The sequence below is a fragment of the Eleutherodactylus coqui genome, chromosome 8 (assembly GCF_035609145.1).
Source record: "Eleutherodactylus coqui strain aEleCoq1 chromosome 8, aEleCoq1.hap1, whole genome shotgun sequence".
NCBI classification, from domain to species: Eukaryota; Metazoa; Chordata; class Amphibia; order Anura; family Eleutherodactylidae; genus Eleutherodactylus; species Eleutherodactylus coqui.
This window is the reverse complement of record NC_089844.1, coordinates 88601203-88673291: the sequence shown is the minus strand read 5'-3', so window position 1 is coordinate 88673291 and position 72089 is coordinate 88601203. Positions and strand designations below refer to the sequence as shown.

At 43.2% G+C, this 72089-nt stretch overlaps 1 protein-coding gene across 2 annotated transcripts; it reads right to left on the bottom strand.

Annotated features, from left to right (window-relative positions):
- Positions 1-17063: 17063 nt before the first annotated feature.
- On the bottom strand, positions 17064-67701 carry ACVR1C (activin A receptor type 1C). 2 transcript variants are annotated; one of them, XM_066576003.1, is made up of 9 exons: positions 67475-67701; positions 65188-65196; positions 45737-45966; positions 37704-37934; positions 37205-37372; positions 35738-35894; positions 27714-27838; positions 20899-21029; positions 17064-17189 (listed from the first exon to the last, which is right to left on the bottom strand). In XM_066576003.1, exons 1-9 carry the CDS (start codon positions 67693-67695, stop codon positions 17064-17066), a joined length of 1398 nt encoding a protein of 465 aa, XP_066432100.1. In that variant the 5' UTR covers positions 67696-67701. The 2 variants fall into 2 exon arrangements, with proteins under 2 accessions (XP_066432100.1, XP_066432099.1); XM_066576002.1 differs by lacking the exon at positions 65188-65196.
- Between the last annotated feature and the right edge of the window lie 4388 nt (positions 67702-72089).

The following is a 72089-nucleotide window of genomic DNA, read 5'->3' as shown; positions in this document are numbered from 1 at the left end:
TAATAGGTTGGTTCTAGTTTGTTTCAGTGCATGCTGGAAAGCTTGTTCAAGGATCTCATCAGGATACCCCCATCCTGAAACCTTTTCCTCAGCTTAGTGCTTTCTTCCAAAAAGTCAATTTCAGAGGAGCAGTTCCTGCACAAGCGCAAGAACTGACCCTTCGGTATACCTCTTTTCAATGGAAGGGGATGCGCACTAGACCAAGATAAGAGGCTATTGGTCGCTGTGGTTTTTCTGTAGAGGGGAGTTTTTGAAATTTTGATGTCCAGGAAAGAAATTGATAAATCCTAGATTTCTGAAGTCACTCTTAAGTTGATGTGATTTGAATTAAGGTGACAAACAAAAATTTAAAAATCGTCTTTGGTCCCTGTCCAAAGAAGGAAGACATCATCAATATAGCGATGCCACACCAAGATGTTGTTGGTAGATTCAAGATTGCCTTCAGTAAAGACCAGATGTTCCTCTCACCAGTCCAAGAACACATTTGCGTAAGATGGGGCTGCTGGACTCCCCATTGCGGTGCCCCTGAGCTGGTGGAAGATCTTGCCATCGAATAGGAAATAATTGCAGGTAAGCATCACTGTTATTAGATCTATAACAAACTGGTTATGCTTAGCATGTTCATTTCCTCTTTATTGCAAAAAATATTTCACGTCATTGAGTCCGATCTCATGCGGAATAGATTCAATGTCAAGCGATGCCAAGAAGACACTTGATTCTATTTGTATCCCCTCAATCTGGCGTAATATATCTGATGTGTCCTTGATGAAGGATGGCAAGGCTTGCAGAAAAGGACATAAAATTTTGTCTATGTATATGCCAATGTTCTGTGTCAAGTTGTCAATGCCAGAAACAATTGGCCTACCTCTAAGGGGATGAAGCCCTTTATGTACTTTAGGCAGTGAGTAAAAAGTCGCAATTCTAGGTTTTAGAGGATATAAGAAGTCAAATTCTTCTTGGCTGATGCATTTATCATCCTTCACAGTGTCAAGTAGCTGCTTAATAGATCTTTGAAAGGTGTTAGTAAGGTCAACAGAGAGTATTTTATATGTAGTCTTGTTGTTTAGAAGTCTCAGACACATTTCTACATAGTCTTGCCTAGACATGACGACTACATTTCCACCCTTATCTGAGGCCTTGATGACAATCTGGGGCAACTATCAGAGATTAACCCTACCTATACCTAGATAGCTAGCCATAGAACAGACCAGTAGAGGTTCACCCCGTGTGGGCATCTCATAGGCTATATTGAGACATTTTTGCTGTTGCTGCTTTATTTTGGGTCTTGGGCATTTAGGGTTATTAGGGCAAGCAGTCTTTTGATGCACCACATGCATCATAGATAGCCAGTTCAGCTAACCTCATCTAAACATAGATAGCTAGCTACAGGTTAGGTTAATAGCTATTTTAGCACCTGGGGCAACTATCAGAGATTAACCCCACCTATACCTAGATAGCTAGCCATAGTACAGAGCAGTAGAGGTTCGCCCCGTTTGGGCATCTCATAGGCTATATTGAGCCATTTTTGGTGTCCGTTTCTCATGACCAGTTTTGTTTCTGAAACCAATTTTGGTTCCTGATGAGTCATACATGACAAAGCGCGTAGAACTTGTAAAATGATATATTGACAGAACAGAGCTACATGTACAAAAGCCGTTGTGCTAAGAGTATACACAATTTTACCCTAATATCAGTACTCTATGTGGCAACCGGCATATTTCTATCACAGCATCATAGATAGAGAACTATCACTGATGGGTATTAGTCTGGTCGCACTCTATAGTGACTTAAACTGACACACGTTTATCACTCTAATACTAATCCAAATACACACAGGACCACTTGGCCCTGGGCAGGTCCTATGTGTATTTTTGGACATTTCTTCAATACTGGCTTGTAGCCTAATTTGGAGAAGTATATTTGTTTGTGGTCTTTTCATGTTGGTCCCAAATAGAGGACCTTCTAATCATTAAATAAATCAATAATGGTTACGTTTAGGGGTCTCACCCAGTGATTACTTAATTTCCCTCCTGGGGCCTTTCCGCTTCAGTGACTACTCAACAATTGGCACATAGCAACTACCAGGGACTACTGTCCTTGGTCCCTGGTGACATGGATCGCTGTCATACACCTATGACTGTGATGCATGTCATTTGTTTAGAAAATACAACAGAGAATTAGTGCTGTTACTTCTCTCCCCTCACTGAGTGCATTTGTGATAGGAGAGAGATAGGCGGGGCTCACACAAACCGGCTGGATTCCGCAAGCAGATTTCCACAGCAGAAGACTTGCGATACATCACAGAAAGTATTGTCCACACAGAAAAAGTAGTACAACACCACTCAGGATATTCTTGGCGGAACACATGCATCCATTGACTTCAATGGAGGCAATCTGCGTGGAATCTGCGCTAAAATTGAGCATGCTGCGATTTTTAAATTTTTTTTCCTTCTGCTCGCAGAATATGCAATTCATACCAGCAAATGTAAAGGAAAATTCGAAAATACATGCCTTTCAAGGCTCACGTTTCACCAAGGATCATCCGTGCGTATTGGCCTCTCTAGGCAACGCTAGGTTACCTGAATAAATGGTGTAGTGGACTTGAAGAATTCTGTCACGAGTGACGCCACTGTTCCTTACTCCAAGAGATATCCGACTGGAAATAAAGTCCACACACGGTCAACTTGATAAACTCAGTTGCTGGGAACGGTCAACAACTGAAACTTTACTTGAAGATAGACAGCTTGATACAGGCTCACAATTTTCTGTGGGAAATTTCACAAACCAGTGCAGGAAAGACAAGGATGTAGGTCAGGGTGGAAACACAGGGTGACACTGGGCCTACAGTCGAGTTATCTGTATGACTCCGCTCCTGGACACACACACTCCGGACGAGAAGAACACTGAACACTCACTTTTGGGAAGCTTCTAGACACTGCACGGCAGACTCTTTCCTCTCTTCTCCACACTCACATTCTCTCTCTCTTCAGGGTAGGGGTCCTGGGCATGAACCTCCAGGGTACTGCTCCTCTGCTTCCATTCTTCACCATATCAGGGTTGCAGGTACCCCCATGTGGCTGGCACTCACTCTCTTACTGACTAGAATGGAACTCTCCTTACTTGCACCTTGCACTCACATATATCTTGCATGCTCATGTCACAACGCAAATTGTTACATTTTCCAAACATATCCCAGACATTCACAAATATTAACCTCCTACATGCCGCAGCTGTGCAATACACATAACTAGTGACAAGACAATTTGCACAAAGCATCCACACTAAAGACATGACATTTACAGAAGTTATAGACAATTATGGAGGGGCCAGATATATGTACTTTAGGCCACTACACATGCACAACTATCCAGTTAAACTGTAGTAAAATGTATTTTAGGGTCAAAACATATCAGTGACCCAATATTGTTTGGACCTTAAAAACGTACCATAAGATGCATTCCAGGCAGGCACATTGATTAAAATAGTTCTGGGATGTGTTCATTCAACAACATCAATAATGCATAAATCACTTCATTTACTTACCTTTTCGGTACTTCTAAGATACTTTAAATTCTTTCTCATGCTTTCTCAGTCTGTGGGAGGGTCAGCTTGGCTGCCTGTTTTTAACCTCATACATGCTGTAATGTAACATAGGAATAGCACTTCTTTACTCACAGACTATTACTGACCTGCCTCTGTCATAGAATTTGTGAAACATGATTTATTATCTCACTAATTAGAAAAAGCAATCATGGCCAGTCTCGGCTATGAGCAACCCATGTGGTTACACAAGGGTGCTGGCCCGGCCACCAGCTTGTATGGGCAGTCAACAGTTAGATGTAGGCTGGGGGATCTCTCTCCTTAGGTCTACGTGCCCAGATGATCTTCTTCCTCCATGTCGTGCATCGAGCTAAATGAATCATCCTCCTCCTGGCTCTGTCTCCTCCTCTCTGATGTTCCGATGTGCCACTGTCAGCCCATTTGCGCCCCATCACACATTTGCTTAGTTTTGCTATTGTATGTATGTTAGGAGTTTGGTTGTGGTATTGTAGCTATGTACTGAACTTGGTTCTGGTGCTGTATTTATGTTATGAGTTAGGTTCTGGTGTGATATCTATGTACTAAACTTGGTTCTGGTGCTATATTTATGTTATCAGCTTGGTTCTGGTATTGTATCTATGTACTGCACTTGGTTCTGGTGCTGCATTTGTAAGCTTGGTTCTGGTATTGTATCTATGTACTGAACTTGGTTCTGGTGCTGTGTTTATCCTAAAAGTTTGGGTCTGGTATTGTATCTATTTATTGAACTTGGTTCTGGTGCTGTATTTATGTTATCAGCTTGGTTCTGGTGCTTTGTTTGTTATGTTGGCTCTAATACAGTATTTAGTCACGAAACTGTTCTGATGTGGGAGCAAAGCTATCTTCTTTCTTTCTGAACAAGTAGAACACAGGTAGACTGCCTATTAGTACACTACATATATTGTTTTTACTTTATGACCCAGGATAGGTAACAAAAACAATTTTACACATGGTATCATTTAACCTAAGGCTGGCACAGAATCTGCAGGACCTGTAACAGCTACATCATTACTGCTGCATTAGGGCTGGCTGATGTAATATGAGTGAGCAGGGAATGAGCCGTGCAAGGAAAGAGGGAAAATAAAGAATGTCATGCACAGTGCTTGGGACACAAGTGGATGGAACTGGACCGAATATACAAGGTGAAGAGCTGTGAGAATAATCCACTAATGGAAATGGCACACAGAGCTCTATAAACCACTATTACTAACATGACATGCCAATGAAAAATGAATAGCAAGTATATAGTCCTCCAGAGGCAATAAATGTAAGCGTTAATTTTGACAATAGAAAAAAAATTCAAGAAAAAAGAATGCAAGGAGCTACATTTTCTATTTTTTTATTTAAAATATATATTTTTAATTTCACTGAAACACTGATAGAATTGACTATAGTTACCACTTTACAAAACAATACATGTCCATAAAAATGATGCAAAAAAATACATTAAAAAGTCCCGATATAGCTAATTAGCCATAGTTTGACATTGTACTCATTACATACACTATGTGCATGTGATGTTGATTTTGGTTATGTTGTGTACATCCTACATAGCATGTCCGTATATAACACATGCATACAATATACAGTACATCACAAAACAAACACAAATAATACTACCGTATATACCGGCGTATAAGGCGACGGGGCGTATAAGACGACCCCCCAACTGTCACCTTATACGCCGGTATTCAGTGGAGAAAAAAAAAAAAATTTTATTACTCACCTCCCACGGCGTCCTGTCGCGCTCCGGCAGGATGTCGCTCGCTCCGGCAGGCTGTCGCTCGCTCCTCGTCCCCGCCGCAGCATAGCTTTCTGAATGTGGGGCTTGAAATCCCCGCTTCCAGAAAGCTAATACACACGCCGGCAGCCATGACATCATTGAATGGCTGTGATTGGCTAAAGCACACGTGGCTTCAGCCAATCACACTATTCAATGACATCATTGAATGGGTGTGATTGCTAACACGTGCGCCTTCAGCCAATCACAGCCATTCAATGATGTCATTGAATAGTGTGATTGGCTGAGCCACGTGTGCTTTAGCCAATCACAGCCATTCAATGCTGTCATGGCTGCCGGCGTGTGTATTAGCTTTCTGAAAGCGGGGATTTCAAGCCCCGCATTCAGAAAGCTATGCTGCGGCGGGGACGAGGAGCGAGCGACAGCCTGCCGGAGCGAGCGACATCCTGCCGGAGCGCGACAGAACGCCGTGGGAGGTGAGTAATAAATTTTTTTTTTTTTACACTTTTTTTTTTTTGTATTACCGGCGCATAAGACGACCCCCGACTGCAGAGCAGATTTTTCGGGGTTCAAAAGTCGTCTTATACGCCGGTATATACGGTATATAGAAAGACCTGTTTATAGTCAAAAGAAATCAGTTGATTAAAAAAAGCTTAACTCTTCATGTGCTGGTGTCTTCATGTGTTTACGCAAAATTACCCTGGGGTGAAAAATCACTTTGAATGCGAATTGAGGTGGTAGTAATTGAGGTGGTATTCCTCAATCTTCCTTTGAGCTCTGAGGAAAGTTGTGGAGACAACAGGATTGGCTGTACAAGTCACCGCTGAACTAGTTGCCAATATGAGCTGATACCCAAGTACTTCATGTCTGGTAGCACCACATACACATTTGCTTGCTGATGAATCCTAACAGAGTATTTTTGCACTGGCCGACAGTCACCCAAGTAATCGCACACGTTCGTCCCGTGTAAACACGGGACCCGACAGGGCAAATTATTGCTCACTTTTCGGAATCACTTGGTTTTGAGCTCACCTAAAACCAAGTCATTGTCATCCTGTGTAAACAGGAAGCTGTTCAACTATGAACTTCCTGTTTACCCTGAATGGAGGCGGTGGCCAGAAGAGATCTCCGATGGGCTTTGCCTCCATTCATGAGTGATAATCATTGGGTCAGATGTTTAAGCACCTGACAGTCGCCCCCTGTGTAGTAGTACCCAAACACGGTAAGATCCAACAACGGGTATCTAATGTGCATGGATTGCTCATTGAAGACATGGCTTAAATTGGTCAAGGTCATATGGGAAGGTTGAGATCTATGCAATCTATTAAAGGAATTGTCAGGTGCACTTTATAACACCCTATGAAGAAATTCTGAGTTAATTGAGGTGGTATTTCTCAATCTCCTAATCTATTACAATGAAGAGAATCTACAAAGAGCATCTCTCATTTTGGAGGACGCAGAATGTTCAAGGGTAGCACAATTGGGCAGATTTAGTACTACTGTCTCATAATCATACAATGCAAATTTAGAAGAGACAGTCATAAAATGCACCAATTTATCATACTTGCTATTCCGGATAATAAATCTAGTCTACCTTTGTCTAGTCTGACTTATTAGTTGGCTCGGTGTAGCCTACATTTTTTTGCCAAAATTTTTCTACAAATTTGTTGCAGGTTTTCTTGCACAATCTCCCACTCTGACCACACCTTCTTTCTATGAAGCCACACCTCTTTAAGTAAATCCACCCCCCTTTTTGGGCGCCGAGTTAAAAAAAATGTCTAAAACATATCATAAATGTGCAGCAAAATATGGCATTAATTTAAGACAAAATAACTGACACATTTTTATAGTAAATCTGCCTCAGTGCCTTTAATAGGAATTGTGTAGTTCTGCATTTCTCCTATGGTGGCACTATACGAAAATTGAACACTTTCTGCTGAATTCCCACAGGAATTACAGCTAGTCAAGTCCCTGTAGACCAATACACTGTGATACTTTTAGCATTGGAAGACCTATATGTCTTAGGGCTCTTTCACCCGGTTGTATGCGTTTTTACGTTTTCTCGGCTGCGTTGTAAAATTGCATGAACGTTCGTTTTTCCGCGCTCACGGACAGCGTTCTCTCACCCATTCACACAACCGGGAGCGATGTTTTTAGAGGAAAAAATTTGTCGCACCCCGGAAAACCCTCGCTCGCCATAAATCCTCGGGATGCCTTCAAATAAATAGAGGCACCTGTAAGCTTTTCCCTGCATTGGGCGCTGCTAAACTGCCTCCCCCTCCCTTTTTTTCCCCCCCGCTCTCATAGGAGTCTATGGGAGCCCCCGGCTGTATCTCAGGTGAAAGATTGTTCCAGAACTATCTTTTTGCCCACAGTATATGCATTAACGCGTATTTATGTCGCATATGTTTAATTTTTGACGTTGCAACGTTTTCACGTGCTGTATATTCGCCTGTGTGAATGAATGCATTGGAAACCAAAGCCCCAGATGGTTGATTATATCGGTCGGCCGTAAAAACGTTGCCGTTGATGCGCTCGTGTGAATGGAGCCTCAAGCTATATTTTTGCAGTGTTTTCTTTTATTCTGGCAAGATGCTAGCTATACAGACGTAGCAGCGCTAACATATATTATGTTAGCATGCTACAGATATATAGTAGCATGGCATATCTACGCTATTTGTCTAGCATGAACGGCTGCTCCAAGTGATTGGCTCTATACAAATAGCGTAGCGTCATATAGCATGCCTATTTTATCAATATAGAGGCAATGTTTGGCACTGCTCCATTTGTGGTGCTTTTTCTCACTTTTGGTACATTTTTAGGTCTATAGCATAATTTCAAAATGTGGCATGCTCTTGATTTGGCGTTTTTCAGGCATTAAAAAAAAATGTAATGGTAGTTTTTCAAACCCGACTCTTGACTTAACGGCCAAAATTTTTATTCCTAAACATAGAGAGTTCACTATGAGGAATCTGTATTACATGACATTATGTAATTGTAAGTGTAATTAACATGTTCGCTACTTCCGCCTGTGTGCGGCTCATTTGCCGGCTCCACAGGAGATCATTTCGTTTCATATTAACCCAGCACTTGAGGCATTAATTAAGCAGACTGTGCTGACAGATAATTAGTGCGCCTCACATCTTTCATCGTGCTGATATAACAACTATAATTCAGTCGCTGACTATTAACTGCTGCAAACATAGAAAAACAAACAAAATATGAATAAGTAATACAAAAAAAAATTGGAACAGAAAGCAAAAATATTCAACTGCTGCCTGTAAGCGGACTGAATATTTCACAATATATACTGTATTTTAATCACTGTATTTGCACAATAAAAATACTGTAGAACTCATGCGCGAAAAAAAACGATGATAACCTAGAGCAGTAAATTAAGTACCGGTTGCCATCACCCCTACGGTAGCATGGAAGTGCTGGTGGCACTTCTAACTTATCTGCAGGTCAGTAGATGACACCAGTATGTGGATAGACACCGGTTTCATCCACTTTATGAGTAGTCTGTTCCTATTGTGAAGGGCTCTGTACCGAGTATGCGGGCTCATGCACATGAGGGTAATACAGTTCCATACAACCACTGGGTTGTACGTAGCCCAGTATAGACGACTCTTAGGCCATACCATATATATTCTGCTAGGGGGTAATATCTCTGTAATATGGTCATGTGCGGAAGAGTCCAGATTAAGACATATTGGCGGTTGAACCCCAACTTTGGGATCCAGTCCCCACCTGACATCCTATCATAGCCACATAAGGGATAGATAAAGATGCATGGGCATGGCCCATTCTACTGTAGTCTATGGGGTTTATGAAGACAACAACTCCCTTAGACTTTAAAAAAGAACACTACGTGCATACATGGCCATCTCTCCACCACTTCCGGGCTGGATAGGTTTAACAAACCACCATTAGGGAGGCTGCCTAGGTCCCCAAGATGGCGAAGACCGCCATGCATTTTTGCCCAATGTGCTGGCCAAGTGTACAGAAGAATCAGAAATCCCTGGATGTAGTAAGTCCAGGTTCCGCTATCCAGGATCCACCGAGTATAAGAGTCCTACCAGTGGGAGATTCTGTTTTTTAAGACTGTGTGCTACAAAACATTGTTACAGATACATACGCTAAAAACACTCTGTAGAAAAATAGTGTTCTTGAAAGCAAAAATAATTGTATACAGTACCTCTAAACAAAAGAGATGCAAACCAAAAAATACAGACTGCTACATATATCTTGGGTTAATAAAAAATATACATTGGCAAAGCAGAAGAGACAGTAATTCCCTCATCTTAACGGAGACCAGAAGCTCAAATGAATTTTGGTTTTAGGAAAATGTTCATGTATCGTCATGACTTCCTGTTATTAATACAAAGCAAACAAGACAATGGGTAATGGGATATTACCAGACAATGCCAAATGGGGACATGGATCCTTAGTGTAAATGTTAAGGGCATCTATGTACAGATATGGCATTAGGGTCAGATAAAATATCCCATACATCAATATTATGCTGCTGAAATATGGGGCTCTGGTGAGCAAAGGACCATTATTCAAAGGCTGTGTCTAGGTGGACCCACTCCGTGCTAGTCCCTTATTCCCCCCCTTGCTGGGTAGGGGAACATAAGGGATTTTTTTGCAAGCACCAATATGCAGAGAATGGCCAACATTATAGTTAACCAATTCTACTCAGCCTTCATATTACACCATCAAAACCACATTTTCTCAGCTGGTAAAGTGTTCTTGTATTGGTGTCACTTAACAGGAAAATAGGCTATGTCTAGAATTGCAACTCCTCTGCATTTGAGTTAATATGGCTCAGCTGCAATACCAGACACAGCCTATGGACATTAGTGGCACAGTTTCTGTGGATAAATCAGATGTTTAGTTCTACTCATATACATCTTTTTGATACATTATATTTTATTCTTTGGTCACCATTGTCTTCTCCCTGCTGGAAATGATTATAATTGAAAAGTAACTTTTACATCTGATCTGCAAACTATATAAAGAAAATACTTGTCAGCTGAAATAGAAATTAATTGTGCAAAATCGGATTCCCTCTCTGTCCCCTTTTTGCATTGCTTTAAGTATGCAGTAATTCATAAACAGGTCCCATCATGTGGTAGAAGTGACAACCTCTCCAATTACTTATCATATTGTGCTTAGATCAGCAATTTTCCATATACATTATCCTACCAAAAGTAATTGGACACCTGAACAAGAACAAAAAGTAGTATTTATTTGCATATGTTAATACTTAGTGGGGCGCCTTTGGCCCTAATGACATTGGATACTCTCTGTGGCATACTTTCTACTAATGCCTAATACACTTGAGCTAGTATTTCCCTCCATTTATTCTGCAACATCTGGCAAGTTCTCTTTAGGAAAATGCATTAGCCCGTCTATAATTGTGCAAGGAGCGTTGACATTGGCCAGTTGAGCAATGGAGGGATGTTCTATGGAGTGAAAAATTACACTACTCCATCTTCAAATCAAATGGACGTACCTGGCTGTGGAGAATATCTGGGGAACACCTTTTGCCACAGTGTATTGTGCCAACATCTGGAGATGTTTTATGCAGCATGGTCTCAGTCTGTTGGTTGCGGTGTCAAGAACCATGAACACAGAGGTGTACCCTGACATTCTAGACAATAATGTGCTGCCAACAATGTGACAATACTCTGTGAATGGTCGGCCATACTTCCAACAAGACAACGCGCCTTGTCACACATCCAACACCGTTTTACATTGGTTTGAGGACATGGATGTTCCACGATTAGTCCGGCTGCACAGAGTCCGACCTAAACCCTACTGAACATCTCAGAGATGAATTGAAACATGAAGTCAGAAAAATGAACAGCAGCCATTATCTTTGAGACAGTTCTTGGAGTGAATGGAGGAAAATACCAGCTGAAGTGTATCAGATGTTAGTAGAATGTATGCCACAGAGAGTATCCAATGTCTTTAGGGCCAAAGGAGGCTCCACTAAATATTAACATGTGGAAATAAATGCTACTCTTGATTCTTGCTCAATTACTTTTGGTGTGAATGCTGCATTAAACAAAACCAGTTATGTCCTCAGGTCAGCACGGCTGGCTGCATAGCTTTGAATCTGACAAGTGGACGGTCTTCACTGCTTACTGTCATTGAATGAATAATGTGACATTTGACTGACAAAGCGTGTGTCTGATTCAAAGCTCCAGGAGATTAACCTAAAGGACTCAGTATGGGTAGTATACGGTAGATGTAGAGAAAAAAAATAAAAATTGAGATAGTCAGCAGGGCCACGGCTGCAAAAAGCTATGAAACTGGCCCTGCTGGCCTAAGGATATGAAAGGCCCACAAATCTGAGAATTATGGCCAAGTCCACATGCAAGCACCTCCATTTCTTTGTCGTAGGATTGAATTCCCTATACGCCATTAGGGGATCTCTATGTTCCTGAGGGGTGTAAATCCCATATACATTGAGACTATCAGGTGTGCAACTAGAAAATGCTGAGGAGAATTGGAACCCTATTTAAGAGTCCCTCACCATTTAAATTTTGGGAACCCCAAAACCTTTAATTAGCCTATACAAGTTATTTACAAGAGGCACAAGAAATGCTACCCTGACAAAGCTTCTCCAAAGTACTACTATGATATTATACTGTGATCCTTTTATGACCTGTTAATGAGACATCTTCAGTGGTCTGATTAGTAGGGGTACGAAAACTTTCCCCGAGGAAGGGACTAGTCCAGATGCTGACATCAATAAAGAAGACCAGGATGTGTTTGCAAGCTTCAGCATTATGGATTGGTACAGGGACAGACTCATTTTAGGGACTAATAGTGGTCACATCTGCTAGACCTTCGCATTTCATACAATGTTGGATTGACAAGGCTTTTTTGGAATAACCCCTTTACGAAACTCTATTAATTATATTTTAACAGAAATATTTGTTAAAGGAGTTGTCAAATTAGTAGAGCATGACTGCAGCCCCATACCTGTCCGCAGGTTATATCCTAGACAGGTGTGACACAGCTTCTGGAATTAAACAGTCATTATTTTTAATCCTGGACAAACTTTTAAAGTAAATATAAGAAAACACACACTGAAAACTAAATCTGCATCAGTGAACACAAAGAAGAATTGGCCAAACACCAAAGGTTGACGAGTTGACTCCCATTTTAAGGCCTCATACATATGGCAGAGCCATGTGCAGAAGGCTGTATGGAGTCACAAGGAGCTATAGGTGTTCCATGTGGCACCATATGGTACTATGTTTACTTTCCCTACAGTTTTCTTTTTCAGTTCCTCGTTAATAGTAAAATGACTTGGCCTGACAATTGCATTGGGCAAAACAGGTTTAGCTATTATCAAAAATATTCTACTACTTCTAACAAAATGATATGTCATTCTGGCTTCAAATCAGACAATTGGATTCAGGGCTCTTTCCCACGAGGGTATATCAGCCGGCCGTGATATACGTCGTGATCTGATGCACTGAATTCCAATGCATCAGATCACATGGCCATATTCCTGAGATGTAAAAGCGCCCATCCAGGCCAATATAGCACTGGGCGTTTTTACGTCGAGCCCAAAAGATAGTCCTGGAATTATCATTTGGGCCGGAATACGTCAGCCGCTGCATGGGCTCCTATGTCAGCAGCCGGAGGTGGGAAAGAGTTTAGCAGCGTGGAGAGCTGAGGCGAGCCTGTGATGGGGAGGGAGGGGAAAGGGGTGACAGCATAGTGACCTCGGTGCATATGCGCTGGAGCCCATGCCGTGTGAAAGGGGGTAAGTGTGTTTAGAATTGTGCGCCTGTTCACGAGCTTCTACGCTCCAGATGATAGCGCCGGCCGCTATACACTCATGGGAAAGAAGTCTGATTGTGTATACTAGCTAACAGAAACCTATATAACCAAGTTATTGGATAAGAATCGCTACGTGTAGGTTGTAGTATACAGTATGATACCATGAAAATGAACAGCATGAGTACACCCAATATGTCAAGGCTCTTTTACATAACTGTTTATACTCCATTTAATATTTTGGACTCTCCAATAGGAACAGCAAGCATCACATTTACCTACTCTTGAAAGCCTAGAAAAATCCCACTTGCAAAAGCCAGTAGTGCAATCACATGAATAAGTGTCTTACAAGTATCAGCAATCTGATTCAATTAAACCATCAAGTTCATTTGATTAGGTTGTTAAAATGCATATATTCTAACCATAAGATGAATCATCACCTTTTAACACCATGTTGTCTTTAAGTCCAACATTCTTTGTTTTATATCAGTTGATGCACTTTTTTTCAAATATAGAACTCCAAATCTCCTGCATAGACACACAGTTAAATGGTAAAATTTTAGCTGGCTTCAGCCATCACTAGGAGGCGCTTCAGAGCTTACAGTATACTGTTGTTGTAACACCATAGGAGTGGACACACCGTGTCTACTCCTGATGGCTGCTCTAAGGTTTTTTCTGGTTTTCCCCCTGTAACCCTTTTTGAGAAATGTGGTCTTCACTGTGGGGAACCTCCAAAAGTAGTCTCCAGTGACAGCTGACCTAGATAGGTCAAAAGCCACTGGAGCATGGTACCAAAGTAAAAGTCAAAAACATGGTCAAAATAACATGCCGAGGTCAGGGTGCAGGTAATGTTCAAGCATCATGGGTAATAGGCAGAAGATCAGAGCAGGCAGTGTTCAGGCAAAGTGAGTCAAAATAATGGGCTGAGGTCGGGACAGGTAAGGTTCAGAAAGCTGAGTAATTAGTCAAGAGTCAAAACCAAGACTCAAGCAAGATTTGGGTGTGTATTCACAAAATCACTAGGAACCTATTGTTCAGACGCCTTTTACCAGCACTGCTACAACAGCAGTGTCTTGGACAATATCTCAAAAAGAGACAAGATTGGATGGGGATGGGAAAGCTGTGTAAGAGCGCTGACCCTTGAAGAGACTGGCCAAGCATGCACACCTCTGTCAAAAGGGAGCAGTCTGCTGCAAAGGAAACCCAGAAGATGCAAAGAGGAGGGTGGTGAGAAGAGGTCACGCTAGTCGTGCTAATGGTCATAATAGTTTTCTTAGTGTGTTCAATGTACAATTTGTATACAGTAAAAATCTAAGTTCCCCCTATTACAGACAGAATTTTATCATTCAGTTCTACCTCTAAACAGGTATTTGGAGCGTTGTACTGTGTAAGACAGCTTCAACAACTTTGGAGTTATATTAAGAAAGCTTTTAGAATAAGTGATGTCCAAGAGTAAGTATTCATTTTAGAAAATTAACTATAAGAAAGTCAGATCCTTCTGAAGACACCTAAGTGTAGCAGAGCCGATCACAGCCAAAAGGACACACCACTTTGCTGAAGCAATGGTGCAAAAGCATCCAGCCAAGGGTGAGGTCTCAGCAAACCCTTGGATCAAGACTTTTGAAATGTCACTATGACATGTCCTAAGTTTTATGAAAGTGCAGCTAAGAATTCGGAATCAAAAGTATCTCAGAGTCTTTATTTCTGTTTTCCAGTTCAGGTCCAAAAATAAAGCTTCTACTCTGATTGGTTGGCTATCAGTAATAACAAAGCGACTTTTATTCCAAAATAGTTTTGAAACTTGAGATTATTTCCCTGTGTCTTTATAAAGCTATCCTGGAAACTTCATATTGTGGAAATTCTGTCTTCCGTTCCATCTTTGGTTACAGTCATTGTTATTTTTTAGCAGACAGCCACATGTGGTTCCTAGAAGCTTCGTCTGCTTCCACCCACTATTTCTCCATCTCATATGTTCCCCAGTCTGTCACCTCAGTCTAATGTTCCCAAGTAATCCTATCACAAAATGTGGGATTTACAGATTACACTAACCATACCTTTTATTATGTGCCATGGAGAGTCCAATCCCGCAATGTCTTCTTTCCTGCACTTTCCGCATTGGTATGCAAATTGCTGGTCAACTGTCTGATGGGTGGTTCATCTCCCAAACTCATCAGGGCTTCTTCCTCCTCCTTTGTTCAAACAAGCCCATCATGATGATGACTGAGATCTCCAATTCCGGGAGCTGAAGACGCTCTCCTTTCCACACAGAGGAAGGAGCACACGTGTCATCATTGAGGACGATGAACAGACAAAAAGTATGCCACTGCACGTGTTCCAAATCCTTAAGTGCAGCCCAGGTGTAGTCTATCTGGAACACACGGCCTCTCCATTTCTATCAACCAATATCATAATGGGCAAGTTTAAACAAAGAAGGAGAAAGAGCCCAAATAAGTTCTGGAGATGGACCGCCCATCGTACAATTAAACAGCAATTTTGCATAACATACGAAGAGTGCAGAAAAGTAGATATTTCGAGATTGGACTCTGTAGACAAAATAAAGTTACAGTTAGTATAATCTATAAATCCCACAATTTATGATAGGATTACATGGAAGAGTTAGATTGAGGTAACAAGACTTCCTTTATCCCCTTCAGTGGCAGGTTTATTATTACTATATCATGCCTCACAGGGCAGGTTTTTTAAATGAGTCAACAATGCAATTAAAACCCCGGAAGATTCCAGATGACAACTCAGTGCTCTGCACAGTTCAGCACTAGAGCTGTCCATGGAAATATTCCAGGGTTTAACTGCATGGTCAGTGCAGCAAGCCCTGGAGATTTTCCGGGCGTGCCACTAAAGGGGTTAAAGAGGACCTGGCACGTCCCCACAGCACCATAAATTAAGTTATTGTGCCGTTAGGGGACGTGACAGAGCCGGGTTATGTATTTGTTATACTCGCCCGCTCCTGCGATCCAGCATTGTTACGCAGCACAAAAATCTGACTCTCTTCAGAGTCCGGTGCACATAATTTCCCATAGACGTGCATAGGAGAGTGTGCGCACGGAACTCGGAAAAGAGTCCAATTTTTGCGCCGCGTGCTAACTTCACAGGGTGACAACAATGTATCGTGGGAGCAGGGGAGTATAAAAAAAATACATCACCCACCTCCCTGTCATGTGTCCTAACAGCACTTAATTTATACTGCTGTAGGGATGTAACAGGTTCTCTTTAAGAACTGTGAAGGTTCAAATGGTCTGTTTTACTGCTGTATGTAAAATGTGCTATTCTGGAATGTACCGACAACCATTCTGTACACACAAATATATATATAGATAGAGTATATAAATATATATCGTTTTATACCTCCATCTGGAATAAAACATGAGAAAGCTTAATAATAAGGTAGCACAAGCGAAAACTGTTCCCTTAGACAAAATACATTCAAAAACAAACGTTGATTCGACGTCCTATTTTAAATAACTCTATCTCTCTATATAGACCCAGCGTGTCTTTTGACCTGGACTTTTAAAATCTGTTCTTAAAAAAATGAAATATTTCAAATGTTTATAAGCTTATACTGTCATTCAAATAATGGATTTTGTCATTGTACATATACATAGTTTCTTAGCAAGCATGAGCTGAGTTTAGACTGAGAGGCCTTTCACCGGCACCAGGTGTAAATCAGCCATGGGCAATCAAGTCACAATGGGCACCATGGCTACCCCATCCCAGGTGCTAATGTAGGCCCTGGTAATTTTTCTCAGTTTTTTATGTTGGACCTTATAATAAAGAGCAGTAAGCTTGGTCATTTACAAACCAAGAGTCCATTGATCCTTAGTTCTCCAGTCTGGCACTTGTTACTTTTGAGGTAGAGCAAATACAGCTACAAACAAATCCTTCTATGTCTTGTGATTGTCGTGGTCTCACAGCATCCAAATTACAGCTTGAAATCTTCCTCCACGCACAACTGAGAGATTGTCTTCTTTATCCTCAGCGCGGTTAGCCGAGCCTTGCCATTGGCATACCAACACTCTCTCATGATTCGGCCCATCACTCGGAGAGCCTAGAACAAAGTTAGAAATTGGTGAACTTGGTTGTATTTGTGCAACATTATATATCAATGGTTATCAGGATTCTCGTGGCTCCATGGACTCTCGACACATTACACCATACTTGAACACTCACAGTTCTTCTGGTTCAGGGCCCTCTTACGTTTTAGCAAAATTGAACAAAAGGCCGGTACTTCCACGGTCAACTATGTCTGGTATATTAGTCTGAACAGAAGACTCCAGGGATTCTTGACAGCTCACACAACTCTGCACTCAACCTCTCGCACAGTCTTCCAGGGATTCCTGTGTGGTTTCTTGGCTCAGCCATACCCAACCTTGTTCTGTCCGCTCATGCACATCACTACCAAAGCAACACAACAACTTGTGTGCCACACGCCGCCTTTTATATTTCACTCGGCACCACCTAACTGAGCAAAACGTACTCTCTGATTCAATGACACTCAAGCCCCACCAACCTGGTGACATGGCCCAGAGTGTTTTCCAGTTTTCACTGTTTCTTGGTTCAAGACACATACATTGATGTGGGCAATGAAATAAACTCTTCCAGATACCAAATTACACAATTAAGCATAATCAACATAAATTTAAGATTACATCACTATCTTTCGTTATCACAATAAGCATAGTCTATCAAAAGCATTTCTAACAACTCCCTGTAACTAAAAATTACTTGTCTATCACTGGAGTACCTCTCCTCCTATGCATAATGTCAGTGGAGATTATGAAAAATCTGAAGGAGGTGAAGAGGAGTGACCTTAGGGAGAGCACCCGGATGGAGCGGGGGGACAACACCTGGGAGGTGAGTGGGTCGGGGGATGGCATTGTCTTTTCCCAGGGAGAGCACCCAGAAGGGGTTCCATTCCCAATCATTGTTTTACAGACTTGGTAAAAAGTCATACATTGATTTGAAGGAATGCTGTCATCCAATAGGTGGCGCTGCAGAGATATTGTTTTATCTTCCTTATTTGCAGGTCTGAAGGAGTAATAATACACAGGCCTATGACCCCCAAACCCCAATTTAGAGATTATAAAACTGTCACATTCCTTACCAGTGGACTAATTAAGTATTTACTTCTCTGATCATCTTGTCTGGTATTGTTTTAAGTGCAAATTAGTCAGGCTATGTCCATGCCTTTTCGTGTGTGTACATTTGCATATATATACCCAATCCAGATCTGTCTCATTATACCTGAGGAAGGATCCTGAGAGGTCCAAAAGCTTGCAAGAACATCATGTATTTTTGTTAGCCATTAAAAGGTATCATATCTACAAGATTACTTGGTTTCTCTTTCTGAGAACAATCACATTTTAACCCCTTAGTGGCGGAGCTTTTTTGCTTTTTTCCATTTTTGCTTTTTCCTACTCCCGTTTAAAAAATTGTAGCTCCTTTATTTATCCATCAACGTCTCTGTATGAGGGCTTTTTTTTTTGCGGGACGAGTTGTATTTTTCAATAGCACTATTTATTGTACCATATAATGTACTGAAAAACTTTTTAAAAATTCTTAGCGGAGAGAAATGGAAAAAAAAACGACATTCCACCATCTTTCGGTGCGACCTGTTTCTACGGCGCACAAACTGCAACAAAAACGACCTGATATTTTTATTCTATGGGTCAGTACAATTACTGCGATACCAAACTTATATAGTTTTTTTTTTTGCTGTAGTACTTGTATTTTTTTTTAAAGATATTTAATTTTTTTCAATTATTTTCTGTGGTCATTTTGTGACGCAATAACATTTTTATTTTTCTGTCGATGTAGTTGTGCAAGGGCTCAATTTTTGCGGGATGTCCTGTAGTTTCCGAGTATCAATTTGGAATACATACGACTTTTTGATCGCTTTTTATTGCATTTTTTCTGGAAGACAGGGTAACTAAAAAAGTGTATTTCTGGCATTCTTCTTTTTTTTTTCCGGACGACGTTCACCGTGCAGGAAAAATAATGCACTACTTTGATAGATCGGACGCGGCGATACCAAATACATATTTTTATTTTATGATTTAGATTTTTTAGTAATTGATATGGCAAAAGGGGGGTGATTTAAACTTTTATAGCTTTTTTTTTTTTACAATTTAAAAAACTTTATTGATCTTTTTTCTTACTTTACTTTGAGGTCCCCCTGGGGGACTTTAACATGCGATGCTTTGATCGCTCCTGCAGTATGACGTAATGCTATAGCATTACGTCATACTGCTTTTTTACAGGCAGTCTATCAAGCCACCCTGTGTGGATAGCTTGATAGGCAGTCTGCTAAGGCAGCCCTGGGGCCATTCATTAGGCCCCCGACTGCCATGACACCTGCACGGCTCCCCCGCTCTCACCGCGGGGGGGTCGTGCGGGACCCCCAAACAGTGTTCGGGGGATTTAAATGCCGCTGTCAGTATTGACAGAGGCATTTAAAGGGTTAATAGCCGTGATCGGCCGAACGACCGAGCGCGGATATTGCCCGCGGGTGTCAGCTGTAATAAACAGCTGACGCCCGCGCTGTATGGAGGGAGATAGCGGCGCTACCTCCCTCCATACACGTTCTGCAACAGCAAGACGTAGTTTTACGATAGCGCCGTCACTAAGGGGTTAATATCTTAACAACACACTATGTATAAACGCATTTCCCTTTCAATAGCTAAGGGTACATTGACATAGGTCGACTGACCCAGTCGACCACAATTGGTTATCGCTTCTGTGCTTTCACACACGAATGGTAATTACTCATTGAACGGAGGCGAGCGCTCCGGAGATCTCTTCCAGATGCATGCCTAAATCCAGAGTAAACAGACCGTCATTCATAGATGAACAACTGCCTGTGTACACAAGCCAATAGTGGGCTGGTTTTTAGGTGAACTAAAAACAAGGAACTCCGACAAGTAAGCGATTGTTGCTCATTTGCCCTGTCAGGTGCCATGTTTACACAGGACAACAGTCGTCAATAATCGCTTTTTTGAGCGATCATTCGAGCAGCTATCAGCCCGTGTAAAAGTACCTTAACATTCCTAAACATTCTATCTAAGTAGAGCTTATGAAACATGACAGTTTTTCCAAGTTTAGAAGACAACTGTCTCGCTGGCTTCTATTCAAAAGAGGAATAAGGTATTACAGTTTCAAAGACGAGAGCTAGGTCTTACATATACTATTCCCGGATTTACATTCCTACAAGCGGTCCTTGCACCCTCATACATTTACCTTGAATACTAACCTCTCGATACATTTTCTAATTCTATAGGTGAGCCTTTTAGTTGCATGACTCTTACTGCAATAAAACAGCCCGGTAAAAAGAGGATTGATGAAAGCAGTACCCATTACTAGTAAAGGAGAAGCCACTAGCCCTGATGGTTTGTATTCCCTTCATCTCATACTTGTTACCCTAGTCCATGGACATGCAGATGTTTTAGATATAGAAACAGTGCCACAGCTGTATATTGTCCAAATAACACCCCAATCAACTATGGAATCAGACATTGTGTGGTTAATTGTATTATTATGGTCTATGTATATGTTTCCCCACAAACACGTCAATTTAATGTACTGTACTGGGAACTATCCAAACTAAAGCGAAGGGAAAAGCTAGTCACTGCAGAGTCTTGGAAAACACTGCAAGCATAGAAATCAATCAGTCAATTTTTCATGAAAACCAACTACAAAGTCTTACTTTCCAAAAACACACTATGTAGAAGAAGAAAAAAGTGTAAATGTCATTTAAATACCTCAAAACTCTGCCATTGGTTAGGTATGTTGGGTCGTAATTTTTGGTCACAAACAACTCTTTTCATATCATCCAATGAAGGATCAGAAGGCACCATATCATAGTAAGGCAACTGGTATTCATCCACAAGGCCTGTAGCAAAACAAGAAAATGAAGGCTTTTTTATGGTGTGTGCTACAGAACAAAACTTACCTCCTCATCAAAGGGTCTTTGACCCCATTAGAAGTATGTAGTTCAAGACATTGAGACTCCCAAAGATCAACTTATAAAAGGAATATCCAAAAATGTATGTAACATCCAATTTATGTGAAAAAAAAAAAAGTAAAAGGGAGGGGTTAGTGCGATCAGCACCTTTCTGCATGCTATTGTGAGGGTATATATATATATTGCCATATGTGTTTTTTATGCTTTTATACCTATATGCAAGTTTTATTCAATTCCAAATGAAAAAAACTTATATGTCGCCTTACATCAGATATTCCAAGAGAGATGTTCTAGAAATTCAGAGAAGAAGAACCAGACATGAAGGACGCATGTACTTGGCCGTTTTCCCAGAAGCCCATATCAAGATGTTCAACCATGTACATAATTTTTACTGTCCCAGGCCGGAAAACCGGACTTCTTAGAATTGAGTGGGTGATTCTTTGTACTGGAGTTAATTGAATACGTGATTTTCTGTACGTAAGCCAGAGGCGCCAGTATCAAGATAATGACTGTTATATGATTTTCACTGTCTCAGTCCGCAAATCCGGACTGCCCATATATGGTTATGAGCCCATCACCCCCTAGTGGGGATGGGACAAAGGGTATAAGATCTCATGTAATCTGTAATAAAGTGCGCAGTTTTTTCTCCCGTGTGAGGAGCTAGACCAGACTCCTGTGTGTGGTGTCTCTTCTTACGGCCGGCAACGGGGCAAGTGGGGTGGGCCCGATTGGTGCTGTATTTAGAATTTTAACCCTGATAAATGGCGCCCGAACGTGCGGCGGTAAAACCGGAGCTTACAACGCATTCCACCCGGATCCACGCCACTGAGAAACCGTCCTGCTGCAAACCGAGCCTGATCAACTCACAAGAACTCCAGGTAAGACAAACATATATTTATGTTGTGTTTTACGCTGAGAGTCTTGCAGCAGGACTGACTATCTGTGGTTTGTGACCGGACGGGTTGGGTTAAGAGTTCTACACGGTAACTCGTGTGGGCTCCGGGTTTGCCGTCATGGACCACTGACCGTGATATGCGCACCAATCGGTCACCCAGAAATTAGTCTGTAGTCTATTTGTACTTTGAAGTTTTAACGTTTTAATAATAGTGGAGATTGTTCTATCTGCAGAAGGTTTTTTTTTCTCTCTTTCTTTTCATTTAATCTCACAAGAGAAGGGACCCTCAGTTTAGTTTAGTTAGTTGTTAATGGTTTAGCAGAGAGGGATGCATTTTGTGAGATAAGTCTCATAGAAAAAAGGGACTCTCGGTCGGTTTGCCTTATATATGGGGCTAGCGATTTGATTTCAGAGAGATGCATTTTTATGGGGGCTGGTTCCATAAGGAGAAGGGACCCTCGGTTGTTCTGCCGGTATATAAGGGGCTGACAATTTGAGAATTAAGAGGGATGCATTCTATGGAGCGTGTTATTATTATTATTGTTGATGTTCTAATATGCGTAAGATCTTATTAAAGAAGATAGAGCCCCTCAAGGGCTGCCGCCGTGTGGATGAATTTGTAAAATGTAAGAAAACTCTAATGAAAATGTGTGACACCGACCCGCATGGCAGATTACAAAATGGTGTCTGGGAGGAGGTCTTTAGGACCGAGAGGTGCCTTGGAAGATCAAGGTTTGCTAGAAGCAGAGAGAGAGACAGTCAGAGTAAGTTACGTATGTACACATTATTTGTTTAAGAAAGTATCCGTAAGTGAAATGTTGAAAAGTACAGTAAGTGATCAAGAGGGCGTCAGGAGAGTGTCTATTAAAGGTTATATTGGCAGTTAGGTAGGGGAGAGAAATAAGGGGAGCAAGCAAGTCGATAAGTAAGTTACAATGCATGTGATTGGTTGGCAAAGAAAGAAAGAAAATGTGTATAATACAAGATAGATAATAGATATGGATATATATGTGTATATATGTATATACTGTAAGTGCAAATAGTGCAAATAGTTAACTGAGCTTGCTTTTAGGGGAGAAGAGTTTGTTGACATGTAGCTGCGAGTCTCTGTGTAGCCTTCCAAGGTCAGGAAGATAACAGCGAGAGAGAAAATGCAATAACAACCTTGGTTAATATCTTGGCTTGCTTGCAATGAATTGAAATGAATTTAATTAGTTATACTGTCTTAGTAGGCAGGGAAATATAGTAATTTCTAAGTTATATTCTTACTTATACAGGGGTTGAAAATGAAGAACATGTTGTGCTGTATTTATGAGTTCAAATGCAGGGCTGTTCAGTCAGTGAATGCATATTCAGAGATTTATTTTGAAAAGGTGGGGGCTTTCAGATTCACTCTGAGCTCAGGGTCACAAGGGGGGTTGAAAAACACCCACAGATTCTAAAATACTTTAGCGTTTAATACAGCATATAATAGCTTCAGTAAATTAGAAATATAGAATATTTCAGTCACTCAGCAAACTTTTTCACATAATTTGTCAAAGATAGCGCTCATTCACAATCTCATCTCAATAGAATTATGTACTTTATAAAATTAAAAGCACTCACCTCAATGTTTTTCAACTGATGTATGTATGTTTGTCAAACTTTTTTTGTCCGTGCATCTGTATGTACTGGTACACCTCCAAGGGGGGTGACGGAGCAGACTTGAGAGCATGGATGGATGAGAGTTAGTGACCCGTGTTCAAGCTGTGGTGGAATGTGTGATGTGGATAATTGACTGGGGATAAAAGTCCTCCCCATGCATGGGACTTTGCTTGGTTGAGATGTGGACGTGTGGACTGTTACGCTGAAATTAAGTTGGGAAGACGGACGCAATGTGCCAATATCGAAGGGGTGGAGCTAGATGATGTAATAGTACGTAGTAATGTTTCATCCCTCTTGTACAAGGGAGGGGTGAGAATTTTGAGCAGCTAGTAAAAACTTTTGTTTTGTTTTTTCCCCTGTCTCAGATTTTATAAGATATTGCAGGCAGGATCAGACTAATAATGAATTCACTTAAAGGGATCTCACATTTGCAATATTAATAGATGTTTTGTAGATTATTCTGCCCCGGTGTAACTCATGTTTCTGTTATAGGTGCTAACATCTTACAGGCCTTATCTGCATCCATCAAATCTTTTTACAATGTTGTACTAACTTAAACCCGGCTACTATTGTTCCAATTGAGTACCCTGGTTTAAAGGGGGGGGGGGGGGGGAGAAGGCATAGGTGATCTAGGTATTGCAAGTCAGCCATTTTAGGTATTGCAAGTCAGCCATTTTAGGTATTGCAAATCAGCCATTTTTAAATTTTTTTGCAAGTCATTTTTAAATTTTTAAATTTTTTGCAACAAGGTTCTGATCTTTTTGAAATACAATACCAGCCTGATTGTCTAGCAGTGATGCAACAAGAAAATTTAAGTTTTAAAAAGTTACTGAAAGCCCTTGCTAATAATGCATATTTTGAGTTGTTTTTTATAGATGGTACCCAGGGTGATTGACGACTCCACACTGGATATACGGTGGTAACACAACAAGATGTCCTAAAAAGCAGAATGTCTCCGCATGTCGCAGCACAAGAAGCGGAATTAAAAGCACTCACGGAGGCGTGTAGAGTGGAGGAAGGTAAGACGGCAAACATTTACACTGACTCCCGGTATGCATTTGGCATAGCTCATGATTACGGCCCAACATGGAAGGCCAGACAGTTTTTTACCACAGCTGGACAGCCAATTAAGAATGATGCAGCGGTGCAGTCTCATGGAGACCCTATTTCTACCTGACAAAGTGGAAAGCTCACACCAATTCCTACACCGGAGAAGCAAGAGGCAACGCCATCACAGGCCACACAGCAAAAGCAGCGGCCCTCAAGCCGTGGAAGAAAGAAGAAAAGAAGATTTTGATAAAAAACTTGGACTTTGATAACTTTGGACTTTGACTACACTTGGACTTTGATAAAAACATTGGACTTTGATATGCTAATGACTTTACAGTTACAAGCCAGCAAGGAAGAAAAGGAAAAATGGACTAAAAAGGGACGGCGTATGGTGAACAGTCAACAGAACTTGCTTACCATAGTCCCTGTGCCCCATGATGGCCCAGCTGACGCACGAAAAGACGCACCTCTCAAAGCAGTAATGATGTCAATGCTTGAACAAGGACGGGTGGCTCCTTGGTTTTCTGTAGCTGCTGCATCATTTGTCCAATTTGCATGATCTTTGCCGTAAGCAACAGGGCAGAAGTAAATTTGCCACATCACACTTGCCTAGACCACTCTACCCATTTCAGGGATTGCAAATTGGCTACACTCAGCTCCCACTTGTTGGGAAGCATGAATATGTGCTTGTTGTTGATTTCTTTTCAGGTTGGAGACCTACCCTGTTACCAAAGTAAATAAGCAGATAACCGCACAGAAGCTCATGAATGAGGTAATCCGCAGATATGGGGCACTGGAAGTGATTGAGTCAAACAAAGGTACACACTTCACAGGTGAAATAATGCAACACATCATGTCTGTTTTTGGGTATATTCCAGGCTTTTCACACACCCTACCGTCCGCGGAGTAGTGGGAAAGTAGATACAAAAGGCAATGAGAAAATGGGCAAATCTTGAATTGAGTGTCTTTCATTAGTTTTTCTTTTTTCCAGGAGGATACATGCCACAGTAGCAGAGTTTGGGGAATGATTTTCTTGTTAATTTTGTCATAGGCCTCTCCAAGGAATTGTTAGTAATGCATTCTGTAGTCTCTGCTTTTCTCCCAGGTCTTACAGATGAGTGTCACAATCTAAAACCAGGTGACAGGGTCTATGTGAAAAAGTTTGAGAGAGAAACCCAGTTTGAATGTCCCTACCAGATGTTGTTCACCCAACTGCAGTCAAGCTCGAAGGAAAGCCCACTTGGATCCACACTTCGCACTGAAAGAACTCATGATCCTGTATATCCTTTAAATGCTATAATGTGGTACAATTCCTATAACACACACCTTTGACTACTGTACACTAGCCCCCTGTTTCAGAACAAATTAATACAATCACATGTGCAATCAATAAGAGTACACTGAGGGTGAGAATCCAACACCGCATCATGCTAGGAGAGACATTGACACTCCAGGTGGTAACTTTGATCCACATGTACACATAGATGCAATAGGAGTGCCAAGGGGGGTGCGAGATGAATTTAATTCTAGAGATCAGGTTAAAGCAGGTTTTGAGTCCTTATTTGCTTTTGTCACTGTTAATAATAATGTAGATTAGATGAATTATATCTATTCCAATCAGCAGAGGTTTGTAAACTACACCAGACATGCTTTACAAGGGTTAGCTGACCAGTTAGGGCCCACTGCATCCATGGCCCTAGAGTGGCCCTGGATATGATTTTAGCAGAAAAAGGTGGGGTATGTAATTTCCTGTATGTGTATTATCCCTTTGATAAAAAAGAGTATGAGTAAGGGACTGGATAATGTGACACCAAAATTTCCCTTGTTTGAAAAAGATGAAGAGCCAGTTCTGATAATGCCAACCAGGTACGTTACCAGAAGAATGGAGAAATGTACTAGTACTGCGCTGCCTCAGTCTCATAAGATGGACTGTCAGTGGACTTCCCATTTGCCTAGGGAAAGTGCAGAAGACCTTAGGTTCCGGCGAGGGCACACCCTGCGGGGTGTTAACTTGTACAGATAGAGGGTATGGATGCCCGGAAATAAGCCCAGGGAATCCATGGCCTCCTTCTGAGGTGAGGTAGGGATCCCTCCCCTTTTAGGAGTAGGGACTTACGGGCAGTGGAGAAACCCTGACGCAAGGGAGAGACGACCGAGGTAGAGTGCAAAGTCTGATGCTTGATCTCCATATTAAGTTTTTTAGGGGGGTTTGTGAGGGTATATATATATATTGCCATATGTGTTTTTTATGCTTTTATACCTATATGCAAGTTTTATTCAATTCCAAATGAAAAAAAACTTATATGTCGCCTTACATCAGATATTCCAAGAGAGATGTTCTAGAAATTCAGAGAAGAAGAACCAAACATGAAGGACGCATGTACTTGGCCGTTTTCCCAGAAGCCCATATCAAGATGTTCAACCATGTACATAATTTTTACTGTCCCAGGCCGGAAAACCGGACTTCTTAGAATTGAGTGGGTGATTCTTTGTACTGGAGTTAATTGAATACGTGATTTTCTGTACGTAAGCCAGAGGCGCCAGTATCAAGATAATGACTGTTATATGATTTTCACTGTCTCAGTCCGCAAATCCGGACTGCCCATATATGGTTATGAGCCCATCACCCCCTAGTGGGGATGGGACAAAGGGTATAAGATCTCATGTAATCTGTAATAAAGTGCGCAGTTTTTTCTCCCGTGTGAGGAGCTAGACCAGACTCCTGTGTGTGGTGTCTCTTCTTACGGCCGGCAACGGGGCAAGTGGGGTGGGCCCGATTGGTGCTGTATTTAGAATTTTAACCCTGATACTATAACATGGGTGTAATTCAGATGAAGACCCCATCACCGAATGACTTGTAAGGAATAAAAAAATGTCCTAACAGAGTCTTAGGAGAAGTATGTTTTTGTGCTTGTTGATTCATATGGAGTATCATTTATATGACATAAAACATGAGGAACAACCTAATGAATATGATAAATCAAATTAACTTAATAAAGGACAAATAAAACACAAATACGAACCTCCCACGGAACATCTCCGGGCTATTTCCCAGTATATTAAGCCCAGAGAGTAGATGTCCGCACATTTGAATGACTCAAAGTGCTGCATGTTTATCGAATCATCAAGTAATTCCGGAGCCATGTACCTTTTGATGAAAGAAAAATAAGATATTGTGCCAGAAGACGGAGCAAATATGTTCAGAGCAGGAAGGTGGAACATTGGATAAAAGCATTACTGGCTTCTCAGACTCATATTAGGCAGGTCAGATTCGAGTGCATTGACGCCATTCCCTCTTGAGTAAACATTTTTGTTTTTAAAGGTGAAATCCTGATAACTATATACATTGTTTTTTAGCATTACCAGCTATGTAGAAACTCTATATATGGGCCAAACATGATCAAATATTTAGCTTAGTCCCATCAGTAGGACATTTAAAAGTGTAACTAAACTTCTGACATGTCAATGATTGCAGGGGCAGCGGGGGTGCTGAGATCCCTACTGATTACTAATATGAACAGGCATTAGTGCTCAGCTGACCACTGTGCAGTTTGGCTGTTATTGGCAAGGCGTTTGGATTGCATAGACTTTCTATGGAGCCCGTATACCGCCGAACAGCACAGCATTCGGATGAACACTTCAGCACTAAGCGTAGGTCTCTGCACCCAGACCCTCATCAATCACTTTGTTACACTTTACACCCTACCCAATCCACCCCGCAATACCCACAAAACAGTCCACAAACTACTATTTTGAGGTAGATTTGCATAGGCCCTGTAAATACCCCTTTCATGTGCCAATCCAGCAGAAACAGGGAAGTTGAAAGGCCTTCATGAACTACTGAAAGTATCAATAGAATCCAAATCACAAATTTCAGGTGCTGTGGGAACCTGTACTAAGGGTCCTTATAGACGAGCCGATTTATCGTTTCAACGAGCGAGGGACGCCATCGCTAGCTCGTTCGCTCTCGTGCTGCCTGTTTAGACAGGCAGATGCATCGTCGCTCCCTCAAATGAGAATTGCTCAGTCTTTTACATTTGCTATATAGGCAAATGGGAACGAGCGTGGTTTAAACCGAATGATAAGTGAATGAGCCAACGATGATTTTCATGCCTGCATGAAATGAATGATTATCATTCGGCATTCAGACATTGGCTCGCATTTAGACCGAACGATTATCGTTCACTTTCGCTCATTGGTACGATTTTTTTAGACAGTAATCAGTACATCTAAAAGCACCTTAAGTCCGGCGTCAGAAATGCTGAGCTTGGTAAATTTGTCCTAATTTGTGTTGGTAAAGAGTGGGTGATGGAGGCCCCCCAACACATTTGCCCTCACCTGAATGGGGCTGAGTTGTAACACCAGATACTGCCAATAAAGAAAAGTGGCGCTGTTTTTAAACTTTTTTTTTTATTTTTAAGAAGACCTGTATCTTTAATTTCAGTCATTTATTTACTACATTTTGAAATATTTGTCTGGCTGGGTGATATGTTTCCATGCCTGCGGCTACCGCTGCAGATGCAGTTATTGGGTCGTGAACATCAAGTAGTTCTAGTAGACGGCAGCCGCACATTTTTAGAATTCAGAAACCGCTTATTCATACTGAAAGTACCGCGGGTAAACGGCAAAAACACAATCCACCATCGTCATCAAACCCTATAGACATAGCAAGTGAATGCGCCTATCATGGTGGTGATCGCTGCTGCTCCAGTCAGAGGCCATGAGTTGTGTATGTGACCATGTCATCGCCTGCATGGAGTCTGAATGTCTTCTGCGCCTGAACGTGGGTTTCCTTTGGGTTACTGTGATTTCCTACCACAGTGAAAACAAGATGATGCTGGATAAGATGTTTGTCTGCGGTGGAAAACTTAGACTGTATATAATAGCCCTGCAGCGGGAGCTGATCTACATGTATGCAGTGAGTATGTAGTAGATATGTTCATTGTGGAATGAAAACGTATATCATTTGTTATTATACAGGGTGGAAAGGTAAGCCAGCACCGCACTCTTATGGAAGCTGTCTAAAAGAAATCCTGTTGTCCATAGCAACCATTAACAGTGCAGCTTTTATTTCAGCTGTGATTGGTTGCTATTTCTCATACTGCTGAGGTAAAATGAAAGAAGTGCTGTGATTGGTTACTATTTCCTACACAGCTGAGGTAAATGAAAGCTGCTCTGTAACTGGTTGATATTTCTTATATTGCTGAGGTAAATGAAAGCTGCTCTGTAATTGGTTGATATTTCTTATACTGCTGAGGTAAAAGGAAAGCTGCTCTGTTGGTTGCTAGGGGCAACAAAGACCATATTTATTGACAGTTTCATAAGGGTGTGGTATCGGGACCAGGCGCATGAGAAGTTTCCCTGGCCCGCTCTATACATTCTTTAGGGTTTTCAATCTCATCGCTTTGTGTCATTCAGGAGGAACCTTCATGGTTTCCTTCCAATATATAATTCCTTATAAGACACAGCTGAGGTATCTGCGCAGCATAAATATGCAGATGTGAATAAACCCATCAAAATCAATGGGTTTTATTCACTATGTATTTACGTTCGTGTTAAAGGGCCCTTACTGAATGCAACAGTCGCTTAAGAAGGCTGGATTGAGGCGCTCACCCCAAGGTCTCCAGACACAAACACGGCTGTTATCAGTCCCAAACTAAACCAGGATTCATTGCCTAAGACAACCCAGTTCATCTCCATATAAGTCCAGTTTCATCATTCACAACACCACTGCAAAAGGATGGGATGGTGGGTGTGTGTCAAAGACAGTACATGTAATGGGTGCTGTGAGACCAAATATCCCTTAGCCAAACACGTGGAAATGGTTCCTACAGACACAACGGCCTGTAACGATGGTGTCACCTGCCTCTGGATGGTGGACACTGAAACAGTTCGCGCTGCTGGTGCTTAACCAGATAATCCTCTCTACTGGTGGTCTGTTGAAGGCACCGTGAGCCTGGTCACCTTGTGTGCCCTCACGCATCCACTGGTCACACCACCTCCTAACAGTCTGCTCAGAATAGCCAAGGGAGCGAACAATTGGTCAATAAGATCTGCCTCCTCGTATTCCAGTAATACGTCCCCTCTCAAATAATTAACTGAGTGGAATCTTTGAGTCTATAGGCCAAGGAGGCACTTATAGGGCCTCCGGTGACAAGACCGTTCATCTAATCACCACAACTATTGCATATCGGCCTGAGATATAACTGCATGCCAAGTTTTGCAGCAAAACAACTTCTTCTAGGGGCTTAATTTTTTTTTTTTTTACAAAGAGTCTAATTTGTATCATCTACATTGGTAAAACTGGTATTTTACTGTTTTTTTTTTTTATTTCACAGTTTTCTACTGTAACTGGGACATCCACATGAGCGTCATTTACAGGGGAAAACCATCAATCTGTTAAGACATTGGTAAATAGTAGAACTGAGCTGTGTCTGCCAAGACACCGCAGCTCTACCATGCCAGGAAGCTCCAGTGATCATGTAAGCGCCAAGTCCAATAGAGGAAATGGCGCTTCCTGTTCCTCTACTATGTAGAGTGGAAAGTAGAAGGCAAAAGTTGGCTATACACGGCTTTTATTTTCTCTTCCGGATCCTCGGCTGTCTCTAACAGCCAAGCATCTGACCCGCTCCTGCTAGATTGCAATTGCTTTAAACTCCTAATGCATTTTTACTATCACCCAGGATTAAAGCTCATGGAGCAAGCTTTAATGGTCCTAAATGGGTTAAAGCAATAAGTATTTCACTCAATAACACATTATAACAAGTGCTTTTAGAGTTGTAGCAGTGATTAACTGAGATTGCACCTGCTCTAAAATTAATGATGTAATCTCTGGAAAACTATGACATCACGTCCGCTGTATGGAAAGTCATCCACTCCACTGACTGCTTCAAGCAGAGGCCATCACTAGTAACTGTTTACTATATGTGGAATAGGTGTTTATGAGCCTCTTTAACCCAGGGCCTGTTGCTTCCATCCACCATGGGTAGTAGAGAAATAAATTATCTTAATTATGTAAATATGTCTTCCTAAAATGGGTATTACATATAAGGATTGGTGTAACAACTAAGTGGGTTTGAAAAGGGGGGTATTCACCTGTAAAAAGGTCACCCTATCGAACAAAGTCAAATGTTACTTGCCCTCGATTTTCACTATCTTCTCAAGAGAGAACATTTAGGAGAGTCATCACACCCGGAAGACCACATCACCTTCTCCAACACAAAAAATAAAAAGTTGAGCAGTCTTTCCTCCAGACTGTGCTATAGCCAGTGATTGTCTGCAAAGGTCACATGTCTCTGTCAAGAGGGACCACAAAGTAGAGACACATGCTTCGAAATGGGAGTGACAGGGCATCAGTGAGGCGAGCGTAGTACCCCAGAGCTGGGTACTCCATTACTTCTGTGGTGAAGTCAGTGTTAAATCATATTTTATTATTATGTATGGTAAGTGTTCTGTGTTATGCTGTTATCGTGTTCACAATTTCTTACTGTATTGTATGTACTGGTAATATTCTCCAGCTCCTAGTGAGTGCAGGCCACCTAACAACAGTCTGGGGGAGTGTTTAGCCAGGCATCAGGGACAGAGAGAGCCTGGGATTGGGTAATAGGTTCCCTTTGCAGACTGGGGTAGTTTGACAGTATAATACGAGGAATGGGTGGAGTTAAATGTGTCTAGTCCAGGAACGTCTAAGATAGACTGGGAAGGAACAAGGAGATCATCTTTACTAAGTCATCAGAGAACAGCCAGTGCTGTGGGAAGGAGAAACCTCTAAAGTGTGAGTACTCAAGAGCAAGAACTGTTTAGTACAAGAAGAAAGGGAGAGAAGAGGGAAGAAGGAGGAGATCTAAGTCAGCCATTCATAGGCACAGCCAGAAAGGAAACTAAGTCTGCCAGACATAGGCACAGCCAGGGAGCAGAGCTGGAAGGAAAAGTAAAGAGTACAAATGTAGTTCCCTGTAACAAGCCCCTGAGAAATTACAGAAGTGATTAATGCCTGTAAATGTAACTGTTTATTCTAAAGTCATCTCATGTGAACTGTGTGCAACAAGTCAAGTTAATCTCTCATCTGCTCTTAGAGAATAAAATGGTTTTGGTTTACTTTACAATCCGACTCCTGAAGTCCCTTCCCACCAACTCACCACCTCCACTGAGGTACCACACTACACACTCCAGGGGGGGAAAGAGGGTCTACTGTTATATTTGTTTATCCACTTTTTATATTTATTATTTCATTTGGAATGGGTCGCTACCTCTAAACAGACTGGTATCATGACAGAACCAAATCTTCCTCTACCTGACTCCGCGGGCAGCGACCCACTGGGGTATCACCATCTTACCCTGCCGGACCCCATGGGCAGCACACAAAAAGAACTGCCAAATCTACCACTGTGTGCAGCGTACTGCACAAGATCACGTGTGCCCACAGTTCAGGGAAGCAGCATAACCACTGTGACTATCATCTTATTCCCCTGCTGCTTTCCCTCTCGTAGGTCTGTGCTCGGTCGCCGCCCGAGTACGACGTATTTTATTCCACATAATTTTGATCATTTTCAAATTTTAAATTGATCAGACAACCCCTTTACGTTACTGTCAGGCATAATAGTTCCCTGTATTGTAATGATCAGTACTTTGTTGCTAGTCACCCAGAAGGTCCCCCTTGTTCTCCTTTAACAGTCCCTGGAAGTTAGTCACTTAGTAAAACAAGATGCAAAATGAAAATTGTGCCACATAACTCAGTGATAACATATATGAGAGAGGAAGTAGCTAGCTTCTCTTCCTGTATGGGTTTAATATAAATGAATGCATGTGACTGTAAAAGGATCTAGCAGTCTTTGTAATGCGGCTACAATCAGTCTTTGCATTGGCTACTCTGGTTAGCAATAGCTAGGGACCGCAGGTCTTCACCCTTTAACCCTTCCAAGTGGGATGTGGTCTTCAGCTGCTACAAATCCCAAAGGTGCTTCCACGGAATAGCCACTGATTGGTGGTATAAGCAGGTGACAGAGCCAGACAGGCATGGGGTCAGTACCAGGTGAACAGAGACAGAGCTAAAGGATTATCACAAAATGGAATTAGGTACAAAGTAGGGTCAAAACTAGGAAGACTACAAAGTACAGAAGAACAGACAAATGTGAAGAGAAGTCCAGGAATAGGTTGAACGGGCAGAAATGAAAATGGTGACAGCGGGTGGCGGGACAAGGATATTACACAAGTTGCCCAGCGGAGGCAACCCGGGGTTTCACCCTTCTTCACAATAAGGGACACGAAGCGCTGTTGTCAAAGGTCATACCAGGATGCAGCCAATTGATGCTCCAAACAAAATCGTAAAGTCTTTATTATACCATTTAGCTAACTTATCTTCAGTCAAGCTATAGGCACAGTCAAGGCTTGTCCAGTACCTGGTGACAGCAAGAGCTGGAGTCAACGTTTCTGTATAACCAGTGGAACTGGCTTTAACCTAATGTCCTTCACCCAACGTAACCAAGTGAATTCTCTCAGTGTCTAATAAGCCCTGCATCTGAAGGCAATCTGAAGGCATAGCCCTGGGGTGCAGGATCCTGTGCCAGTCTCGTCACACTTCACCCTCTCTACCACTTCCAGAACACCAAAGCTTATATCTCATTCCAGTCTTACGAGAGCAAGTGGTCATTAGTAGCGTCACTCCCTGAATCCTCCAACAGGGACAATAACCAACATGGAATACATGACCAACATATATAATAAAACTACATCAATGTAGCAACACAACCACGTTTCCCCCTCTCACAAATGGATTGACTCACATGCAGGTTCAGGTCAGAATACAAGTAATCAGATAAGAATAGGGAAAAGGGACACAGAGGATAAATAGGTACAAGATAATCAAGATGAGCAGATCAGAACAAGAATCAGAAGGGAACATCTACCAAGAGACTCCATAATTAGTGACTAGGTTAGTAGGGCTGAGCAGGTTCATATAGTGCACCCTCTTCTCCCACTGGTCACACAAACCATCTCCTTCTGGGTCCACTCATCCAGTGTACTCATTGGCCGATCAGCCATACTCTGACTAACTGAAAGCCTGGGTTCTCCGATTGGTTGAGCGGCCATGATTCCAGAATGCTAGGAGGATGAGGCAAAAATTGCTAAACACTCAGCGCTATGAGGGCAATCAGGTGACTGGTTCTTCCATCATAACGACGCACCTGTCCCCACAATGCTGAGTGTTAAGAAATTTTTGACAAAAAAGGGCATGACCCCCTTGCCTCACCCTCCGTATTCACCCGATCTCACTATGTGCGCCTTTTTTTGAGTGCTCTGTGCAGTGGAAATGGAAACAAATTTTCACAGATGCACATTAATCGTATGAATCAGTCATCACAGAATCGGCAAAAACTGAACAATTTGAGCAGAACACAACCTTCCCCAACAATGTCAGCTGGCATACCGCCTCAGAAGAGTTCCGTAGACATGCACCCAGCAACAGAAGCCTGTACTACTAACACCCTGCCTATCAGAAGAAGATTCCTGTTTCTTTTGGGCACTCCCTTGTATGTTACCCAGGCTTACATTCACTTAGTGTTGGAACAAACTTCCAGCAGATGTGGTTGGAAAACCAAGTTTTGACTAGTTATCCTGTAAAATCATATTTTTTACATTGCTTCTGCTCTTCCTCTTCACTAATTTTAGATTGTGCCCCTTTAATATCATTTCCTATTTAACTACTTCATAAACAACAGGTTGCGCTAATTCATTTCCTGTTGCTTGGAGGATTGTGCAGCCTAGGACATGCCATCACTCTGTCAGTGGGGGTTCGACCTCTAGGATTTAGCGTTGTGGCACCTTTTCATGTTTTTACCCTGATGCCTGCTGCTGTGCAGAGAAGCTGCAGCATAGCTCCATTCAAGTTAGAGTACCAGTAGGGAGGGAAAGCTTTAAAGGGGCGCAGCACTAAAGCCGCTCTAAAACATGCAGCATTCTCATTGTCAGGACTAGTGGGGGTCCCAGAGATCAGACCTACTTATATGGGAATAACCCTGTAACAGAAAAGACAAATCTTTCTTCCTACCTTTTGGTCCCCACTCTTGGATTTTGCGGGATGTCTATTGTGTTTGTAATTGAGTCATGTTTCACCGCCAGTCCTAGGTCAGCGATGGCACATGTCTCGTTCTTCTTCACCAGAATATTTTTGGATTTGAGATCCCTGTGTGCAATAGCAGGTTTACCTAGAAACATATTCAAAAAATACATCAGAATCTCAAAGATATGACTGTATTGCTATTTCATCTTTACGCAATCCATTAGCCTTTTCTGCTTGGTTAGTATGTGTAAGTCACCAGCCACATCACTGGCAGTGAACTGCACATGCATATGTGCCTGAGAGGAACATCGGTGCATGCGCAGTTCACCACGAGTGATGTAGCTGCGGATGTAAATAAGCAAGGGTCATCGGGCAGTGGGTTCAAGGCTTTTCTGGTTTTCCAGATCGATGTCAACCTGATGGACAATAGGGCGCAGGAGTCCTCATTCAAATCAACGCAAGCCGTGCCTGCACTTACAATCGCCGGCCACTACACAGAGGTCGGAGCAGAGACTTTTGCTCCGACCTCTGTGTATTTGCGGTGATGACAGCATGCGCCCACTCAGCTGATTGGTCAGGGTCCTGAGCAACGGACACAAGCCAATCAACTTGATCACCTATCCAGTAGGTCATCAGTAGTATTCTCCCTGGAAAACCTCTTTAAACAGCAGTAAATTATTCTTCCCTTACAGATGTACACCAAGTTGCAAAGGCTCATCGATTGTGTATGTGAAGTCAGTCGAAGTTTGACGATTTTGACAGTGAGGGTACATAACAATCATGCGGATAATAGAGCATATTTTTAGTAGCAAGCCTATTAGGCCTCATGTCCACGGACAAAAGAAGAATTAAAATCCGCAGCGGATTTTAACTCTTCTCCTGCCCGCGGATCCGCATCCCATAGGGATGCATTGACCACCCGCGGGTAGATAAATACCCGCGGATGGTCAATAAAAGTGATTTTTTTAAAAATGGAGCATGAAAAAATCTGGACCATGCTCCATTTTCGTGCAGGTCTCCTGCTGGGACGGCTCCCGCGGGCTTCTATTGAAGCCTATGGAAGCTTACTCACCCGCTCCGGTTCTTCCCTTCGCCGCAGCTCCATCTTCTCTCCGTCGCGGGCGGATCTTTTTTCTTCGGGCCGGCGCATGCGCAGGGCACATCACCGACGTCATACTGCGCATCCGCCGGGCCGAAGAAAGAAGATCCGGCCGCGACGCAGAGAAGATGGACGCCACGGCGAAGGGAAGATCCGGAGCGGGCGAGAGGTAAGTTTATTCTTATGCCTCATGTCCGCGGGGCAGGAGGGACCCACTACGGATTCTCCATGGAGAATCCGTAGCGGGCCTGATTTTCCCCGTGGACATGAGGCCTTAGAAAAACATTCATGGCAACCTTAATAGTTGAATTCATATTAGTTATGGGTCTTGAACAACAACTTAAATTTGTACATACCTCGAGTCCCTACTATCTCCATGTGAAGATGAGCAAGGCCACTGACAACAGATAATGCCAATTTCATCATCCCACCAATTGTTAATGTGGTTCGATTCAGGTAATCATACAGTGAGCCCTGTTCGTGGTATTCAGAGACGAGCCAGAGCTGGGTCCACGTCCCATTATCTGCGAAGATGGTTGCAAAACAAATGTTAGGGGCTATTCAGATCTTGTTATTTATTACGTTCAGGGGTTCCATAATGGTTTATGTCTAATTATTGAAAACGGAATGCCTGGACGGAAACTTGATGGAGCCCATTATTGCCATTCTTGAAATCTGAGTCAAATAGCTTTGATTGTTTCGGCAGGTTTCTGTTACTTTCCAACATTTTGCCCTGGAAAGAATCAATGGAAGTCCTAATGGAAGCCCTGGACGTAATAAACGATGGAATGTGAATGGTCCGTTATTGTTTAAGACAAATGGATGGACAGATAGACAGACAAATATTGCTTTTACCTTTGTTGTCAGCAGCTATAAATCCAAGAATATTTTCATGTCTCAGCATCACGGTCTGATAAATTTCTGCTTCACGGAACCATGATCTTTCATCTCGAGAGGAGAAAATCTTCACAGCAACATCTTCTCCGCACCACTTTCCCCTCCAAACCTCCCCATAACGTCCTTTGCCAACCACTTCCTGAATAATAACTGTTCTTGCTATGGTTCTCTGGACGAGCAAAGGTAAACCTACCAAGAAATCAATGTGTGGTATAATTAAAAATGTGCTGTACAAATTGTCTCTTGTGTCTATCCTAGTGCTGACTGCAACCAAGTAAAAACATATTAGTGGAAGGGAGAGGGTTCTCTGGTACAGTGAAACATGTTGAGCTAAAGTTAGGGGTGCGGCACGGAGAATTGGCAAAGTGGTTAATTCCGAATCTTGTTTAGATTGGCTATGAAAGACACAGAAAGGTAGAGCGGAACATCTAGATCTACCCTATCCAAAACATTTGGATAGAGTAGATCTAGATCTATTGTGTGAAGGGAAAGGGGTCTTCCATATGTTGGAGATTGTTGGGGTATGATAAGATATCTAATTGTATGTAGTAACTCATAGAGCCTCCAAAAGAAGGTGGCACATAAGGTTGTAGATGGGTCATTACATGTAGGAATGCCCACAACTTAAAAATGGTATTTGTCTCAAGTCTCAAGTATGGCTGGAAGAGGTAACCATCCAATATGTGGACAAGTGCCAACTTCTAACCCATCATTTTTCAACATTGGTCAGTCACTATGGGATATATTATTAAAGGCTATGTACACTTTTTTTTTTTTTTTTTAAATCAATAGGGGAAATTTACTAAGACCAGCATTTCCTGCGTCAGGCTTAGTAAGATTTCCCGCAGTGCATTAATTGCTTAAAGATGTGCAAGTCTTTTCATGTATTTAGCGTATCCTCAGCACCTCTATGCAACTTGACAGAAATATATGCTTGATCCCAACCAGGCGTACGTTCCTGGCACAATTTACGCTAGCTTGTGGCGAAAAAATTTGTGACTTTTCTGCACCAGAATTCTGGCGAAGACCAATGTGTTTTGGAAATGAAGACGTTTTGTAATTGGTTTTCATTAAACATTTTTGATTGTTTAATTTCTATGCTTGTATTTTTTTCCAAGGCACTGAAGACTGGAGGACTTAAATCTTGGCAAATTTTGCCAGAGTAAACCGACAGCTTCTTCTCTAGCCTACTGCCTTCACTGCCTTTCAACTGAGCTATTACAGAGGGCTTTATGACCGTGCCGGGAAACGGATATTTTGGTATAACTTACCGTAAAATCTCTTTCTCGTCACGTTCATTGGGGAACACAGCCTAGACCATGGGATATAGCCACTGCCACTAGGAGGCGACACTAAGCACAAAGTGTTAGCTCCTCCCACCGGCTATATCCCCCCCTGCAGGCACTCAGCGGGAGTACAACATCAAATAATACATTTTATACACCCAAACATATAATGCTTTGGACTAATTTTCTGCCATCAATGACCGAAGAACAGAAAGTTCCAGCAACCGCTCTTTAAAAAAAAAAGGGGTGGGTGCTGTGTCCCCCAATGAACGTGACGAGAAAGAGATTTTACGGTAAGTTATACCAAAAATATCCGTTTCTCGTCCGTATCATTGGGGGCCACAGCCTAGACCATGGGACGTCCACAATCAGTCCCAAAAATATAATGGGGTGGGTTATTTACAAGGTTGGTCCAAGTGATCAATGGACCGCCGCCTGCAAAATCTTCCGGCCGAGGGCGACGTCTGAAGATGCAGACGTGTGAACTTTATAGAATTTTGAGAATGTATGTAAGGAGGTCCAAGTGGCTGCCTTACATACCTATAGCGCCGAGGCCCCATGTCGAACTGCCCAAGAGGCCCCCACCGCCCACGTGGAGTGGGCCGTAATCCGAAACGGCGGGGAGCGCCCTGAGGTGCGATATGCCTCTGCTAATAAGGATCTTATCCATTTTGATATGGTTACCTTTGAGGCTGCCGAGCCCTTCCGGGGCCCCTCCGGAATCACAAAGAAAGTGTCCGTTCGCCGGAATTCTCTGGTTCTTTTTGCATAGATTTTCAATGCCCTTACCAGGTCCAAGCAGTGCAGGGCCTTTTCTCTTGCATGTACCGGTGTCGGACAGAAGGATGGTAGAATAATTTCTTCATTAATATGAAAAGCCGAGACCACATTCGGCAGAAAATCTGGAGCCGGCCTTAACACCACTTTATCTTGATGGAAAGTCATGTAGGGCGCTTGTACCGTCAGAGCCGCCAATTCTGAGACCCTACGAATCAAAGTAATAGCGACTAGGAATACTACCTTCCAGGACAGAAGACGCAGAGGTATTTCTCTCAGCGGTTCAAATGGTTGATCTATCATAGCCTCCAACACCAGGTTGAGGTCCCACGCTTGAGAGGGCGATTTAAATGGAGGTGCCGCATGGGTGACTCCCTGGAGGAATGTCCATACTGCCATTCTATTTGCAATTGGTCTCTGAAAGGGTACCGCAAGTGCTGATACTTGACCTCTTAGCAAGCCTAGTTTCAGTCCTGCCTCTAGGTCTGGCTGTAAGAATGCCAAGACCTTTGCCAGAGAAAATTGCATGAATGTGTCGATCCTTACACCAGCCAAAGAACCGTCTCCAGACCCTGTAGTAAATTGCCAATGAAGCCGGCTTCCTGGCTTGTATCATCGTCCGAATTACGCCCTCCGAGAAGCCTTGCCTTCTTAATATTTCAGTCTCAACGGCCACGCCGTCAAACATAGAGACTTGGAATCCGGGTGTAGTAAAGGTCCTTGGGACAGAAGGTCTTCTCGGTCTGGCAGCTGCCACTGGGCATCGACCAGCAGTTCCATGATGCTCGTGTACCAGCTTCTTCTCGGCCAGTCTGGTGCTATCAATATTACTGTCCGTCCTTCCCTTTTGACCTTCCCTAGCACTCTTGGGATGAGAGGAAGCGGGGGAAATATGTACGGAAGTCTGTAGCCCCCCCCCCTCACGGGATGGTGAGCGCGTCTGCTGCTGCCGCCTGCGGGTCCCGGGATCGGGCTACGAACGGGCGGATTTTGTAGTTCATTCTGGATGCCATGAGGTCTACGTCCGGAGTGCCCCATCTCCGACAGATCGCCTGGAATACATCTGGGTGTAATCCCCACTCGCCGGGATCCACAGTCTCCCGGCTGAGGAAGTCTGCTACCCAATTGTCCACGCCTGGGATGTATACTGCTGAGATGGATCTTAGGTGGTTCTCTGCCGAACTGAGTATACGGGCTACCTCGTTCATCGCTCCTGTGCTCCGCGTGCCCCCTTGGTGGTTGACATAGGCTACTGCTGTAGCGTTGTCTGTTTGAATACGCACATCTTTCCCTTTGAGGCTGGTTCCGAAGTGCCGGAGCGCCAGATGTATGGCTCGTAGTTCCAGAATATTGATCGGTAGTTTTGTCTCTATCTGTGACCATAACCCCTGAGTGGACTGGTTCCCCTCAGTTCCACCCCAGCCTGAGCGTCTGGCGTCTGTGGTCATTATCACCCAATGCTTCAAGCCCAATGCTCGTCCCACCTAAAGCCTCCCAGGTTTCAGCCACCACTTCAGTGTGTCCCGAACTTGAGGAGTCACCCGGATTCGCTGGTTCAGAGTCAGTAAGGACCTGTTCCAGTGGGACAGGATCCGGTGTTGAAAGGCCCTCGAACAGAAGTGCGCAAAAGGTATGGCCTCGAAGGCTGCTACCAACTGGCCCAACACACTCATGCACTGCCTGATAGTTACTGGTCTCTCCTGCATCCGAGACCTGATACTGCGGAGAAGGTTTTCCTGCTTTGTTCGAGGTAGTAGGAGCCGGTGGTGTTTGGTGTTGAATACCATACCTAGAAACTCCAGATGTTGCGCCGGTACTAGGCATGATTTGCTGTGATTTATTATCCAGCCAAACTCCTCCAATGTTTGTATCGTGATGTGTAGACTCTTGATATTGCTGTCCCGCGACGGTGCCTTTATCAAGATATCCTCTAAATATTGGATGGCCACTATGCCCCTTGTGTGGAGAAGTGCCATCACCGCTGCCAGGACTTTTGTAAATACTCTTAGTGAAGTTTAAAGGCCAAATGGCAGAGCCGTGAACTGAAAGTGTCTTCCTTGCGCCTCAAAGCGTAGAAACTTCTGATGGGCTTCCCGGATAGGGATGTGGAGGTATGCATCCCTGATGTCCACTGAGGACATAAATTCCCCCGGCTCCATGGAGGCTATCACGGACTTGAGAAACTCCATCCGAAAATGCCTTGTTTTGATATACCGGTTCAACCTTCTTAGGTCTAGTACTGGCCTGACCCTGCCATCTTTCTTCGGCACTAGGAAAATATTTGAATAAAAACCTAGTTTTCTTTGCGCAGTCGGCACTGGTTTCACTACCCCTTGTGCCAGCAGGTTTTCCACTGCCAATTGTAGTTTGGCTGCTCCTTCCGGAGTGGTTGGTACCCTGGATTTGCAAAATGAATCTTGTGGTAGTCGCGAACTTGATAGAGTACCCGACGTCCACGATCTCCCGCACCCAGGCATCGGTCACGCGGCTCCACCATATCTCCCGGAATAGGGAGAGCCCGCCCCCCACCCTGGTGACACTGGGTGGGGGCGGGAACTCATGCTGCGTTCTTAGATCCCGAGGCCCTGGTTGTTCCCGGCTGGGACCGCCAGGTTGGTCTTGACTTAAAGGCAGGGCCCTTCCCTTGGTCAGTTGGGGCCCTCCTAGGTTGGGACCACTGCCCTGTAGGCCGGGACGTGAATCGGCGAAAGGACCGAAAAAACAGCCTTTCCTTTGATGGGGCTTTTTCCTTACTTGTAGGTATTTGTGTACTCTTGCTGCCTGTGGCATCCTTGATTAGATCATCCAACCTGGACCCAAAGAGCCTGTTGCCCTCGAAGGTTAATTTTGTGAGGACCATTTTTGATGCCGCGTCCTCCGACCACCCTTTTAGCCAAAGGGTTCGTCTTGCTGCGACTGATGCGGCGGATGCCCGGGCCACGAATTTCGCTGCATCCGATTTCCGCCGCGCACATGAACTTGCCTGCCTGTATAATGTTATCTGTGGCTTCCAGTAGCTCGCTGGATGGGGTGCCTGTCAGGATGTCCTTCCGCAGTTGTTTCGCCCAGGCCACGGAGGCTTTGCTTACCCATGCGGTCGCAAAAATGGGTTGCAGTGCAGGACCTGCGGACTGAAAAGCTGACTTTGCCAATGTGTCGAGCTTTCTTTCCTGTGGGTTCGTTAGCGTCGCCACCTTGGCTGCCGGTAGTGCCGTGCCCCTGGACAGACGCGACACTGGTGGGTCCACCACTGGGGGTGCTGACCATTTTTTTACAAGATTACCTGGGAAGGGGTACGTAACCTCCCAGGTCTTTCCAGGTTGCCTAAACCTCTTGTCTGGGTTTTGCCACTCCTTATAACCTCCGCGAAGTCTTGGTGGTCCAGGAACACCTGACGCGGCCTTTTCTGGCGTTTAAACGACACCATGGCCGGGGTTGCTTCCACCGGCTCTTCTGACACTTGTAGCGTTTCTTTTACCGCTATCACCAAGCTGTCCATCAGGGTCGTCAGTCGCGACACCTGCTCGTCATCCAGGTCAGATAGAGACGAGACTCCTGACCGCTCATCCTCCTCTGAACCACTACTTTCTCCCGCCGTTTGAGCCGTGCCCTGAGAAGCCCAGGAACATGAGGCCCGGGGGAGTCTGGGTGGGTTTGGGCTGGTCTTGCTGAGTACTGGGACCGTGAAGAATGCCTGGACCAGTGGTATGTCCGGATGGACTCCCTAGAAGCACGGGAGCCATATGAGTCCCTGGAGCGCCGGGACCTGGAGCGCCTGGGAGACTTCCTGGTATGACGGGACCTACGGGAGGTGTCCTCGCTACTGCGGGACCTCCTCCTTCTGCGTGACCTCCCGCGCGCATATTCCGGAGACGAAACCTCAGAGCCGGATTCTAGGCGACGTAAAATTGCTGCCGATGAACTGGCTAGGAGGAGAAACCGTGGAGTGCTGCCTTGGTAGGGCTTACTCGGTCTTGCAGCTGTTATGCGGTTCCCCTCGTCCAGCTGGAGCCTCTGGGTCCTGAAGCGCTGTGGTCCTTAGGCACCGACGTGGATCCCAACAACGGAAAAGAAGATGTTGGTGTTCTTTTTTGGGCAGGCTGTTGTTAGCAGAATTGCGTTTGGCGTTCAAGCCGGCGTCCGGTTGGCACTGGTGCTGCGGCTGGTGCTGTGCTGCGGCTGGTGCTGTGCTGCGGCTGGTGCTGTGCTGCGGCGGGTGCTGGGCCGTGGCCGATGCTGGGGCCGCGGCCGGTGCCGGCACTGCGGTAGTTTAACTGGAGTTACGGCCAATAGGTGGAGCCGCAGTAAGTATGGCTGCTGCGGCTGGAGAAACACTGATGGTCTGATACTGCACACCGTGTCTAAGGTGAGCTCTGCAGAAACAAGGCAGTGCGCCGTTCTGCTGACAGGAGCGGCCATACTGCTGCCTGGCCGCTCCTTTTCAACTTCCCGTGGCCGGAGGAGGTGTGGCTTGCCCCGCAAGCTCCGTCCGCAACCCGGAAGTGCCATTCTGTCCGGCCGAGCGTCGGCGCCGCGCTAGCTCACCGCTGCTGGGGAAAACTGCTTTGAGGTGCCGGACACCACCCCACACCACAGAGCGCTTAGCTCATGCTCTCCCGACTGCCGCCGTCCTGGTTACCGCACACAGCTGCTGGATGTCGGACCTGCTCAGGTACTGCTGCACCTCTATTGTGCTTCCTGCATAGCCCATGTTCACCGTTGAAAGAAGGGGGAGGAAGGTCCGTGCAGCTTTGCCCACCACGTCGTTTACTCCAGCAGGGCTACCCCCTAGGCGTCAACCATAAGGGGAGCGCCACTCCAGGGAGGGGGAGCCCTATAGCTGGCGGGCTTCCGACGCCAAATGCACAACGCAGGGTCGGGCCCCTTTTCTTCTCTGGGTAAGACACCGCAGAGTGGCGGAGACACCCTCTGCTTGCGTCTCCCCCGGGAGGACGGGAAAGCCAGGGAAAAGCCCCGACTCCCCGGATTTCTGCGTGTAGCCACATCTGCCTCCTGCAGACACTAAGCTAAAGACTGATTAGCTGAGTGCCTGCAGGGGGGATATAGCCAGTGGGAGGAGCTAACACTTTGTGCTTAGTGTCGCCTCCTAGTGGCAGTGGCTATATCCCATGGTCTAGGCTGTGGCCCCCAATGATACGGACGAGAAATGGTGGAGGAGATCATGATGACAGAGTAGAGAAAGTTACTATTATATTGGGCTGTTAGACAGTGTGGAGGATGGTGGAGGAGAACAGAGCAGAGAGAGCCACTATTACAGAGGGCCATAAACTCACTCTGGGTGAATTTTCAGCAGTGAGGTGGAATAGACCAGCAGCTGCCCATAGGGAGGATTAGATAGGCAGGATAGCTGTGTAGCATTGAGTGGGCATGGTTTTGCTATACAGCCTCTGAAAGAAGGGAGAGGAGGGGGAAGCTGAGCTTGTGTGCATTCATGACAGAGATCAGCTGATTAGTGCTGGAACCTTCCTCCGGGCAGAAACTTGAATGTAGGAGAGCCTTCAAGCCAACTATAAGGCTTTCTAAATGCTTGCGAAGGAAAACACAATGCAAAAGAAAATGATGAGTGTACCATGTTTTTATGCAGAGACTTAGTAAGATATGTATGTATTGCTTTTTCATGCACAGAGGTTTCCATGGCCTTTAAACAACACACCGGGCAAAGCAGATACTGTGTTATGCCTAGTACAGGGCCTCAGGGGTAGTCTCCGTGTCATGCACTACACATGATACTGTATCGGTTTTGTGTATACTAATACTTGATATTGGCAGCTTTCAAGAGATTAGAAATGAATGCACCTGACAACTTCCTTGTTTCTTTTTTTTACATCATAACCAGAATGCAAAGTTCTACACAACTTAAGCATATAGTTGAATAGATGCAATAAAGAAGTAGATGATTAAAATTACCAGATCCAGATCCCGATGTTGACATATCGTATATGAGGTCTTTCAAGCATTTTCCATCTGTGTCTAAGTTGCAGTCTGTTAAGGGTTCTTCATTGCACTGCCGCCGGGTTCTCTTGTAGAGACAGTATCGTCTTTGACAGGTGTAGGCTGTCAGCATAATGGCTATCGCCAGGACACATATTGGAATGGTGACCAACACCCACAGTTCCACATGATTGAAATTCGATGGCCTTGTAGAGACTCCTGATTTAATAAAACAAAAAAAAGGATTAACAGAAGTATACCAATGCCTAAAGGCTTACCCGATACTCAACTACTAATGGCCGATCCTCAGGATAAGTCGTTAATAGTTGATTGGAGAGCGTCTGCCACTTGTGTTCTCCGCTGATAAGCTGTTCACCAGGTCCGGGCAGAGCCGAAAGCAGACAGCTCTGTCCAGACTGCAGCAGTCCTGGTTAGCATTGCACTTGCTATGCCTGCATTACTAAACTAGGCCCCTACACTGTGGACACAGTTGTCCACTTTCAGATATGTTGACAATGACAGTGGCCGTAAATCACCTGATCAATGGGGATCTCGAGCGGTGGACTCCTGGCAATCAACTACTGATGACCTATGCTGTGGATGGGTCATCAGTAGTCAAGTCCTGGACAACCCTTTTAAGGGGCGGTTTCATTATAGACCTCAATGGAACATCACCTATGCTAATCTCTAGGAAACAGCCATAGACTTTCTGCTTTTGATGGCTGCGCTTGGCTTTTATCAGCACATACACTATATTCTAGCAACAGGTTGCGAGACACCTACTGATCTAACATTGATAGCATATCTTAAGAAGTTGCTCAATTTGCTAGGATTGCTCAATATCTTTAGTGAGATACCTACTGGGAGGAAATAGTGATAAAAACATTTCATGTCAACTTTCCGCAGCCAGGAACTGTATAATGTCAGCATCAATTTCAGAAATAGCAACAAAGCCGTCAATATAAAGAGGTTACAAAGACTTCAACAAAATGGGAAATTTTTATAATGAAGACAATTTAGAAAGTTGCTTTATTTTGCAATTACGAAAACTAGTGAACAATGAAAAAAATCAGTGCAAAGGTGTATATAACCTTTAAAGCAGATTGGTGCAAAGGGGAATAGATAAAGAGGATGCAAAGATTGTGTCATGTGACCACACCGTGGGAGCTGAGGAGCCCTGTTACAGACTGTGCATTGGAGCTCAGGTGCTTTAAGATTCATCTCTTTATGAGGCCCATGTAGTACCTCCACAGAGCTTTGGAATTGCTATGCAGAGGCACCATAGAGCAATACACGGAGTGCCTCCACAGGAAAGAGTCATAGTGTGTGAGACTCTGTCATGCTCATTAGGCCTGAGCCCTTTCCAGGCTACAAACTATGCAATCCCTACTACAAAACATTAGGCCTCTTTCACACAGGCAACAGCGATATTGCATCCGTGTTCTGCACGATATCGCTGTATTTTCTAAATTCGTGTACCTTTGTAGCGCTCTCTTGCCGGGATTTTCAGGGGAGCTTGCAATATAAGCCGTACCCTTAAAAATAAGGCCTTTCTGCATTAAAAAACTAAATAAATAATAGAAAGTTTAAAAAATTACTAAAAAATAGGAACCACAATGTATCACCTATCAGGCGCTGTCAGGTCCGCCGCCCGTCTCCTCTGCAGGTCCTGCAGACTTGTAGTTTGATTACTTCTTTTGCAACCTGGATGCTGCCGCATTACTTCACATTAGCTCCTTTATTCTCGAAGTTTTCAGCTGGTATCCTGCTAAGAAGTCCCTGCGGGACACCGGCTGGAAGAATGCTATCAGCGCCGCCTGCTGAGAAAATCAGCGCTGAGAAGAGTCATTGGTGATTTCTAGCTTGCCAGAAATCACAGCTTGCTACAAATCACGAATGAATGAACACTGCACGATGGCCGCGCGTTTAGACACAACGATTATCGCTCAAATGATGGCTTTTGAGCTCATTTTGAGCGACAATCGTTTCGTCTAAATGGGCCTTTAGTCAGTTGAGTAAACATTTCTGATTAACCGCATATTATTTATCTATTAACAGAAGCTTCTACTGACAACTTCATCTCCAAGTTTATTTGTTAAAATAATATATTTTTGTAAGCCTGGTGTCCACATTGTACCCCGATTCCAGTGTCATCTGTCTCTACAGTGAAACCATAGATGGTGGATGGTGTTAGGCGCGTCTTCATCAGCCTCCCACGTGACACCTCATTGTTGACGTGGCGATAGCCACCCTACTCTACTTGCCATCCATTAGTCACTAACCAATCTATGTGCAGGGTGGAGCCCCACCATGGCCGGTCACGTGAGATGCTGCTGATTATGCGGCCACGTGCCGCGCTGCTGAAGACTAGCATAACACCGCCCACTGGGTAACCACCATCCATGGTTTCCAGATTTCACCGCCCCACTTTATCAGGCTGTCTCTCTAGTAGGATCCCTTACTAAGGCGCACACACACTATAGAAGAGCATTCGAGATCTCCTCTGTATATGTCTATATATGCGCCTTCTGGATAGCACACAAGACAGATTCTACAAAAGTAATACAGACTTCTTTGCCATTATGATGTTTCCTTCCCCTTTGAATTTTTTTCTGATTGGACCATGCAATGCTGCTGATGTACCTATTTATATACTGTATACTCTATGTACCTATTTATATACTGTATACTCTATAGACTCTGTATCCCTATGGGTCATGCTTGAGAAAGCCGATGAATTGTCACCGAAATGCGTTGCACTGTAGCACCTTTAACTCCCATCATACAAAATAAAGCTTTCATCTAAGAATACTCCTTGGTCAAGCCGCCATCAGTACTTTCAAGGTGGGGGTTCTAAATGTAGATCCCCCTCCTTTCCTAGTAAGTACCATCCTTTTATCACATACGTATCTTATGAGTGCAGATTGATTTTGCACTTACTATCTCCTCAGTAAAAGACACTTGAAAGCTCTCCTGGAGTTTGTCAAAAAGCACCCAAAGACTTTTTTATCTCAATTTTAAGTATTATGCCTGGAGGAAACCAGGCACTGCTCATCGCCTGCCGAATATAATGCCTACAGTGAAGCCCGGTGGTGGCAGTATCATGGTGTGGGGGTGTTTTCAGCGGTTTGAAGAGGGGGACCAGTCAGTGTTGGTGGAAAGCTGAATAGAGCAAAGCACAAAGAGGTTTTCATTAAAAATATAATCCAGAGTGCAAGGGACCTCAGACTGGGCAGAAGGTTCACCTTCCAACAAGACGAAGACCCTAAGCACGCAACCACTACAACACAGGGGGGGGGGGGGCTTAGGGACAACTCTGTGAATGTCCTTGAGTGGGCCGGCAGAGCACCGACTAGTACCCAATGGAGCATCTCTGGAGAGACCTGATAATGGCTCAACAGACAGACCCCATCCAACCTGACAGAGTTGGAGAGGATCTGCAGGGGAAAATGGCAGAAAATCCCCAAATCCAGGTGTACAAACCTTGTGGCATCACAGCCAAGAAGACTGGAGGCTGCAATCACTGCCAAAGGTGCTTCAACGAAGTACAGGGTGTAAATAGTTATGTCAATTCAAAATGCTAGTTTTTAACTTTTAAAAACTTTTTCGCTATGGAGTACTGAGTGCAGAATGATCTTGAATACTTTTTTTTAACTTGCACAATGCCACAACATAAAAAGTGAAATCTTCAAAAGACGTTCCGGACCCACTATATATTATATACAGTCATCTATACACATTGACAATACGAGACGTAACAAAGTACTAGAGCACAGCAAGTGACATGCTATACTTTCTTGAGCAAGAGCATCCCCTACTGGATGCTAGAGGTTATTGCTCATGGATCAGCATTAGTGTATATAACCAAAGCTCCGTCTAACCTTTCCTTCACCTAAGTTAAGATTTAGTTTCCTACCCTACCATCCATCTAAATACCCTGACCAAAGCAAGGGGATTTGTTGAAACTTTCCTTCGCACCCAGCAACCAGGGCAGATGCCTCACCACACCCTAACTACATTCCAGATCATAATAATCAAGAGCATCATTCAAAGAATAATAGTTCATTCACTAGAAAATTATTCATATTTTGCGTCCTGTTCGCACTGGCGCTCCTGTTCTATTGTATTTACAAGAGAAATGTTTATAGCGTCCACAGAAATGTGCCACTGCACCCCTATAAGAGTGATTATAGGGTCGCCCCAGTGATAATCGCTCACGTGCGTGCACACAGGAGCGAGAATTACATAGTGAATGGAGGAGGAGTGCGCCGGAGATATCTTCCAGCTACCCGCCTCCACTCACGGTAAACAGGCGGTCATTCATAGATGAACTGCCTGTTCACACACGCCGCTTGTTGTTTCATTTCTATGCCTGTACAAACTGAACAGCGAACATTCATCGCTCAGTCGTTGGCAGTACTTACACTGAATGATCGGCATTTAGAATCTGAAGGGCCAACGTTCCGTGTAAAAGGGACCTCAAGCACAATGGGGAACATTAATCACTTTCGGCTGAGGTAATTTTTGTTTGTAGTCCGCATTCTTCTTCCCTACTTTTAAAAAAACTCATCACATTTTTTTAGCATCATTGCTACATGAGGGCTTAATTTTAGCAGAATGAGTTTTATTTTTCAATGGCGCCATTTAATATACCATAAAATGTATAGAAAAACTTTTTTACATTTCTTAAGTGGGGTGAAATGGGTACATAATGCAATTTTGGAGGGGGTAGTTTTCACGACGTTCACGGAGCAGTGAACATGACACGTTAGCTTTCTTTTTGCAGGTCAGTATGATTGCAGCCAAATTTATATAGTTTTTTTATGCTGTACTACTCAAAAACAATGAAAACCCAGTTAGATTGTTGAAAACAAGCATTGCTGTCTGTCACCATCTTCTGACCTCCAGAACTTTGTTTTTCCATCGATGTGGTGGTGGGGGGGGGGGGGGGGTTCATTAGGGTGGCCCATAGAGATATGGCAAAAAGTAAAGTGGCAGCTATACAGCACGACAACTTCCCAATTTGTTACATCTGCTGATAGTAATGTTGGGGGAAAGTATTTGCTTTAAATTATGACTGCAAGATGGGGCTCAAAACTGATGTATGTTATGAGAAATGGCGCTTATGTACAAGATTTCCGCTTACACAAGCTACAGCATTACCCCTTAACGCTGCAGGGCGTACATTAACGTCTTGCAGCGTCGGGTTATGTATGAAGAGAGAGAGCGCGCCTGTTTCTTACACCCACGGGCATGGCTTGATAGACTGCCTGCCCAATAGTAGTATGATGTAATGCTATGGCATTACATTATACTGCAGGAGCGATCAAAGATTATTTAAGACGCACAGTAAGCATCGTCATTAAAAAAAACGCCAGAAATGCGTCGTTTTGGTCACCCTGTCTCCAAGAAAAAATGCAATGAAAAGCAATCAAAAAGTCGTAAGTATTCCAAAATGGTACTAATGCAAACTACAGGACGTCCCGTAAAAAATGAGCCCTCACACAACTATCTATATATATAAAGACGAAAGCCCTCACTGACTCACTCACTCACTCACTGACTGACTCGCCAAAAGTTCTCCAACTTCCCGATGTTGTAGAAACATGAAATTTGGCACAAGCATAGATTATCTCCAAAATAGGAAAAGTAATTGGGTCCCAACTTGATTACTCAATTCTAGCGCAAAAGAATTGGCGTCGAAATTTTACGTACATAATCTAAATCTGTCACTTCCCAATGTCATAGAAACTTAAAACTTGGCAGGAGCATTGATTATGTCATAAATAGGAAAAGTTAATGGGTCCCAACTCGATTATTCAATAATATGCGCAAAAGAATTAGCGTCCAAATTTTACGTACGGAATCTAATTTTCTCACTTTCCGGTGTCATAGAAAAGTGAAATTTGGCACGAGCATTGATTATGTCAAAAATAGGAAAAGCTAATGGGTCCCAACTCAAATATTCAATTCTATGCGCAAAAGAATTAGCGTCCAAATTTTACGTGCGGAATGTAATTTCTTCACTTTCCAGTGTCATAGAAACGGGAACTTTGGCACGAGCATTGATTATGTCCTAAATAGAAATAGCTAATGGGTCCCAACTCGATTATTCAATTCTATGCGCAAAAGAATTAGCGGCCAAATTTTACGTGCGGAATGTAATTTCTTCACTTTCCGGTGTCATAGAAACAGGAAATTTGGCACAAGCATTGATTATGTCATAAATAGGAAAAGCTAATGGGTCCCAACTCCATTATTCAATTCTATGCGCAAAAGAATTAGCATCCAAATTTTACGTACGGAATCTAATTTTCTCACTTTCCGGTGTCATAGAAACGTAAAATTTGGCACGAGCATTGATTATGTCAAAAATAGGAAAAGCTAATGGGTCCCAACTCGATTATTCAATTCTAGCGCAAAAGAATTGGCGTCGAAATTTTACGTGCGGAATGTAATTTTTTCACTTTCCGGTGTCATAGAAACGGAAAATTTGGCACGAGCATTAATTATGTCATAAATAGGAAAAGCTAATGGGTCCCAACTCAAATATTCAATTCTATGCGCAAAAGAATTAGCGTCCAAATTTTACGTGCGGAATGTAATTTCTTCACTTTCCAGTGTCATAGAAACGGGAAATTTGGCACGAGCATTGATTATGTCATAAATAGGACAAGCTAATGGGTCCCAACTCCATTATTCAGTTCTATGCGCAAAAGAATTAGTGTCCAAATTTTACGTACATAATCTAAATGTCTCACTTCCCAATGTCATAGAAACATGAAATTTGGCACAAGCATTGATTGTGTCCTAAGTATGAAAAGGTAATGGGTCCCAACTCGATTATTCAATTCTAAGCGCAAAAGAATTAGTGTCCAAATTTTATGTACGTAATCTAATTCTCTCACTTCCTGATGTCATTTTATATGAAGGAAACGTCGCATGGTTACCTCCACGTGGTGTTTCCTGGGTAACGCAGAGAACTATGCAAAATGGTGAACATATGTTTTTCCTCAGTATCTCTAAAGTAACCACGACTTCATAAGATTTTCCGTGTGAACACCAGATAAACACCAGTACCAAATTAACTCGGGCGAAGCCGGGTATATCAGCTAGTGTCAACATAAAAATTAAAAAAACTATTGCGCGCAGAAGATGGCAGCAGAAAATAATTTTGAAAAATTAAATATCTTTGAAAAAAAAATAAAAGTAGTACAGCAAAAAAAAAACCAATATGTTTGGTATCGTAGTAATTGTACTTGCCCATAGAATAAAGTTATCGTGTCATTTTTGTTGCACTTTTTTTTAATTTTACTTCTCCGAGAATTTTGTAAAGGTTTTTCAGTGCATTAAATAGTGCAATTGAAAAATACAAATAGCTGCAAAAAACAAGCCCTCATACAGCTATGTCGATGGATAAATCAAGGAGTTACGGTTTTTTTAAAGAAGGGAGGAAAAACGAAAATGGATTAAAAAAAGGGCCATGTTCTTAAGGGGTTAATATTAACTATTTGCTTTTGTAAAACAACCTCTATTCTTTGATACATTAAGTATTGACAATGGCATTTGTCCTGACAATCTACACATTTGTGCTGTTCCTACAAAAATACCTCCAAATATATGAAAATGGTCAAAATGATGACGCAAATCCTTGTCAGTCAGTGCTTGAGGGGAGGGCAGCAGACTTCTTGGTAACCTGTGTTGGAACAGCCTTGGGATTTGCCTCTACGACTTGAAACAACAGTTTTTCTTCTTCGTCATTATTAAAAAGTCTGAAAATTGATGATCTTTGAGCAAAACCTTGTCAAAGACATAAGAACCTGAAACTGCTCCAAATAAAGGTTTGTCAAAAGGAAAACAATTAGAGGGTGTCTTGTTTTGTAGTTGAAAGTTGAGTCTTTTGGGTCACCCTAGGGTTCATATTTATACTTTTTCTTAGTACCATTTTGGGATACATAAGACATTTTGCTAATTTTTTTTCTTCTTGAAGACAAGGCAACTAAAAAAGTGCATTTCTGGCATTGCATATTGTTTCCTGATGGTGTTCACTTTGCGGAATTAATAATGTGATATGTTAATAATTGGACTCTCTCTGGTACGGCAATACCAATTTTCAAACTGTATTTTCCTCTAATGTGACGACTTGAAGGGGGGTTAATTTTTAAAACTTACTAATAATTAAAAACCTTTTTTACTCTTTTTTTTAATTTTAGCCCCAACAGGTGACTTGAACTATTGATTGTTTATAAAATATACTGCAATAGTTCAGTACTGCAGTATATTGTATTTCCACAGGCATTCTATTAAGCCCTGTCACAGGCATAACCTGATATACAGAAATATATGGTAGCCTTGGAGACTTTCACAAGGTCCCAGGCAACCATGACACCAGAACGCCCACCCTGAGGTCTTATTGCTTGTAGGGGTGGGGGCTTTTGGGTGACATAGGTAGCTCCCTCCCTCTGTTGCGCCTTTTAAATGAAGTTGTCAGAACTGACAGCAGTGTCTAAAGGGTTAACTGTGGTAATAGGAGTTATCTATGATACTAGCAGCTGAGGACCAGATCACCTGCTAAAGACAGCGGAAAGCCACTGGGTATTAAGTGGGCTCGGCTCTTGTCGTGCTCTGTATAATGACACCCATCATCTGCCGTACATTTTTACAGACGGTCAGCAACCCTGATCCACATTTGCATAAAGAGGTCCCTTCTGTTGCAGATCTTTGCAGTCTTGGAGAATTCAGTCATGCAAATGTGACCAAACTTTTTAAAACTTTATATACTATGCAAAACATTGAAGAGCAAAGTGGAGAAAGTTTGCAAACCTCTGGAGTCACAGATGGGATGTGCAGCCATGCTATAGCAGTATGTCACCAGTAGGTGTCAGTGCTCCATTACGTGGACTATGGTGATAAAACTACTAATATCTCGCTCATCCTGCACTGCAGCTATTTGTGCTCCTATGCTGAACACAGAGGTTCTCTGCTGACCACAATATACAAAGTTCTGCCCTCCTGTTGGCATGTAGCGGTTGTACTGCCCATCCCAGATGGCACAGAAGGTATGTTAATAGTTTTTGGCACAGTTAGGCCAGATTCACATGTATGCGCATTTGCACTGCATCTTTGCGCAATGGGCGCTGCATATTTGCGTGGACAACTGTTTTTTATTGTACTTTTTGTGCTTGCAAATCGTGCGTATTTGCGCACATAAAATGCAGTTGTGTGCACAAATACGCAACGCCCAATGTAAAAATACGCTCATGTGAATCCGGACTTGGGCAAATTTAATTTGAACGACATACCTTAAGAATCTGTTTTTGGCTTTAAGTTTACACAGGATGGAAACGCTGCCGAATTTCCACACCAAATTCTGCAGCATTTCCACATAAAAGCAGTGCAACAATCTGCAGCAATGCAGCTACGTGTAAGCGCACCCTGAGGCCGCCTGCACACCCAGTTTTTTACAGCATGAAGCACAGGGTTTAAAAGGTTGCGCTAAATGCTGTAAAGTGCTTTCAATGAGGCTTCTAAAAAGAGCGGTCGAAACCGCATTATTTTTGAACGCTGTCTGCTCTATTTTAGGGCGTTTCAGCACAACGTACCTCATTACCCGGTACAATAATAGGGTGCATTAAAAACGCTGTTGAACGCCTTTGAAAACAAAGTTCGAAAACGCTATAAAACACCGCTGTGAAACGGCGCATTTTAAACAGACGCCAGTGTGAGAGCAGCCTAAGGATACGTTCACACGGTAGAACTTTCCTCATAAATTTCGCTTCTAAAAACGTCAAAATCTGTACCTTTCTTGGATGGTTTTTGGCGTGCGTTTTAGGCAAAATCCATGTGCACAATTACAGTTCGCAAACCAAAAATAAGTGAACATTCAGCAGTGAGCATACCCTCAGGCTGTCTTCAGACATGGTGGAAATTATGCAGAATTTCCACTGCAGGAATTTCTGTGGAAATTGCGCAGTGTTTACGGTATAAGACGTGGTGGAGATTTCCAAGATCCCCTTCACATGGCGCAGAAATTTTTCACAAGAAAACCAATAACAAAACCGCTGTGGATTCTATATCAACAGCGTGTCTTTTATGCTGCAGACTTAGGGCTTATTCAGACGAGCGTAGACCAGTGCGGAACGTATTTTCACATGAACTAAGTTAGGAGGTGGCAAGAAGCAGGCTGATACGTCCGTGCTAGCAGATTAATCTTTTTTTTTTGCGATCTAAATACCAGTTCACACGCTGGCGTGTTACATGCTTTCCGTGGAATAGAATGAAAATTTAATGCCAAATTAGGGCAGTTGTCTTCTTTTCCCTCCTTTGTACAAAAGGTAAATAGCAGATCCGCAGATTCCAACCCTTCAATTCTAATTCAATCGGAAGGAGGAAATTTGCTGCAAATCTGCACACAAAATCTGCAAGAAATTGTGCAGATTTGGACCCGGCTGTTGGTGTGACTTTGCCACAGATTTTTAAGCTGTGAAAATCCATAGCAAATCTGCCCCATATGAGCAAATCCTCAAGGCCTGTTCATCCTTATCTGTTCCATGATCAGACGAAAGGTCATGAATGGAAGACTCCTCTATAGAGGGCCAGGAGGCGTCGGTGGTGGGAAACAATGATATTCTTGTATGGCTTGTAAGACGACAGCAAATATGATCTTTAAACCTTCCACCTAATCCTATATATATAAGCCGTACACAGGATCTCCCTCCATATCTGTACTTACCACCTCAATGGGCGATACTATCCTATACCCGATCTAACACGGGGCAATGTCCGCGCTGATAAGGACCACCTTCTTGCGTAGACAAGTACAAACCAGATTTCATGGAAGGTAACAATACAAAAGCCTCATTTCCCTGTGAATGTCATTTCTCAATGACACTAAACTATTTTCAAACGGCCGAGAAAATTGCGCGAGACACACAAATCTCGCACGAATATGACCCCCATTCTTTCAAATGGGGTCATACACATGAGCGATTTTTCCTGCATCGCACAATGATGCGAGAAACAAATAGCGGCACGGTCTATCTTTGGGCGTGCCCTAGCATCGCCTCGCATAAATATGCTTCTCATACGCAGGGAAATCACATGTTAGCGAGCGCGATATCAGGCCATGATGCGATGTGCAAAAAAAATCACTCATGTATATGACCCCATTCACAAGAAGGGTGTTCATATTCGTGTGAGATTTGTGCGTCTCGGAATGTACAAATCTCGTGCAATTTTCTCAGCTGTATGAAAACACCCTAGTACTTTAGTAAGGCCTCCCTCACACAGGCGTTGCGGTAAGCACAACAATTTAAATTGCGGCACTTTGATGCGTTTAATTTTAGTTTTCGGCCGCAGCGAGGCTGCCGCCGGCTTCTAGCACTCCTCATCAGAGCGCTAAACGCCCAAAAATAGAACACACACCTCTCAAAATTCGCGGCGCTGAAAAGCCCTGCGATCGAGCGGCTGTCTGAGCAGTCCCATTGAAAATCGTGGTAAAAGACACTGTGTGAAGGAGGCCTAAATGGCCTTTTACATGGACCGATTGTCTGCCAGATCTGGCCGAACGCTTGTCTGCCAGATCATCAGACTGTGTAAAGGCTAGTATAACAGGCACTCGTTATCTGGCTCTGTTGGATCACAACCTTATAAATAATCTTTTCAAGCTGTGTTCACCATTAATACGCACTATATGGTTAAAAGTATGTGAACCCCTCATCATTACACCTATAGAAGCTTGTTGGACGTCCCATCACCAAACTATGAGCATTTAAAGGGGCTCCCAAAATTGGCTTTTTATCACCTATCCTGTGATAAGGGTCTGATTGATAGGCTAGTTTTACCATTTTTTTGGTACAACTTATTAACTCGGCTTATACCCGGGTTGGCTAATACTCGAGTATGTACGGTATTTATTTACTTATTTTTTACTGTGCTACCTTTTTAAAAAAACTAAATATCTTCAGAAGAAAAATACAATTATTTTCTGCCGCCATCTTCTAGCAGCCATAACTTTTTTATTTAGTCGGCGATATAGTTATGTGGCGGTGTGTTTTTGTTATCTATTGCTACCAATTTGGAGCACATACAACTTTTTGATTGCTTTTTATTGAATTTGTTCTTAGAGATGGGGTGACCAATTATTCGACGACATTAACCCTGCGGGACAAATAATGCATTACTTTGATAGATCAGACTTTTATATCAAATATGTTTTTGTTTCTTCTTGTTTTGATTCAATATTATGTTTTTATTAATATAGGAAAGTTTTTTTTCTAACTTTTACTTTCTTTTCTCTAATATTTAATACATTTTTTTTCTCATTTTTACATCTTTTATTAATCTCCACAGAAGACTTGAAGTTGCGGTCGTTTGATTGCTCCTGTAATACCATAGTATACATTATATAGCGATCTGAAAGGCAATCAGCCATGGCAGCGCTGGTCGCCTTCAGAAGGTCTCAGGCTGTCATGGCAAGCGAACAGCTCCTCAAGATTGCATCGCAGGGGTCCGTTTCGGACACCCAAACTTTGATCTGAGGATTTAAATGCCGCAATCAGAAGTGATAGCGGAATTTAAAGGGTTAACAATAGAGATGAGCGAGCACCAAAATGCTCGGGTGCTCGTTACTCGGGACGAAATTATCGCGATGCTCGAGGGTTCGTTTCAAGTAACGAACCCCATTGAAGTCAATGGGCGACCAGAGCATTTTTGTATATCGCCGATGCTCGCTAAGGTTTTCATTTGTGAAAATCTGGGAAATTCAAGAAAGTGATGGGAACGACACAGCAACGGATAGGGCAGGCGAGGGGCTACATGTTGGGCTGCATCTCAAGTTCACAGGTCCAACTATTAAGCCACAATAGCGGCAAGAGTGCCCCCCCCCCCTCCCAACAACTTTTACTTCTGAAAAGCCCTCATTAGCAATGCATACCTTAGCTAAGCACCACACTATCTCCAACAAAGCACAATCACTGCCTGCATGACACTCCGCTGCCACTTCTCCTGGGTTACATGCTGCCCAACCCCCCCCCCCCCCCCCCCCCCGCGCGCGCGCACGACGCAGTGTCCACAGCGCACACCAAAGTGTCCCTGCGCAGCCTTCAGCTGCACTCATGCCATGCACTGATGATCTTGGCGCGACAAAGGTTGCACACCACTGTTCGTCGGTCGTCAGGCGTCTCTGTGATAAACTGCCACACCTTAAAGCACCTTGGCCTCTGCAGGGTGGCATGGCGCGAGGGGGCGCTTTGGGAAACAGTTGGTGGATTATTCGGTCTGGCCCTGGCTCTACCCCTGGCCACCGCACTGGCTCGGCCTGTGTCCACACCCTGACTTGGGCCTCCGCGTCCTCTAGGCCTACCCCTACCCCTCAGCATGCTGTATTACCAGTAATGCAGAAACAGAACGCTGTAATTAAATGTGCCGCTTATTGGCCCTTGGCTGGAGGCTGACTTCGCTTACGGAACGCACAGCAGAGGCAGGAAAGAATTTTGCGCAAGCCTGCTGTAACACTTAGCTGGCTGCGTATGAATTAGGACAACTACCCCCAGCACAGACCCAGTACACTTGTGGACAGGAATACAGCGGTGATGTAAGAGGCAACACAGAGGCAGGAAAGAATGTTGTGCAAGCCTGCTGTAACACTTAGCTGGCTGCGTATGAATTAGGACAACTACCTCCAGCAGAGACCCAGTACACTGAGGACGGTCACAGGCAGCCCAAATAGATTTTTTTCCCCAAATGTTTTTGGAAAGGCCCACTGCCTATATACACTAAATATGTCTTCTGTCCCTGCCTCACCACTACTGGCCCTGGACAATGTAAAATTACTGCAGGACGCAATGCTCTGCACGGCCGATATACAAAAAAAAAGTGCAACACTGCAAAAAGCAGCCTCCACACTACTGCACACGGTTAGATGTGGCCCTAAGAAGGACCGTTGGGGTTCTTGAAGCCTAAAATACTCCTAACGCTCTCCCTATAGCAGCTCCGGCACCAACAGCACTGTACCTGATTTCTGTCAGAATGCATCTGTGGCGAGCCGCGGGAGGGGCCGATTTATATACTCGGGTGACACCTGATCTCGCCAGCCACTCACTGCAGGGGGGTGGTATAGGGCTTGAACGTCGCAGGGGGAAGTTGTAATGCCTTCCCTGTCTTTCTATTGGCCAGAAAAGCGCGCTAACGTCTCAGAGATGAAAGTGAAAGTAACTCGAACACCGCATGGTACTCGTCACGAGTAACGAACATCTCGAACACGCTAATACTAGAACGAGTATCAAGCTCGGACGAGTACGTTCGCTCATCTCTAGTTAACAACCACGATCAGCATTCACACAGATCCAAGTTGTTGCCAGCGGGTGTCAGCTGTAAGAAATAGTCATTACCTGCAATAAATGGAATTGACTCCCGTCTTCCCTCCATGTAAAGCCCAAACGCACAGGACGTAACTGTTTCATTAAAAGCGGATTGCAATCGCATGCAACTGACATGACATGCAAGTGTGATCCGTTTTTGGTACGCTCTTATAGATAATAATAGGCAATTCTGTTAGTGCAGTGGGGCTGAATGTCGTTATAGCAGGGTTGGAGCCAGAAGAAAAATAGGCGACTTCACTGTCATTAACTTCCTGCTCAGACCCCACTGCACCGACAGCAGGCCACGTAATCAGCTGATCACCTGGGATCCCGAGCAGTGGATCCCCATCCCTGCTGATTAACTTTTGATGACCTATCCCCATCCCCGCTGATTAACTATTGATGACCTGAGGATAGGTCATTAATAATGTTTATTGGAAAATCCCTTTAAGGTTCTAAACTCCCCCTGGTGGTGGCTGCAGAAAATCAGCACACTATTATTTAAAAACTCGGTCTATGCAGGAGATTTGGAGCTCCATATGAGAAAATGAATCTCTGGCGACTATAAAGGCATATTCAAAAATTAATGAGCTCAGAATTTTGGACTGATTACAATAATTTTAAAAAGCGGTTAACATTCACTTTAAGTAATTCTCTGATATAGTCTGACAAATAGCTACAAGGTGAAGCTGTTTTTTTTTGTGTTCTGCATTTTGTTTCCCCTTTTAGCAGTATAAAATAATAAAGATTCCAATATCTGTTGTCTTTATAAAAAGGTATATCTTCATTAATTGATCTAAAAAAGAGTTCAGGGACAGTGGGTAATAGGCTACATGTTTCAGACCCCAACCATATGGTTCTTCCTATGGCATACTTATAACTTGGGTCTGAAACATGTAGCCTACCGCCCCACTGTCCCTACTTTTTAGATGGATTAATAGAAATATAACTTTTTATGAAGACAATGCTGGTATCTTTGGATATTACACTTCTTATGCTGGCGCTGAAGCGGATATTCTCCTGTGCCTCAGGTACTGGATATCCAGGTACAGCTTTTTCAAGGTGGGAGTAAGCTGGTCAATATTTTTTCTTCTGTTTTAACAGCTATTAGTTTACATGTATCGGCTAGTTTAACTCCTAATAAAGCTGCAATATGAAAATCTGCTCTCTGTAATCCTCATTTAGTATTTCTCAATGATTCTGTAGACGTTCTCCATCTGTTTTGGCCGCACTTGTGACTCTGTTATCAGCGGAAAACATCTACAGCAAGTTTAAACTGGTGAAATGTCAACTCAGCTCTTTTCACCAGCCTGACCTTCTCCTCGCATGTAATGAAAGAGACACATCATATATGTATTGCATATATTAATGTGGTAGTAATAGAGATGAACATATAACGGATTGTTGAACTTCATAATATCTTCTCAATACTAAAGAGCTCTGTAAAGGGGATGCATATGCTAGCTTTGCGGAGTCTAGTAAACGCCATAACTGCTGATGCTTATTGTACAACTACTAATGTTTATTATGTAACAGTTTGATCTGATTGTTGTATCAGACACCATTGTTGCCCCCTTGTGGACATTGTGTGTGTGTGGTCTTGATCCCAGTCTGGTGGCCATTCTAAGATTTATATAGTCACTGTACTGGGCGGAGCATGCAAGTCTATTGGACGAATGGTAGGGAACATCTCATCCTGCATGGAGTAACATTGAAGGAGCTCCAGTCGTTCACCAGCTGAGAGATTGGAAGCCTTTCCATTATAGAGACTGTGAGTGCATACACAAGCTTGTCCCTGGAGATACAGGTCTGCCCTGTATTTAAAGAGACTATAACTTGATCTACAAGGGCTGAAAGGACGAGACAGTGTTGCTAAGCTGTGAAACTGTGTTGCAAAGTATTATAATTGTGTGCCAAATTAGAAAGACTAGACCGCCAATTCTGCTGATAAGTAGAGACTGTTACTGTGTACGGTACTGCAACGTGTGTCGTATCTTAACCTACCTATTCGAGGATTCCCACAGATTCATAAATATTACCAAGTTCACTTTCTTACTGATGCAAGATACTGATGGACAACCACCCACATGCCTACCACATATTAAGTGGGGGAGGGACTGCTTAACTGCTTAGTATTATATTTGTACAATAGATAATGCATCAGTATCTTGCGCTTCTGCAATGTTTTTCCATATAGAAATTTGCAAGACTTAAAGGCCACAGCACAAGGCTTGGTGGTACAGGCATAATTAAAGGGGTTGTCTCACGCCGAAACGGGTTTTTTTTTTATTCAATAGGCCCCCCGTTCGGCGCGAGACAAACCCGATGCATGTGTTAAAAAAAAAAAAACGGGTAGTACTTACCCGAATCCCCGCGCTGCGGCGACTTCTTCCTTCTTCTTACTTACCTTAGTAAGATGGCCGCCGGGATCTTCACTGTGAGGTCCATTGCCGATTCCAGCCTCCTGATTGGCTGGAATCGGCACACGTGACGGGGCGGAGCTACAAGGAGCAGCTCTCCGGCACGAGTGGCCCCATTCAGAAGGCAGAAGACCGCACAGCGCAAGCGCGTCTAAAATCGCCAGAAGAGGCGATTTTAGACGGATCCATGGAGACGAGGACGCCAGCAACGGAGCAGGTAAGTGAATAACTTCTGTATGGCTCATATTTAATGCACGATGTATATTACAAAGTGCATTACTATGGCCATACAGAAGTGCATAACCCCACATGCTTTCATGAGACAACCCCTTTAAGTACAGAGCTTTGCAGTTACAGAATCTCTTAAAGGCACAGAGCTTGGCAGTTACTAATGGCAATGAAACAGTCTCTCAATGAAGGCTCTCAATATATGAGTTACAGCCTCTGTTAGAGAGCACATGGCATATCAGAAGCAGTATCAATAGACTCCAAAGGGTCCAATAGCAACAGACGATAACTGAACTTGGCAGGGTACCTTTTGGAATACCATGTCATATTCCTCAGGCTTTTGCAGAGCCCACAGCACAGTTTCTCTCTCCAGGAAGCATTTTGGAAGTGGTCCAGTACTCCAGAAACCCCTTACGATTAAGGAGCTTCCTCAGCCCCAAGCAAGGGTGCAGCTGATGAAGGTCAGGACAACAAGGTGTTGGGTTCACCACCCAACAGGATCTCAAAAGCATGACTTACTAGGTAGACCCAACTTCACTTTCACAGACCAGGCTGGATGATGCTTGCAGCTCACCATCAGTCCTATGTAGCACCAACAGCTATGAGTGATACTTGCTGTACTTTCTATTGCTAAATATGGCACAACTCCCCGAGGTACATAAAACAGCCCCATTATACTGTTTCTGACCCTGTCGTATATTTCCTGCGTCCAGTAAGCAACATAGGGCAGTGCATAATCACCAATATTCAGGTTGCCAGGATCAGTGACAACTGGTCAAGTCATTGTCAGCACCAGAGCCCTGTGTGATGCAGAGTGCTAAGGCAGCTGAAATGCAGTCCGAAGCTCTTGCTCAGAACCTGAAGGTTGCAAGTTCTATCCCCGCATGGTTCAGGTAGCCAGCTCAAGGTCGGTAAAATGAGTACCCAGCTTGGTGGGTGGTAATAAATAAATTACTTGAAAGCACAGCGGAATAAGTTGATGCTATACAAATAACAAGATTTATTTTATTTTTTTATATATATATAACTTCTGCCAGTTGGTCATACCAGCCTTGAAATATTGATGAAAGACCGTGCATTACTATATTGCCCGTTGCTCCACATAGTAAACAACAGTGGTTACATTTGCCAGGATCTTTGCCCTTCTTCTGCGACCACCCCGTGCTCAACCTTATCCTCAGCTTACATATGTACTATGTATGCAATCCTGACAACCCACCCCTTCCCAGTCATACATTCAGTCTGGCCCTTTTCCATGTTGTTATACCCTAAACAATTAACTGTTGTCACATCTGGAGAGCTTTTCTGTCCATAAGGCTGGAAGACAGATGACTTTTCAGTGATTTGGGCAAGTATCGCTTTTCACTTTTACCCAAATTTTGCTCCTTGTGCAATAAAAAACAAACAAACAACAAGTCATCTGTGTCACCGCTGTGGGAATTACCAAGCATTTCATCAAATGAGTAGGGCAAAAGGCCTGCAGCAGTTTGTGCAACTCCAACGAGGACACGAAAAAAGATTATAAGGAAGGTGGAAGAGTGCTTAGTTTAGGTTATTTCTGGGCTTCTCAGCCATGTGGTTAGCGCGTTTCATTTTAATTTCCGCGACACGTAAAAACAAGAAAATGTACAAATCTGCTCTCCGTAATGAATACAGCTGTGTCCAGCAACTAGGTAAGTGTCATCAGGAACAAACTTACTATCATGACTTAAAGGGAACCTGTCACCCCATAAACTATGTTATAGGACTCAAAGGTGAGGGAGCAAGGGGTTAGGGAAGCTGTGGGTGATACTCCTTGGGTCCCCAGTTCCAGTGCTGTGTCTCCAAGGAATCAGCAGGCACAGCAAGACTCTTCAGAAAGCTATATGCATGCTTTCTCTAGTTGATCTCAATGGTAGAGCGCACACAAAGCTATCTGAAAAGAATTACGCTGTGTGCGTGCGCTGATTACTCGGAGGCACAGCACTAGAACAGGGGACCCTGTGAGTATAAACCACAGCTCCCCTAACGCTCCACCTTTGAGTCCTAGAATGTAGTTTATAGGGTTAAGGGCTCTTTCACATGATAGTATGCGTTTTTACGTTCTCTCGTCTGCACCATAAATTCGCATAAATGGCCCATAATTAGCGTTTTTTCGTACATTCAAATGACTGTGAGCGCCGTTTTTAGCGAAAAATATGTTGCACCCCGGAAAACCCTTGCTCAGCATAAATCTTTGGGATGCTTCAAATGCCTATATATAGGCACCTGTACGCTTTTCGCAGCGTTAAACTGCCTCCCCCGCTCTTTTTTTTTTCCAGCTGCCATAGACTGCGTCATATATCGGTCAAAAAAATAGTTCCAGAACTATCTTTTTACCCACCATATATTTTCCGCCACCGTATTTCAGTCACGTATTTTCCATTTTTTGTGATGCGACGTTTCTACGCTGTCATAGATTCGCCCCTGTGAATGAATGCATTGGAAACCAATGCTTCAGATGGTCGTGTATATCGGTCGGCCGTACAAAAGCGCCGTAAATGCACTCGTGTAAATAAGCCTTCAAGCTGCTGACAGGTCCCCTTTAAGGTGTCTTTGACAAATCGCAAATTTGTTGCAGAATTTCAGCTATGAAATGCGCACAGAAACGCCACAGCAAAGTACAGTGCAGGTTTTGGCAATGGGGTTTTAAAAAACCCAATCACTCATGGTGGAAGAATCCAAGGGGATTGTAGTCATGCTACAGATTTTCAAATCCCCAGCATGCTCTGTTAAGGAAAAGCAGCAGATTTTTACTGTAGGTTTCATTCATTGCAATGCAATTAGTAAAGTTCTATTCTCAAACCACACCAAACTCTATAACGTGCGGATTTAAATGTGGATTTACTTATGGAAAACTTCCGTACTATGTGTACATACCCTTAAAGGGAGGGTTTAGAAAACCCACTGTCATACACCTGATTAAGGAATTCCCAGTTGATAGTGGGAGTCCTCTGTTGAAGGTCATAATCTTAGCCAAAGTGGAGATCGATTATGGTATGTGCACACAAGCAGAGAAAATTCACACCACAATCCGTTCTCTAAATTAAATGTGCATTTTGATTACAGTATTCCCTCACTATGCTGGACATGAAGTTCCAAAACATCTCCAGTCGCAACAGGGTTAAAGCGTATCTGAGTTTTCAACAAGTTCTCTAAAATATACCAGGATTTTCCTTACCCTCATTTGCTGCCATTTGCACCCTGCTTCATGTTTGTAAGTCCTTATTTTCAGGTTGTCTTCCCCATTTTTTTTGCTGATCTACTGTTTGCAATCCACTTTCAGGGAGAAGGCATGTAACAAGTCTAGCACTCTACCAGTAGTTCACTGTCCTATACTTCCTTGCCCTGAATTCCTATGGTCCAATCAGCACGGGGCAGAATCATAGGACAAGCCAGGTATTCTGTCCAAATGGTGAGTAAACCCAATATAATGTGTGTAGATGCAGACGTACACACACCCAAGAGAGGCAGAGATTGTGAAGATTGTCATCACAGTGTCTGGAAACCAGCCCTGTGTGGAACCAACTTTACATAAGGCCGACCATCATTTGATTTTTATGCCTACCTAAATGATGAACAATAATCATTTCGTTTCTGGCAGAGCTTACACTGATCGATTTTGTTTAGTTTTGCTCAATCCAGCGATAAACTGAACAATAATCGTTCCATGTAAAAGAGCCCTAATAATATCTGTCACTTCCTGTTCTGTAGAGAGAGCTTTGCAGCAGTCGTCTCATTATCATCACAGGCAGGATTACAGTGAGAGAGGTAACACCTACATGTAGATAACACAGGATCCACCATTCACAGTAGGCGATAGTCACAGCTCACCTCCTCCCCCTCCCTGAAGAATAACCTCTGCAAAAGTCACGGGCAAGCTTAGAACAGTATCCCATAGAAGTCAATAGGTCAGCTCCTGTGCATTATGTGAATGGCCCATAAGGCTGCTATAAAACATAGCTCTAAATGCTATTAACTGCAGCTCGGGCAAGATTGCCGCCCTCATTGTCATGTATAGACAAGAAAATAAAATCTACAATAAGAAAATAAACACATTAGAAAAATAGAAAATGTTTCACTATCTGATAAAAATATAGGTTATAAATTCCTTTTAAGACCCTTTTATATGGAGCGATTACTGTTCAAAAAAAGCGTTCAAATCAGCAAACATGAATAATAATCGTTCGGTGTAAATGTAGCCAACGATCAAACAGCGAATAATAAATCGTTTCATGTCCACGGGTATGCACGGATTCCTCATGGGGAATCCCACATGGAATCCCTCCGTGCTCGCGGCCAGCGACCCTGCTTACCTGTCAATGTCTTTCTTCTGCAGAAGTGCCGCCGGCGCACATGCACAGTACAGATTTTTACTGATCTTCCCAAAGATGGGCCACGGATTGACATTGACACTGCGGACGGGCCACGGATGGGTCAGCAATGGAAGCCACCCATGCGGGACCTGCAGTAAAATGGAGCATGCTGTGACTTTTCATCTGCAAGTGGAAATCGCAATTGGTTTCCGCTCGTGTACATGAAAAATAATTTTTCCATAGCATGCTATGGAGGGATAATGCTGCGGAATCTGGAGCAGAATGCGCGCTCCGGATTCCGCAGCAAAAATTCACCTGTGGACATGAGGCCTTAGAGTCTGACTGTTACTGTATATCATTAAGGAGAAGTACGTTGGCTCACCTGCAGGTAAATGGAGTGTTATGTTGTTGCAGAAATCGGAGTGGCAGCACTCTGTCCTGGTGATGTTGTTGGAGCTGTGACAGTAAACCTGAGCTTTCAACTCAAGAAGAGAAATGCAGGACTTGATGACTTCTTCTTTGCCATTTGTAAGCATCACTGATGTCCAGCACGCTCCTTCAGTGTGGCAGGTATAGTTGGTGCTTTCACACATCAGACACACACACTTGAGACCTTGAAATGAATAAATAACAATTTTTTTTAGTTATTTTTGTGATGATCGAAACAATGTCACTATTTGGCTTAATGTGATCTGCAAAAAATCATCTGTTCCGCACACAGTGTAGAACAAGACTGCACTGACCCAGGGTTGAAATGACATCACATGACATTTTCTCTTAAAGGAGTTACCCAACAAGAAATATTACATTTAAAGTTAAAGAAAAAGTAAAATAAAAATTTGCAATATAAATTCTTAAAAATAATGCTTATTGGGCTACATAACTTTAACAGAATGGCCAGTTTATGAGAGACCCCATCTAATAAGACATTGGACCTCTTTTGGACTTCAGAACCACAACAATTTATCGTGGTGTAGATTCTACTAGATGATAAAATTGCACTGCAGGAATATTGGCCCATGGGAACAGGAAGTTACTCATAATTGCTGCAAATTAGATGGACATGCTGATATGGTCTGACCAGCTGACAGGAAGGGGTCATCAATTCATGCTGCTTGTACCAAATTCTGACCTTCCCATCAGCACGGTGCAACAGAAATCTGGATTCATCTGACCAGGAGATGTTTTTCTACTGCTGAGTGATCAGATTTTTATGCTCTTTTGCCTTCTGGAGTTTCATTCTCATGTTTTTCGTAGGCAGCAATGCTGCTGAAACTGGTTGTCTTCTGTTATAGCCCATCCGTGCTATGAGTTGTGTGTTCAGATTGTGCAGCATCTGGTCATCAGAAAAATTCCTGGCATCCTTTTCTGACCCTTTGTGCCAACAAGTTGTTTCCATCCACAGGATCCCCTTTCAATGGATGCTTTTCCTCAATCTTGCCATTCTCGGTATACTCTACACACTCTTATTCGAGAAAACCCCACAAGGTTGGCAGTGAAATCCTGGCCCCGGCTAGTCTAGCACTGATGACCAGGCCTCGTTGGAAGGCACTCAGATCGCTGGATTTTCCAAACTAAAGTGATCCACAGAAAACTAGTAAGTCTATGCAGTACATCAAGGTCACGGGTCTAATTTCCATACTGGAAAGCTTCAGTTCATGTACATTGGTATCAGTATTAGTGCCACCTAATTTTTTGAATACATGCCAAATCCTGTGTCCACCTTCAGCAGCAGGCAGAGGAGAGAACACATGCACGGTGAATACCTCCTTGTAACGTAGCCAATTGAAAGAACAGGTAGGCTACATCACTGTATGCATGAGCACTGCCAATTCAGAACAGGAAAATGCAGATGCACAGTGTATGCATGCCTTTCTCTGCCTGCCGGTGAAGATGCACTGCAAAAACTAGAGTTGCCCTCATTAATGCCAATGTATGTTTTCTTAGCAAATAATCACTATTTTTTAAGCATTTATGTTGAAAATCTACTTCATTTCACTTGTTCTTTTACTTTAAATATCATATTTATCATATTGTAAGTGAGGCTAGCCTCAATCTGACGATAGGTGTGCACACGGAGGAAAGAGTTAAAGACAGAATGTTAGCAGGCCTACTATAGGAGATAGGGCTACTACTGCAGACACTACCATCATGAAAGTTTCTGAAGCTTGAACCCAGGTTATGGACTGTGTTATTTTAAGGGACATTACATGTGAATATGGGAACCAGCTTTTCTAAGAGACTGTTTTGGAGTGTTAACCCCTAAGGGGAAGCTGTGTTGCTGTGCCATAGATTCCATAATTGGACATTGTGTGAATGGATGCTGATAATAGTCAAGTGTTATTGATATTGTTCTTCTGGAATTATTTCCTATTGTGCATAATGTATTATCTTTAGGATCTAGTTAACTACAGGCGATTCAAAGTAAGGCCGCCTGCAGACGAGCGGAAATCCCGCCGCGGGATTTCCCGCGGGATTTCCGCCGCTGAAAGTCTGCATAGGAGTGCATTACAATATGCACTCCTATGCAGACGGCCGCGGTTTGGCCGCGCGAAATCTCGCGCGGCAAACAAACCGCGGCATGTTCTAATTTTCTGCGGGGCACGCACTCACCTGGCCGCCGGCTCCGGTCTGCGCATGCGCCGGCTGCGCGGCAGCCGGCACATCAAAGAGCCGGGGCCGCCAGGCTCGGGTGAGTACGCGCTTGTCCCTGCAGGCTCTGGGGTCGGATCGCGCGGCGAGATTTCTCGCTGCCGGATCCGACCCGCTCGTCTGCAGGCGGCCTAAAAAGGTTTAATTGTGTAACCATTATTACTATATTATTTTTGTTCATTTATATGTTTATTAATAAATATTGTACACTTTGGTTACTCCATCTGCTGCATTGTATCCTGAATCCTGCATCGCGCCACCAACCATGACAAAGTCATAAATTATACTTTGGCTACATCCATCAAAATCTACCACAAATCCGCACATACAGTACAAGTCACACAGAATTTCTCAAACACACCAGTTAAATGGTGCCCACATTTCTAAGAATGCTGAATATATGGAAACTATACAACAGTGAAAAATAAGGACACGGTGTGGAAATGATTGCAGTTTTCAGGACTGTTGCTATATTGCTCTAAAAGCAATGCAAGTGAAAATCACAATAGGGCATCATACTAACATTACAAGGAGAAGGTCGCAGATCTCCAGAATAAAGTCAGCATTGTTATTGTAAATGAGAAAAACTACACCAAAAGTTATAAAAGTTTTCCAGTTTATTTTCTACTAGCTTACCCGTCGCGCGTTGCTGCGAAGACAGACATACATTCATTCGTTTTTATATATCTAGATAACAACCAATCACAGCGCACCTTTCATGTTACCTCAGTGGTATAATATATAACAACCAATCACAGCGCAGCTTTCATGTTACCTTAGCAGTATAAAATATAACAACCAATCATAGCGCAGCTTTCATGTTACCTCAGCAGTAAGAGAAATAACAACCAATCACAGCGCAACTTTTATTCTGCCTCAGCAATATAAAAAATAGCAACCAATCACAGCGCAGCTTTCATGTTACCTCTGTGGTATAATATATAACAACGAATCGCAGCACAGCTTTCATGCAACCTCAGTAGTATAAGAAGTAGCCACCAATCACAGCACAGCTTTCGTGGTACCTCAGCAGTATAAGAAATAGCAACCAATCACAGCACAGCTTTCATTTTACCTCAGCATTCTCAATATCCAGCAATTGTCTTGCGAAACGTTCGGCGGATGCATCATTTTGTAGTTGAACACGCATCCCGTTGCTCGTAATGCCTTTTGCTTTCGTGCTTGAGATGGAAATCAAACGATCTTTGTCTGGGGGGCATAACTGTCGACGACGCTCACACGCGTGCCACCTATCGTAGGGTAGTTGTACTATGCCAGTAATCTTCCCAGGAGTGTACTCAGCAACTTCCCAAAGTCTCATGGCAATTGGATGAATGGTGTAGTAATGCATAAAGGACAAACAGACAGACATTCAGTTATATATATCAGGAAGTGAGAAAATTAGATTCCGTACGTAAAATTTGGACGCTAATTGTTTTGCGCTTAGAATTGAATAATCGAGTTGGGACCCATTAAATTTTCCTATTTATGGCATAATCAATGCCCGTGCCAAATTTCAAGTTTCTATGTGAGAAAATTACATTCCGTACGTAAAATTTGGACGCTAATTCTTTTGCGCATAGAATTGAATAATGGAGTTGGGACCCATTAGCTTTTCCTATTTATGACATATTCAATGCCCGTACCAAATTTCAAGTTTCTATGTGAGAAAATTACATTCCGTACGTAAAATTTGGACGCTAATTCTTTGGCGCATAGAATTGAATAATCGAGTTGGGACCCATTAGCTTTTCCTATTTATGACATAATCAATGCTCGTGCCAAATTTCAAGTTTCTATGACATTGGGAAGCGAGAAAATTAGATTCCGTACGTAAAATTTGGACGCTAATTCTTTGGCGCTTAGAATTGAATAATCGAGTTGGGACCCATTAGCTTTTCCTATTTATGACATAATCAATGCTCGTGCCAAATTTCATGTTTCTACAACATCGGGAAGTGAGAGAATTAGTGGCAATGATGGAAATCGAACGATCTACGTGGGGGGGGTCGTAACTGTCGACGATGCTCGCACGCGCGCCATTTATCGTAGCATAAATGTACTATGCCTATAATCTTCCCAGGAGTGTAGTCAACAACTTCCCAAAGTTTCATGGCAATCGGATGAATGGTGTAGTAGCGCATAAAGGACAAACAGACAGACAGACAGACACACAGACAGACATACATTCAATTTTATATATATAGATAACATTTTCTAGATCTCTGCTTGCTGACATTAGATAGGATCTTCATTGCTTACATCTCTGGCTTTGTGATTATAGATTCTCTGTCTTTTAACAAGTTGTGCGCCTTCATGTCCATCGCATGACCAT

Bases quoted from the DNA above. Each gene is read 5' to 3' on its own strand.
- ACVR1C (XM_066576003.1), bottom strand. From the start codon at position 67,695: ATGTGTGAAAGCACCAACTATACCTGCCACACTGAAGGAGCGTGCTGG. The intron at 35,895-37,204 runs GTATGTACAAAT...ATATGTTTCTAG, and splicing joins GGAGATAGTAGGGACTCGAG to GTAAACCTGCTATTGCACAC. The intron at 17,190-20,898 runs GTATTTAAATGA...ACTTTGTTCTAG, and splicing joins ACCAATGGCAGAGTTTTGAG to GCTCTCCGAGTGATGGGCCG.